Here is a 72,089-nt window from a genome sequence, read left to right as displayed (position 1 = left end):
GTTTGGATGTACCGTTCACTATTCAGTGTCCCCTCGACGATCACCAGTGGTGTACGGCCAGTGTAGGAGATCGCTCCCCACACCATGATGCCGGGTGTTGGCCCTGTGTGCCTCGGTCGTATGCAGTCCTGATTGTGGCGCTCACCTGCACGGCGCCTAACACGCATACGACCATCATTGGCACCAAGGCAGAAGCGACTCTCATCGCTGAAGACGACACGTCTCCATTCGTCCCTCCATTCACGCCTGTCGCGACACCACTGGAGGCGGGCTGCACGATGTTGGGGCGTGAGTGGAAGACGGCCTAACGGTGTGCGGGACCGTAGCCCAGCTTCATGGAGACGGTTGCGAATGGTCCTCGCCGATACCCCAGGAACAACAGTGTCCCTAATTTGCTGGGAAGTGGCGGTGCGGTCCCCTACGGCACTGCGTAGGATCCTACGGTCTTGGCGTGCATCCGTGCGTCGCTGCGGTCCGGTCCCAGGTCGACGGGCACGTGCACCTTCCGCCGACCACTGGCGACAACATCGATGTACTGTGGAGACCTCACGCCCCACGTGTTGAGCAATTCGGCGGTACGTCCACCGGCCTCCCGCATGCCCACTATACGCCCTCGCTCAAAGTCCGTCAACTGCACATACGGTTCACGTCCACGCTGTCGCGGCATGCTACCAGTGTTAAAGACTGCGATGGAGCTCCGTATGCCACGGCAAACTGGCTGACACTGACGGCGGCGGTGCACAAATGCTGCGCAGCTAGCGCCATTCGACGGCCAACACCGCTGTTCCTGGTGTGTCCGCTGTGCCGTGCGTGTGATCATTGCTTGTACAGCCCTCTCGCAGTGTCCGGAGCAAGTATGGTGGGTCTGACACATGGGTGTCAATGTGTTCTTTTTTCCATTTCCAGGAGTGTACAACCGTTCGCTCGAAGAAAGATCCGTACCCAAAGACTCGAAAGTTGTATAGGTCACACCAATATTCAAGAAAGGTAGAAGGAGTAATCCACTAAATTACAGGCCCATATCGTTAACGTCGATATGCAGCAGGATTTTAGAACATGTATTGTGTTCGAACATTATGAATTACCTCGAAGGAAACGGTCTATTAACACATAGTCAACATGGGTTTAGAAAACATCGTTCCTGTGAAACACAACTAACTCTTTATTCACATGAAGTGCTGAGTGCTACTGACATGGGATTTCAGATGGATTCCGTATTCCTGGATTTCCGGAAGGCTTTTGACACTGTACCACACAAGCGGCTCGTAGTAAAATTGCGTGTTTATGGAATATCGTCTCAGTTATGTGACTGGATTTGCGACTTCCTGTCAGAGAGGTCACAGTTCGTTATAATGAACGGAAAGTCATCGAGTGAAACAGAAGTGATTTCTGGCGTTCCACAAGGTAGTGCTATAGGCCCTTTGCTGTTCCATATCTGAGAGACAATCTGAGCAGCCGTCTTCAGTTGTTTGTAGATGACGCTGTCGTTTATCGACTAATAAAGTCATCAAAAGATCAAAACAAACTGCAAAACGATTTAGAAAAATTATCTGATTGGTACGAAAAGTGGCAGCTGACACTAAATAACGAAATGTGTTAGATCATCCACATGGGTACTAAAAGGAACTCGTTAAACTTTGGTTTCACGATAAATCGGTCTAATCTAAAAGCCGTAAATTCAACTAAATACCTAGGTATTACAATTACGATCAACTTAAATTGGAAAGAACACACAGAAAATGTTGTGGGGAAGGCTAACGAAAGGCTGCGTTTTGTTGGCAGGACACTTAGAAAATGTAACAGACCTACTAAGGAGACTGCTTACACTACGCTTATCCGTCCTCTTTTAGAATACTGCTGCGTGATGTGGGAGCCTTAGCAGGTAGGACTGACGGAGTACATCGAAAAAGTTCAAAGAAAGGCAGCACGTTTCGTATTATCGCGAAATATGGGAGAGAGTGTCACAGAAATGATACAGGATTTGGGCTGGAAATCATTAAAAGAAAGGCGTTTTTCGTTGCGATGGAATCTTCTCACGAAATTCCAATCACCAACTTTCTCCTCCTAATGCGGAAATACAGGGCTATTACAAATGATTGAAGCGATTTCATAAATTCACTGTAGCTCCATTCATTGACATATGGTCACGACACACTACAGATACGTAGAAAAGCTCATAAAGTTTTGTTCGGCTGAAGCTGCACTTCAGGTTTCTGCCTCCTGAGCGCTCGAAAGCGCAGTGAGACAAAATGGCGACAGGAGCCGAGAAAGCGTATGTCGTGCTTGAAATGCACTCACATCAGTCAGTCGTAACAGTGCAACGACACTTCAGGACGAAGTTCAACAAAGATCCACCAACTGCTAACTCCATTCGGCGATAGTATGCGCAGTTTAAATCTTCTGGATGCCTCTGTAAGGGGAAATCAACGGGTCGGCCTGCAGTGAGCGAAGAAACGGTTGAACACGTGTATCTGGACATGCTGGAAAATTGGCTCATGCCACAACTGGAGACCGACAGCGCCGACTTCATCTTTCAACAGAATGATGCTCCACCGCACTTCCATCATGATGTTCGGCATTTCTTAAACAGGAGATTGGAAAACCGATGGATCGGTCGTGGTGGAGATCATGATCAGCAATTCGTGTCATGGCCTCCACGCTCTCCCCACTTAACCCCATGCGATTTCTTTCTGTGGGGTTATGTGAAAGATTCAGTGTTTAAACCTCCTCTACCAAGAAACGTGCCAGAACTACGAGCTCGCATCAACGATGCTTTCGAACTCATTGATGGGGACATGCTGCGCCGAGTGTGGGAGGAACTTGATTATCGGCTTGATGTCTGCCGAATCACTAAAGGGGCACATATCAAACATTTGTGAATGCCTAAAAAACCTTTTTGAGTTTTTGTATGTGTGTGCAAAGCATTGTGAAAATATCTCAAATAATAAAGTTATTGTAGAGCTGTGAAATCGCTTCAATCATTTGTAATAACCCTGTTTTTTGTTGACACCGAACTACATAGGGCGGAACGATCACCACCATAAAATAAGGGTAATCAGAGCTCGTACGGAAAGGTATAGGCGTTCATTCTTTCCGCGCGCTATACGAGATTGGAATAATAGAGAATTGTGAAGGTGGTTCGATGAACCCTCTGCCAGGCACTTAAATGTGATTTGCAGAGTTTCCATGTAGACGTAGATATAGATGAATCAAGATACGATGGCGTGATGGTTTCACAGTAGAAATAATGGGTCGTCGATCTAAAAATTTATGACAGTGGTTCACAAATACTTCCACAATGTTAGTGACTGCCATTTGCTAAGGAATATTCCTCGTCATGACTGATGGTATTTGAACTAATTAATGCCAAGATGAAGAGGAGAATGAAGAGCGTGTTAAAAGTAATGATAATGGATAGGACGAGGACGAGGAGGAAGATGAAGGAAAATTGGAAAATTAGGGAGAAACATGAAGAGGATGACCAGCAGACATTCTGGACGTTCTTCTTTGTGGCTGCCCTGCGGGTAACGGACAGAAAGAGATCGGATGGCAGACGATGTCTCCTGCATTGGCATTCATTCGAATGCAGATGCAGCAGCTCCCGGAATCTGTTCTGTTAGTTCAGCGACTTCGGTATGTCTGTTGAGACCACGAAGGACAGACCAGGTATCGAGTCTGAATATTCAAGGCCTCGTTACCGCCGCTGACTTCCACGGAAAACTCGACGCGCCAGCAGCTGCGTGCATAGCGAGCGGCGACGTTCGCAGGGGAGGAGGGATTTGTGGGGCGTCCTGTACTGACGGTGCACAGCGCAACCCACAGGGTGACACACAAGTCACGCAGTAAAATGCAGAAGGCAATCTGCGCAGTTGAATGAGGAGACAAACTGCTTCAGGAATGAAAACAAGTGTTCCTATGTCACTGCGGCTGCATTAATATCGTAAAAAATGCTTGCTTGGCGACTCCATAGAGTGCTGTGTGCAGAACGACCATATACGTGAAATTAGAAGGAAGGTTAGCGTTGGCCGTAATATTGGTGGTTTATTGACAGCAAAATGGATTTTCAAACACATAGTGATATCTTCAGTGCTGTGGTGTACAAATTCTTACCTTTAGTTACTGATAACAACTTGACACCACTGCCTATGAGTTTAATTTGTACACTGAAAATGATCACTATGTGATTGAAAATCGATTTTGCTGTCAATAAATCATCAATATTACGGCCAACGCTGACCTTCCTTCTAATAAAGTAAAATATGCTTTTAGCTGCTGCTTATAGTCCCATGGTAATTTTCACAGCCGTCGTTGTTAACGTTTGTGAGAAACGCATCAGATGAATTCGCAATTGCGAGTAATGACGTTGTGCTTGAAAGTCGCATGCCCGACACCGTCTGATCAGTACAGGAATACACATAAAAGATTTGGGAGTATAGTTCGTAGACGTATGGTTGACGACATATGGAAGTCTGGTCTAGCTGTGGGTCGTGCACGGATAGCCAAATGGTGCCGGCACGGTAGCTCAGCGTGTTCGATCAGAAAGCTGGTTGGCCTCTGTAATAAAAAACTGAGCGGAAGGATCATAAAAAAAACGAACTTTAACGGGTGTCGTGTGACGTCCACAATGACAAAAACAAAAAAAAGTAAGACGACAAGACGAGCGCTCGCGAGAAGCAGGAAATCCGGGTTCGTGTCCCGCTCCTACACAAATTTTCACTGTCTTCATTCCACTGTACAGCTGATGGTACTCATTCTTTCGTGTGTGTAGATCTCATTACGTTCAAAAAAGAACCGTTGAAGAGAAAAAGCGGTGTATTACTTTAGAGCGAATTACAAGCTTATGTTCAGCGTGGTATTAAAAGAAACTAAACTCTGAAATGATAAACATCTCGCGATGTTAGACGTAAAGATTTATTTTAGCTGAACGAGAAGCGTAAAAATAGATATTGTGTAACATCAATCACTGTGAAATTCCCGGATGTGTTTCACATGCCAGAATCTGAGCACAGTCTGGTAGAAGTCGTTGACTTGCCTGGTTCTTATCTCCAAACATCCGCCGTCGAGAAGACCATTTCGTATATTATTCTGAATTGGTCCCAGGGACAAGTTTCATTATCGCTCCGTAAGACCAAGCGATTTTTAAACTATGCAGTGACAATAAAATCTTATTTTCGAGCAAAGGTGGACATATCTGGGTATTGCACCAATGCCTTCAATAATTGGATGGAAAGAGGCAAAGGCAATCATTCGATATCTACTGAAGCTCGAGCCAAGTCACACAACTGAAATGAAGTTAGAAGTCAGAGGTGTACGTAAGCGGCGTAGTAAGAACATATGAAAATACAGGGTGATCCGTTTGAGATGTCAGAAAAGTATAGCGTTAAATTTGTTGTTCCCGGGATGATTCTGCAAGAGGATGTCGGAACTGGGAATATCCCATCCCATCCTCCCACCCTCCTGTAAACATTCCCACTTGAGAACCCATTTTTCACGCTACAGTCTCGCTGGAATAAGATGGAAAGAATCGTGTTCTGCAACTGCTTGGTAAGAACTGGGGAAAGGAAAGAGAGTGATTTATGCTTGACAGAAATATCCCAATTAACCTGGATGCGTAATACATAGGCGCGGGTAACGAACTGTATTTACTTGCTTAGTTCACTTGTTTCCTTGTTCCTCGAGCGTAAGTGTGGTTTGGAAAACGTTGCCAATCCAACGAATGAATCGTGTAGATCAGGATAGTAGACCGCGTATGAAGACCAAGTTCACAAGCTATTTTGTACCATCTCAGTATTTGTCTCGTTAGCATTTTATCAGCTGTATTACAGCGCGCTCAGCTTAACCCAGAATAATTCAGAGAAGTTCCTTTCGCAAGTTAACCATTGTAAATATTTTGCAATTATCCAAATTGTTAGTATTTACGATTGTCCTCTGGGAATGTCCATAAAGTAACAGAAGTTACTGATTTTAGCAGCATTAGTATTGACAGTAAGGTATGCAAACTGTTAGCTGTTGCAATACAAGCAAATTGACATGGGCAACAAGTCATAATGATTTGTTAACAACGTACTGCCCGTTTAGAGATTCTCATTAGCAGGTGCTCCCAATGTATATTTGACCAACAGTGTCTACACTAGCGTCCATCTGAATGACGTCACTGTTGTTTATGAATGCACATACTTTTTTTCAGTGTTAGGTGTGATGTGACTCGCAGTAACTACATTTTAGACCTCATATTGTATGACATAAAAACGTAATACAGTGTTAATAAGCGTTATGACTGAATACCAAAGTCAGAATGTTTTTCATGTTCCAGTTTCACAGGTTCATAGTTCGTTGATCTTAAATGTCTGCCTCCATACGTAATTCGTTGCTGATAATTTTCCTGGCCTTGCCGCGCAGCTTCTACACAGCAAGCATTAGTATGTTCCATATAGCTGAGATATTTATTGCAGTATAAAGGAGTCATATTAGCCTCAAGTGCAACATATCAACTGTCTGTGAAGACAAACTGAACCAGACTCGCTTTCTCATTCGTGCTGTCATGACCAATGCGTAGTTTGTACGATTTATCTTGCGACGACTTAATGACCGAGATTAAAGTTTAGGATGAGAATCATGGATTGCTGATGCAACAAAAGACATATCGAAAAGCATCCTCCCACTGCTTGATTGTTATTACGTTGCAAAGAATGCAATCCTTTATGTGAGGCAGCTGACCTTTCAAGGATCAGTAGAACTAATATTCTATACGTAGACACTTCTCCTTTTCGACTTGAAGTACACATTAAATGTACACTTGGCCAGTTTTTATTTTATCCACATTGTATCTCACAATTTCTCATCTCTTTTTCTCTTTCGAGTGACCAGCTTTGTTCCGATATCAGGAATCGTTATAGAAGTATTGAATTTTGTCACAACATGAGATATAAAATCAGAACAGAGCAATTTTTGCACACGAAGTCTAAGTAGAAGACACAAACCTTTGCCTTTCTGCCAGGTTGACAATGTTACCACAGACATAGTGTCTCATTTTCACATTTACGAACAAGGCGAACGCGTCTAATAATCATCGATGTCGTCCAAATTTATGGACTGTGTAGGGCCCGGCCAGAAGTGAAAGTGGCGGAACTGAGAGCTCCAGATGACCAGGCGTTTAGGAGAAAATAGGATTTTCGGCGCTGGTCGGCGGAGGCATGAACCATTTACATTAGCCGGGTTTGCACGCAGCAATTGGCACAGTGGAAAGATTACAGAACGGTAATCCGAGGGTCCTAAGATCGAGACCCTATGCGGAGACTATTTTTACCAATTTTTACATTAATTACACTGCAAATTAAATGAAGGAATGCGCGATATATTGTATTTCTTAACATTTTCGTAAAAAGCATGAAAAAAAGGCAAAGAAAAATTTTGAATAGCAAATAAATTTCCAGGAATTGATTGTAAAGTGTACACGAGAAGACCGTACATCAAATGACATCCTTTTATTATTCTGCAGTTGATAAATTACACGTCCTGAGGCTACACTCTTCGTAAAGCAAGGGAAGCGGTAATATTCTCGGCATGTCGCACACAATATAAGTACTGCATTGTTACAATTGTATTGTTGTGTTAAAGTTTCTATAGAAAAAAAACTGGGTTTACATTCATCAAAGGTTCTCTCTCATCGCACCGTTTGCAGCAAACCAGCGCTGCTCGAAGGTAAAAATGAATCTAACGGTATCTTGTACGTTTTAAATAAATCCCTTATTGGAAAGTTATTTGCAGAGTCCTCGTGGACGCTGTAAGTACAGTCCTTTCTCGGAAATTTATTTGGTCTTTCAAATTTTCCTTTGCCTTTCCTTTTCATGGTTCAAATGGCTCTGAGCACTATGGGACAACATCTATGGTCATCAGTCCCCTAGAACTTAGAACTACTTAAACCTAACTAACCTAAGGACAGCACACAACACCCAGCCATCACGAGGCAGAGAAAATCCCTGACCCCGCCGGGAATCGAACCCGGGAACCCGTGCGTGGGAAGCGAGAACGCTACCGCACGACCACGAGATGCGGGCTTTCCTTTTCATGCCTTATATGAAAATATTAAGAAATAAAATACGTTGGGCATTTCGGTTTACTTGCTGTGTAAGTAAGTAAAAACTGAAAATAAAGTTTCCAGATAAAGATTCTATCCCATGAGCCTCGAATTACTGTTCTGTAACCTTTCCATTCCGCCAACGGCAGAGACCAGGAGATGGATACAGTAAGCAGATTCAGAGAGATGTAGGTTGCAATAGCTACTCGCAGATGAAGATGCTTGCTCAGGATAGAGTAGCTTAGAGAGCTGCATCAAACCAGTCTTCGGACTGAAGACCACAACAACAATAGTGTTGACGATTTGATTTACGTGATAATAAATATGCGAAGTCATTTTTTTAGTTTTTTGATAAGATTTATTCAACCATAAACAAGTTTGCAAGCCACTGCACGCTCATAATCAGATGGAGTTGTTAAAAGAAAATAATGTTGTGTACCAAGCGTAGCTAGATGCAGTGCTGATTTAAAATACAGTCGCAGTTCGTCATCCACAACTGATATACTGAAATTATAGTGCCGAGTAAATTGAGCTGTTGTCTGCTTTCAATACGGTACGAGACTGAAGTAGGTGATCGATCCTCCGTTCGACTAGGTCGCGCCTCGTACAGACCGGAGGCGGCTTCTCGCCACACAGCTCGATCTGTTGTGAGGCGAGGAGCTGGGGCAGGCAGCAGGCGGAGGAAGGACGGCCTGAATACCTGTCAAAGTCGGCGGCCGGCCGCTCCGAACCCTTTTGAGGAGGATCCGCTTTTTGACAGTGTCACAACGGCCCGGCAGTGGTCCGGCCGGTCGGGCCATCGGTCGACTTGTTGCGAGTGATCGATCCCGGCGCCCGCCGCCCGCCCTCTCCATCAACGTCGGGCAGCCGCAGCTGCCGCGGCAACACCTGCAGCTGCAGCGCGCCGTGCTCCTAGGAGCCTCCGCTGTCGCTTTCCCCTTCTACAGCCCGCCTCTCACCGCGCAACAGCCGTTTCGCACAGCCCAGCGACCACTACGTAGAATACCTGTTCTTTAAGCTGAGGCGGCGTCATCGTGGCGTATATTATTTACGCCTCTTTTTTACCCGAACGTGCTGCGCCAAAGCGATAAGCGTCTCAACTCGGTGGTAACGTATTCACCTGCTTTAGACTCCCTGTGGTGAAGTAGTCTCTAGTTGTGGCAGAACCATATTCCGACTCCAGTTTTTCCTCGTTCGCTCAGGCGGAGGAATATTGTGATGACTGAATAAAAGAAAGCGTTTCCGCCCAGCTCCTCGCGACAAAACTGGAAATACCGCACTATTAGCCCACAAATGTAGTAAAAACGCTGGCTAGCAGGATACTACAGCTGTCTGTAATAAGTTTTAACAGCATGCTGATCTACTTTTGAACTCTTCCGTAAACCCCTTACAAACATTTAAATGGCGACTTAAAATTTATTTCCGCAAATGCTTCGAATTTCAAAACATTTAAAAAAATCATAAACGTTTTAATTTCAATTTCCATAAGTCCAGTCAGTGATTACAAACGAACTGTTGCCCGACTGCCGATTATAGTCGTTTTTAATGACCATCTTCAGATCTGATTAAAACAGAAGAAGCCAAAATGACGTATTAGGCTAATATAAGACTCCTATTTTAATCATCTTTGAAGGTGGTCATTATGTACCGAAATCGATAATCCGACGTCAATTTGTTTGTGATACTTGTTTTAACTACAGAATTTCTGTACTTCCTGGATCACTGTGCTTGTTCATGACTATGTCACAGTTTCTTTCTTTCTTTTTATTTTCTTTCTTTCTTTTTTTAGAATACTTAAATCATTATCTTCCTTTGCTGATATTTCTAACGTCTAGCGTAGACGCTTTTGTTCCAAAGTAAGTAATTTCAAGACCTGTGATTGACTAGTCAGAAGGTATTGTAGGTGGCTTCCATTGACATGAGAACCAGTTTCTACATCGACAGTAAGACAAAATAAAAATCCAAACCTCCAGGGAAAAGAGATCCTATTACCGACATAAAACTGATCCTTAATCTTGAAATGGTAAAGAAATCAAACAACCACCAATCTGTAAGCAAATGCTAAATTTCTGATCCATGGGAATACTTCTCTGCTCATTGCAACTTGCTGAAGCAGTGAAAAGTGAACATATGATAAAAATATACGAAGAGCACCTTTTAACAAGAAATTCTATAAACTTACTAGCGAACATGCTTAAGATTTGAAGAAGGCTTCTTCTGAACAGTAAATATAAATTATGAAAACAGTTCCGTAGGACTGCGACGTTATGTTCTCCTAGATGTGATGTTGTGAACGCTGTCCAACGATTCCGTTGTATACTGGCCGTTATAACACAGTAACATAGCGAAAGGTCTTTGCCTAAACATTTAGACCTGTTCCAGGCAACAACAAAAAAAAAGACTCTTTGCCTGGGCATGCATTAAGATCATTCTGGCTTCTCAGCGCTAATGGTTCTTCCTGTTATGAGAACTAGAACTGTGCCCAGACTCGCGAGAATAGCTGAGTAGCTAAATGGAGGGCCAGAGATACTACCGGTTTAAAAAGCCTTCATTTATAGCTTGAAAACAAGCGTGAGAGTTACATGTCCGTCAAATATTGCCTTCTAAGGGCGCCAAAAGAATATGATGAAGCAGTGGTCGATTAGCTGCCTCAGAGGCTGTAATTATACCGATAACATGAAGAAGTTTCTTTTTCAGTTCATGCTGTACCTTATGAAACAGTAGTTGGCCTTTGAAGTTTAATTAAAGTATAATGACTAAATGGAGACAAACTGTCTCCGGCAAATGTCTTCTGAACTTGAGCATGTAACTGACGCTACTTTCACTATACACGTTAACCTCATGGTTGCTCCATTGGTCTCTCAAGTGCACGGCCATGTTTTCTTTGCTTGCAGTCCCATTGCCTTGCCATCTATATTCAATACAGCGATGAGCTTTTCGAGCACCACCCACAGGCCCATTGTCAACACCGAATGGGCTGGGCCCCATTCGTTCCGCCACGTTTCCGTTGCAACAACGTAAGAAAAACGAAATCCAACTCGTCTCTCGGCTACTCAAGGCTGTAAGCTGCACGTCTTTCTGACTTAAAGGCCGCTGAGGTACTGGTCACTCAGTTGTCAGCCCGCCATGGCGTAACCTCCGCGGTCGCGTGCAACACGACTTCCTACAATTGAAACAATGTTCTAAGGTAAAGTTCACCCATCGGCGATCGTATTATGCATTACGGCTTTTCAAGCATGCTAGTGAAAATAAATATCTAGTTATAAAGGAAAAAGGAGACAGTGCATAATTAGAAAGCGTTACCTAGTGTCCTGTTCAATTTGTGTATCCATTCAGAGATGTCTAACTGGAAAGGCTTTTCGTCTATTCGTCCCCCCTCCCCCCGCCCCGCAAACCCCCACAATAGCCTCTTTGCACATGGCATGTAAGATCTATATTTCAAGTGTAGGGGGCCGTAATGGGTGTATACCGCGGTGTCATTTTTAAAAGTAATTGTTGTGTGGATATTGCGGTGTCATGTTTATAATTTTATCATGATGAGAAGGGGACCCCCGAGATCAACGACCATATTCAACGCACAGAACACCATTATCAGTGTCTTCCAAATACTTGACAGGTCCACTGGAAGACTCCTAAGAAACGTAATTTATGCGCAAAAGAGATGTCTTATGAAACTATCATTCGCCCGAGTGTTAATACGGCTTTGTACGTTCTTACTGTGTATGATTAACAGAGGAAATGGACTCATTTCAACACTGATCTGCTTAGTAAACTCCAGGCCACCACGGACATGTTCGTCCAGTTATACACTGAAGCGCCAAAGAAACTGGTATAGACATGCGTATTCAAATACAGAAATATGTAATGAGGCGGAATATGGCGCTGCGGCCAGCAACGCCTGTATAAGGCAACAAGTGTCTGGCTGATCATTAGATCTGTTACTGCTGCTACAATGGAAGGGTATCAAGATTTAAGGGAGTCTGAACGTGGTGTTATAGTCGGCGAACGAGCGATGGGACCCAGCATCTCCGAGGTAACGAGGAAGTGGAGATTTTCCCGTTCGACCACATACTTCAATGCTGGACCATCAACAAGTTTCAGCCTGCCAGCTATTCAGCGAAATACCATCGATAAGGGTTTTCGGAGCCGAAGGTCCACTCGAGTACCCTTGATGACTAGACGACACACCGACATTGGACTGTTGATGACTGGAAAGATGTTGCCTGGTCGGACGACGTCTAGATACGACTCTGGCAGGTGACACATATGTAAGCATCCTGTCGGATCACTTGCATCCATCATGTCCATTATGCATTCCGACGGACTTGGCCAATTCCAGAAGGACAATGCGACGCCCTACACGTCCAGAATTGGTACAGAGTGGCTCCAGGAACACTCTTCTGAGTTTAAACACTTCTGCTGGCCACCAAACTCCCCAGACATGAACATTACTGAGGATGTTTGGGATGCCTTGCAACGTGCTGTTCCACCCCCTCTTACTCTTTGGATTTAAGGAGAGCCCTCCAGGATTCAAGGTGTCAGTTCCCTCCAGCACTACTTCAGACACTGGCTCTGAGGTCATCAGTCCCCTAGAACTTAGAACTACTTAAACCTAACTAACCTGAGGACATCACACATATCCATGCCCGAGGCAGGATTCGAACCTGGAACCGTAGCAGTCGCGCGGTTCCGGACTGAACGCGTAGAACCGCTCGACCACCGGGGCCCGCTGCTTCAGACATTAGTCGAGTCCATACCACGTGGTGTTACGGCATTTCTGCGCGCCCGCGGGGTCCCCACACGATATTAGGCAAGTGTACCAGTTTCTTTGGCTCTTCAGTAGTATAGTGTAAAGACCATAAAACTATTTGCCACGGCAATGTCACTAAAACTGGTGAACTGCAGTTATGAATCGTCGAAGAATGGTTAAAGATCCCTCAGTACGCTTTTCTCACCGCTTAACATACTTCACCATATACAGTAACGTGGCTGAATGTCGGCTGTTACATTCGACTGTAATCGTCGATCGTCCAGTACTCGGTGCTTCCATCTGTGGTTGCAGTTTTGGGACGTCCTTCGTTCATGTCGATAACTTTCGACGTTGGAATGAGCCTAAGACGAAGATTTTCTGTTACTTACATTATGAAAATTTGCTCAAATGAATATCGACTTTTAAGAGGAGGCTTACCGAAGTTATTCAGCATGTCAAGCTATCGCTTTCTTATCGCGCAGCACGTGCTAAAAACAAATTGTTGTTGTGGTCTTCAGTCGTGAGACTGGTTTGATGCAGCTCTCCATGCCACTCTATTCTGTGAAAGCTTCCTCATCTCCCAGTACCTAATGCAGCCTACATCCTTTTGAATCTGCTTAGTGTACTCATCTCTTGGTCTCCCTCTACGATTTTTACCCTCCACGCTGCCCTCCAATGCTAAATGGGTGATCCCTTGATGCTGCAGAACATGTCCTAGCAACCGGTCCCTTCTTATAGTCACGTTGTGCCACAAACTCCTCTTCCCCCCAATTCTATTCAATACCTCCTCATTAGTTATGTAATCTCAAGCATTATTCTGTACCACCACATTTCGAAAGCTTCTATTCTCTTCTTGTCCAAACTATTTATCGTCCATGTTTCACTTCCATACATGGCTACACTCCATACAAATACTTTCAGAAACGACTTCCTGACACTTACATCAACACTCGATGTTAACTAATTTCTCTTCTTCAGAAACGCTTTCCTTGCCATTGCCAGTCTACATTTTATATCCTCTCTACTTCGACCATCATCAGCTATTTTGCTCCCCAAATAGCAAAACTCCTTTACTGCTTTAAGTGTCTCATTTCCTAATCTAATACCCTCAACATCACCCGACTTAATTCGGCTACATTCCATTATCCTCGTTTTGCTTTTGTTGATGTTCATCCTATACCCTCTTTTCAAGACACTGTCCATTCCGTTCAACTGCTCTTCCAAGTCCTTTGCTGTCTCTGACAGAATCACAATGTCATCGGCGAACCTTAAAGTTTTTATTTCTTCTCCGTGGATTTTAATACCTACTCCGAACTTTTCTTTTGTTTCCTTTACTGCTTGCTCAATATACAGATTGAATAGCATCGGGGAGAGGCTACAGCCCTGTCTCACTCCCTTCATCTGTGAGGAACAATATTTTCATTTTGCTCTCGGAGTTTGGTGAGACCCAGGGAAGGAAGGAACCGCTGGAAAAGGCTCGCTCCAGCACTGGACGCGGCCGATCGGAGTGTGCGGAGCGGCGCTGTGAGCGGGGCGCGGGTGTTGCGACCTGGTGAGCAAAGGTCGGCCTGCCCGAGTCTCGGCCACTGCGAGCTCAAGGCCGCCCCACCGCCAGGGGACCCGCCTCGCCGGCGGGGTCATCCATCACGACGCCTCTGACATTTTCAGATTCGATTTTCTCCGTATCACCGGAGACAACAACTTAACGCTGAGAAAGTGAAACAAAGCGTAATTCCGAGCCGATAAGCGCGCATCCCCCGGCACGGCCGGCGCGCGGCTAGTTCCGAGCTCGCTCCGCTTACTCGCTGTTTAGCCGCCTCTCTTCTTTTGTAGTTATACGCAGCAAGCTCTTGTCGCCGTATCTGTCATCAGAGACACTCGACAGGATGCATTAGCGATGGACTTATCCGAATACCCCTAAACGTGTACGAGAGCTAAATTGTACTCTTAAGTTAGTAACGTAATCCACTCACGCTCGTCGGTCGTAATTATTCCGCTACTTGTTAAACATGTGAGACGTAGACTGCACGCCTCTCGTTGCATGTACGAAGAGCTCCTGAAGACGTTAGACAAATGAGGAGGAGAATATTTATGGCTTATAAACTAACGATCAATTGAACTACCACGATTAATATCTAATTTTTCCGTTAACATCATTCAGCCGTCTAGATTAGATCAACGCATCAGGTAGGTAGACAGCCACACATGTACGTGCTGGTACATGTTGGAACCCAGATTAGGGTGTAGCGTCGCATCTACAGACATTACAGAATAGCAGGCCGAACTAAATTTGGGCAGGAAATCGACTATTCAGGGGAATCATTCAGGTATAAATCGGTTTGCTGAAACTTACGAAGAACCTAGACCTGGATGACCCGACACATATTTGAACTCCGCTGTCCTCGAATGCCTTTACATTGTCTTGGGAAAGCGCCCCACCCTATATCCTGAAAAACATAGATATTGTTATAGTTTTCGCCAACTGACAGTCATCTTCAGATCGATAATCCTCTACATTACATACGTAATGCGTAATTACTACTTATGCAATGCTTGCTTATACGGTCAGTGATATATAACTTACAGTATTAAAGATCTAAAGATGCGTATTTAGGGGAAACCAATAGTATTATATCATAGTGTTGCAATTTGAATGGCTAATGCAGTTGCTGTGACTAGTACAGAATGACACAGGAGACCAGTAACAGTGAAGGCTCAGGCAATATTTTAGAATTCATTTTTAAACTTCATTTCTTCGTGTGTGTTGCTGGAAGAAGACTATAAATTACGAGATATACTTATACAGCTTTGCCGGCCGGAGTGGCCGAGTGGTTCTATGCGCTTCAGTCTGAAACCGCGAGACCGCTACGGTCGCAGGTTCGAAATCTGCCTCGGGCATGGATGTGTGTGATATCCTTAGAATAGTTAGGTTTACGTAGTTGTAAATTCTAGGGGACTGATGACCTCAAATTTTAAGTCCCATAATCCTCAGAGCCATTTTTATATGGCTTTCAGAATTGCGTCCCTTAAACCAATGAAAGGGCTGAAGAATAATTTATAAACCATTAAAAAATCTGAGCACGAAAACTGTTGCAAATGGGATAAAAAAGGGGGCTAAAATATGAAAATGTCCGGCACTTGGTTGTCCTTTGCCCCCATATCGGTTTATTATACAGGGCGAAAACGAATAAAACCAACAAACTGCAGGGACGGATTGCTTAGTGGAAATGGAAGAAAAAAGGTCCTATGAACATTTGTACGGAAATGCATCGTTGCAACGGTAGATGGCACTGACGAATGAAAGTTCCTCTGTCCATGTACCGTGTGTTCCTTGTGTGACACGTAGCGTACTGTGTGCAGCAGAATGATCCGCTATTGATGTCGGAGCCGGCCGCTGTTGTCGAGCGGTTCTAGGCGCTTCAGTCCGGAACCACGCGGCTGCTACCGTTGCAGGTTCGAATCCTGCCTCGGGCATGGATGTGTGTGATGTCCTTAGGTTAGTTAGGTTTAAGTAGTTCTAAGTTCTAGGGGACTGATGACCTCAGATGTTAAGTCCCATAGCCCCTGGAGTCATTGGGACCATTTTTATTCATGTCGGGGACAGGGAGAGATGTTGTTTATGTACGCCTAAGCAGATGGAAGGTCGTGAGGCTGCACGGCCATACCAAAAGAAGCACCCTCAAAGACACCAACCACATCACACAACATCTCAAGCCCTTCTTTGGCGTTTGTGTGATCATGGCGCCTTTCACACAAAGAATCGCACAGCGAGGCCGGAGTGCGTGCAGATGGTATCTGGAGGACCGGGTTCTGCCTTTCGACCGTTTCCATTTGCTTGGCCTACATGAACACCATCTCCGCTTGTTCCCAACATGGATATGAGGTAGTTTGTCGGTTTTATTCATGTTCACCCTGGATATAGTGAAGAGGCCATACAAACCATGAAATTTACACTGCTGGCCACCGTAAATGCAACACCCTGAAGGAAACATCCGAATCAAGTGAAATTTACACCATGAGTTTGCAGCGATGAGATATGCAACTGATTAGAATTTCAGCGCAGACGCACATCACGCGCGCCAGTGGCGCCACCTCATAGCGCCATTTAAGGCTTGGCGATTTCGACGAGTGTACGTTCGGCACGTGTGTTTACCTTGTGGTTGTTTCACAAGACGATCAGTTATGCCTCGTAGACAACAGCGAACATCTTTTGATCAAGTATCCGAGTTCGACAGAGGAAGGATAGTGGCTTACCGAGATTGTGGATTATCATACAGAGAAATCGCTAGTCGTGTTGGACGAAACCAAACAACTGTAATGCGGATATGTGACCGTTGGATGCAGGAGGGTACGACGAACCGACGTGGTCGATCGCATTCACCTCGGTGCACCACTGCACGTGCTGATAGGCAAATTCTGCGCATGGCAGTGACGGATCGCTCAGTGACATCCCGAACCATAGCACAGCACATTGCGTCTGTAACGCATCATCCAGTGTCTGCGCGTACCATTCGACGCCGTTTACAGCAGAGTGGTCTGTCCGCAAGACGTCCATTGCTTCGTCTATCATTGACGCAGAACCACAGACGTCTCCGTCGCCAATGGTGTGATGACAGACGGATGTGGACGGCAGAATGGAATGACGTTGTCTTTACTGACGAGGCACGCTTCTGTCTGCAGCACCAGGATGGTCGGATTCGAGTGAGGAGACACCGTGGAGAGAGGATGCTGGACAGCTGCATTATGCACCGCCACACTGGTCTTGCACCGGGCATTATGGTATGGGGCGGTATTGGATATTACTCTCGCACGCCTCTAGTACGCATTGCCGGTACTTTAAATAGCCGGCGCTACATATCCGAGGTGCTGGAGCCAGTTGTCCTTCCTTACCTTTAGGACTCGGCCACAGCCATATTTCAACAGGATAATGCGCGACCACACGTGGCACGCATTGTCCAAAGGTTCTTCGTCAATAACCAGATTTAATTGCTTCCCTGGCCGACTCGCTCTCCGGATCTTTCGCCGATAGAAAACATGTGGTCCATGGTTGCTCAACGAGTGACCTAGATTACATCCCCAGCTGCCACACCAGATGATCTTTGGCTACGTGTGGAAGCTGCTTGGGCTGCTGTACCCCAGGAACACATCCAATGTCTCTTTGACTCAATGCCGAGACGTGTGGCAGCGGTATTCTCCAACAATGGCGGCTACTCTGGCTACTGATTCTGGCAGGAACCACATGTCACAGACGTCTGTAAACGTAATCATTTGATACTTGGTCAACATGTTATCTACAAAATAAATTTTGTTGTGCTACCTCTTGTCTTTCTTGGTGTTGCATTTACGGTGGCCAGCAGTGTAGTTCAGCAGTAAGAAAGATACATTGTATCAAATTTACTGGCGAATACTGGTAGCTGCGAATTCAGAAAATTGTAATGCCGTGCTATCTGATGCACAGAAAAATAGAAAGATAAAGATTGATAGCACTAAAGTAAATCAAGTGAAGCAGCTATGCTGTCTCGGCAGTATAATTACAAGGTATCATATTATCATTAAAACTGAAGAGAGGAATAGCATTACAAAAACTATAACCTATGGCTAACAAAAATTATTATGTAAGTGAGAACCACACAAATGTAGGATTTCGAAAATCCTTTGCAAAATCATTTGTCTTGAAGCACACAACCATTACATACGTCAGACGGTCACTTGATGTCCCTTAGCATCGTGTGCAAAGTTTAATTTACGAGACTCCTGTAGAGACAGGAAGATCTGCTGGCGTCAAGTTCTGGACGCAGCACTAGAAACTGAAGAGACACCGGGTGGGATGGAGTGTGTGTACCAGAACATGCTACATAGGTGCAATGTCTGTAACAACGTTGGTGGTCGTCACATCGAGCCGCTGTTGTAATGCATCGGTACTATTCTCGACGTACAGTATACTGGGTTCTTTTCTGTTTTGAAATGACGCAAACAAGTAATGTTTAAGAGTCAATGCAAACTAATGTGCGTAAGTGACAAATGGATGTTCCATTGTGTTTCCCTTCGAATTGTTACCTAATAATTGTACTGCGTCACGCCTGATTCAATTCCTCAATCAGAAGTGGACGAGTTACACACCTGAATTGAAATCTTCGTAGAATGGAAACGGTGTATTTCCGGACATGGGTTCCTATTCAAAATTATATGTACTCACTCCCCTCTACAGGTTCTAGAAGTTTGTAAGGGGAATTCCCGAATAGCCTACAAGGCCGTAAACGTTAACTCCGTCCGCTGCCCCTGAGGGGTTCCATCGGTACCAACTGACCGCCATGTCGTCCTCCGTCAATGGATACGGGGTGTGGGCTCAGCAAACCGTTCTCCTGACCCTTATCAGTTTTCGTGTTCTTGGAGCCGCTACTTCTCAAACAAGTAGCTCCTTAAGATGCTGAATCCATTCCGTTTCGAATCTCCCGACCATGAAAAATTCGTGGTAATACCAGGAATCAAACCAGAGTCCTCGCATGGTAGCCAGCCACGCTGACCACTCAGCTGCGGAGGCGGAAATATGAAAGCTGCACACTGGGGACGCAAAGTAAGACCTGACCAGAGGCAACAGAAATGTGGATATGATGAAAAATTTACGAAAAATAGAACCGAAACAAGTCTCATAAGAGAGGTTAATAAACATCAGTATTATAGGCCTAGTGAATGTCTATAGACGACACTTCTCATAAATACATTTGAAAACACTGCATCATCATCATCATCATCATCATTTAAGACTGATTCTGCCTTTCAGTGTTCAGTCTGGAGCATAGCCCCCTTATAAAATTCCTCCACGATCCCCTATTCAGTGCTAACATTGGTGCCTCATCTGATGTTAAGCCTATTACTTCATCATTCTTAACCGAATCCAGGTACCTTCTCCTTGGTCTGCCCCGATTCCTCCTACCCTCTACTGCTGAACCCATGAGTCTCTTGGGTAACCTTGCTTCTCCCATGCGGGTAACATGACCCCACCATCTAAGCCTGTTCGCCCTGACTGCTACATCTAGAGTGTTCATTCCCAGTTTTTCTTTGATTTCCTCATTGTGGACACCCTCCTGCCATTGTTCCCATCTACTAGTACCTGCAATCAGCCTAGCTACTTTCATATCTGTAACCTCAACCTTGTTGATAAGGTAACCTGAACCCACCCAGCTTTCACTCCCATACAACAAAGTTGGTCGGAAAATTGAACGGTGCACAGATAACTTAGTCTTGGTACTGACTTCCTTCTTGCAGAAGAGAGTAGATCGTAGCTGAGCGCTCACTGCATTAGCTTTACTACACCTCGCTTCCAGTTCTTTCACTATGTTGCCATCCTGTGAGAATATGCATCCTAAGTACTTGAAACCATCCACCTGTTCTAACTTTGTACCTCCTATTTGGCACTCAATCTGTTTATATTTCTTTCCCACTGACATTACTTTTGTTTTGGAGATGCTAATCTTCATACCATTCATCATCAGTCCTTACATTTCTGATCTAGCTCTGAAATATTACTTTGCAAACTTTCAATCGAATCTGCCATCACAACTAAGTCATCCGCATATGCAAGACTGCTTATTTTGTGTTCACATATCTTGATCTCACCCAGCCAGTCTATTGTTTTCAACATATGATCCATAAATAATATGAACAACAGTGGAGACAGGTTGCTACCTTGTCTTACCCCCAAGGGGTTGTCTCCATATTACAGTAGAACAGTTGTTTCAGGAAATTTAGTGTTTAGGAAATAAACAGATGATTGTGACTCTATGGTTTCTCCGACTTTCACATACCAATTTCTTTAATTATTCTGTCATTTGGCTCGTCTGTCAGTGTACAGAATTAAACGTTATGTTTATGCACTAGTTATTTCGTGCATCTCCGACTTTCACATACTAATTTCTTTAATTATTCTGTTATTTGGCTCGTCTATCAGTGTACAGAATTAAATGTTATATTTAAGCATTAGTTATTTCGTGCAGCAGTTAATAGTGTCTTCTACTTTAAGCCATATGTACTTTTTTCAGAACGACAAATGAAAAACACGGATTAATATCGAAACATCTCTTTCGTCGTGGTCCTGATGTCGACCAAATATGGGTATCCGTAGTGTGTACTGCATGCGGTGCGTGTTCAGTAATTTTCGATGAAATGTCCGCCTGCTTAGCTGAGTGGCTACGTGCTTGCCTCCCATGCAGCGGGCCTGGATTCGATTCCCGGCTGGGTTGGAGATTTTCTCCACTCACGGACTGGGTGTTGTGTTGTCTTCATCGTCGGCGCGCGGGTCGCCCAACGTGGCGTCGACTGAAATAAGACTTGCACTCGACGGCCGAACTACCCCGGGTGTGGCCTCCCTGCCAACAATGCCACACGCTCATTTCATTTTATCGATGAAATATAAGTGAATAGTACATCATTAGTTTAAGCATTAGCATTCAACCTGTTAGTGAGGAAAGCATTCTACACAACGTAAAAATCCTTCTTGAATTACCAGGCATTTGTCTGCGTGCATGAATTGATTAAAATGTAATTGGGTTTGTCTCTGAATCATTTTTTATGTAAAGAATGGTAGATTAACATGTTTGACACACTGACAGTATTAAATTACATTGCTATGTATTTATGCAATAGACACACCAACAGTTTCGGCGAAAGAAAAGCAGTTAGCTGCCGTATTTCTTCAACTAATTGGCCCGTGTAATCATGATGCATACAGTAAATCAAGTGATGAAGATAACGTTGCGTACAGTGGACGGAAGCAACTCGATAAAAACAATTTTACTACAAGCATTCTGTTTATTCGGTGTCTTCTCTATGATGACGCACTTGTTTGCCGTTTATTTTGCGCGTCACGTAGCAAATTTATTATCTGCAGCTATTATGCTGCCAGTAAGACATGGATCCAATTTTCATCGCTGGTACGGTTACTTCTTCTCCAGCTTTTCCACTAAGCTTCCTCAAAATTTTACCTTATAATTCTTTCATGTGTTACCGGTCTCTAAATGAAATCGCTTGAGTGAAGACATAACGACCAAGCATGCGACCTCAATTAGCGGGTAATCTGTTCGCTGGAGAGTCCCCAAGATAGCGGAGTCCACTCAGATAGCGAAGTACCGAGAATCTGCAGCGACTCACACGATTCATTCTAAGAATTATTATCGAATTGTATGACTCATAAGCGATTTACGTTCCTTTTGAGATCTTCTGTAATTCTTGTTAGTCCAGCTGTTGAACGGCAAACAGGATATTACGGTCGTCTTGAAGACTGTTTATCTGGTTAGACTAAAAAAGTGGTTTGCCATCCTCGGGTTTACCTTTTCTGTGTGTTCTCTTGACATATATTAACTTACTACACGAAACGTATTCGCAGTTGCGAATATGGACAACCATCAGCCGTATAATGGACTGGCGACAATGATAATTTGTGCCGGATTTCCCGCTTACCGCGAACGGTCCCCTTACCATTAGGCTATTCGATCACGATTCACGGCCGGACTCAAAACTTCCGCATTTCCTCAACGATGTGTCTACAACCTGCATTCCTACACCCAATGTATATTCTGGTACAGGGGAACCATTTTAATTGAAAGTCGCTTGACCGCTGTCGGCGGATAAATACTATACTGCAGTCTCTGTGCTGTTCAGAAGAGCATTGAAGTCGTTCCTTCAGACATGCATGCATGTCCGAAGCTACAATGCGTAATACTTACGAACAGCACAGGCACGATAAAAAAGGCGGAGCTAACGAGCACAACACACGGGAATCAGATTTCAGGGACTCTTTTTTTCTCGTAGCGGAAGTTCAGAATTCCATCACTCCTTTCTGTGCAATACTCAAAATTTTCGACCGTCTTATTCTCCTACATCAACTTCACATTTTTTCCATCAGCAGTCTGGCTCTGTGGTAGATTGCTTGCCTGCCATGTGGACGGCTGGGTTCGATTACTGGTTGTGATTAATTTTTAAATAAAAGTGTATGTTACACGAACATTTATTTTGACAGTAAAATACATACAGTTTGAAAAAAAAAATATTTGTATTTTTTATTTAAAAGATCTTTAGTAACAATCTTCCATAAAATATGGGTAATTAAGAATTTATATTTGGAAACTGGATTTTTGTGGGTGTTATGTAATTATAACTACGAAGACGCGCAGCTTTCATAAAAATTACAATTAGACACGTGTTAGTGAGCATATGTTTGATGAATTATATACGTAAATGATGTAGGTGTTCGAGCAGAATGGAACGAAACGATAAAAATAGCTACCGATACGAAACTCGAACCAGCAGCTATCCGTCTCGAGGGCTGCAGATCTTTTTTCCATCTTTACATATTGTAAGCGTTACGTAAATGTGCTTGTGTTTAAAAATTTGCATTGGTCAGCATGCGAACCGAGGCCGCCTACATGGCAGGTACGTGCTCTACACAGAGCCATACGGCCTGCAAAAATGCGGCCTTACCTTAGGATATTAAAGCTCTCGGAGAACGAGAATACCTAGTTGCATCGAAATGCTTTCGGTATTTGGGATATTTGGGATTTGAGGTCATCGAGCGCCCCCACAACACGGAGTCATCATCGTGATCATCAACGAAAGAGCCAGAAAGTTGGTAAATAAATACCTTAGCCTGGGCTAGCATACCTATTCTCCATTTCTGATTAATAATGTTTTTTACTGAAGTTGGGTACCACGTTTTAAAAATACAGACGCCATGTTCGTAATAACATAACAAGGTTAAATTTTTGGCTATTATGAAGCATCATTTTACCAGTCAAATTCTACAGTCAGCAGAGATCGCACTAAACATCGACGCTCAGACAGAGAACATAAAATAGTTAGGGCTCTCATCTGCGTTACATAACGTGACCATTACTTTAAAATTTGATTTGTTGCAATTCACGCAGTGACTTTCCTTCAATACCTTGAAACATAGTTTAGAAACTAAGCTGCTTCTTTTACCAATAGCTATGTGCCACAAATTTGCTGGTGAAATTAAATATCATGATTGAAATAGGGGACTCACGAAAGACGAATGATTTTGCCGATATAAAGTGTTGAGTCATTTCTAATGCCGGAGAGCCGAGAAATATGACACGAAAAGGTAGCGTATGGAGAAATAAGAGAAGAGATTAATACATAAGAAAACTGTAAAACATTGCGCGGCTAACTGTAAATGGAAATGAGCGTACGGCATTGTGGGCCGGGAATCCCCCATTCAGGAAAGTTCGGCCGCCAAGGGCAAGTACTTATTGCATTCGACGCCACATTGTGCGACTTGCTCGCCGGAGATGGGGATGAAATGATGATGAGGACAACACGACACGCAGTCCCTGAGCGGAGAAAATCTCCTGCCCCAGGCGGGAACCGAACCCGGGCCCCTTGGCGTGGCATTCCGCTGCGCTAACCACTCAGTTAATGGGGGCGGACAATGTATTGTAATTTTACGTGTATGGAGACGAAAAAAATATACAGAGTATGCCACGAGAAAAGGCTGATATTCAGGGATATGACAGGAACCGTCTTTCGTAGCAAAAATGACCATTCAACACATGCTCTAAAGTCTATACCTTAAGAGCTACGAGAACTCGTTCATCTTTGCAATGTGAAATACATCTCTTTACGGAACAAGTGCTCACAGCTCTTAAAGGTATGCATTTTAGAGCCTGTGTTTGTTAGACTTTTCTGCTTCGAATAATCGTTCCTATAATATCTCTAAATATTGGGAGAAGTGGCAACAAAACGACTATTCACGTTGGTGTGTAGAATATATGAGTCTGGCGATATACCATCTGACTTTCGGAAAAGCATCATCCACACAATTCCGAAGACGGCAAGAGCTGACAAGTGCGAGAATTATCGCACAATCAGCTTAACAGCTCATGCATCGAAGCTGCTTACAAGAATAATATACAGAAGAATGGAAAAGAAAATTGAGAATGCGCTAGGTGACGATCAGTTTGGCTTTAGGAAAAGTAAAGGGACGAGAGAGGCAATTCTGACGTTACGGCTAATAATGGAAGCAAGGCTAAAGAAAAATCAAGACACTTTCATAGGATTTGTCGACCTGGAAAAAGCGTTCGACAATATAAAATGGTGCAAGCTGTTCGAGATTCTGAAAAAAGTAGGGGTAAGCTATAGGGAGAGACGGGTCATATACAATATGTACAACAACCAAGAGGGAATAATAAGAGTGGACGATCAAGAACGAAGTGCTCGTATTAAGAAGGGTGTAAGACAAGGCTGTAGCCTCTCGCCCCTACTCTTCAATCTGTTCATCGAGGAAGCAGTGATGGAAATAAAAGAAAGGTTCAGGAGTGGATTAAAACACAAGGTGAAAGGATATCAATGATACGATTCGCTGATGACATTGCTATCCTGAGTGAAAGTGAAGGAGAATTAAATGATCTGCTGAACGGAATGAACAGTCTAATGAGTACACAGTATGGTTTGAGAGTAAATCGGAGAAAGACGAAGGTAATGAGAAGTAGTAGAAATGAGAACAGCGAGAAACTTAACATCAGGATTGATGGTCACGAAGTCAATGAAGTTAAGGAATTCTTCTACCTAGGCAGTAAAATAACCAATGACGGACGGAGCAAAAAGGACATCAAAAGCAGACTCGCTATGGCAAAAAAGGTATTTCTGGCCAGGAGAAGTCTACTAATATCAAATACCGGCCTTAATTTGAGGAAGAAATTTCTGAGGGTGTACGTCTGGAGTACAGCATTGTATGGTAGTGAAACATGGACTGTGGGAAAACCGGAACAGAAGAGAATCGAAGCATTTGAGATGTGGTGCTATAGACGAATGTTGAAAATTAGGTGGACTGATAAGGTAAGGAATGAGGAGGTTCTATGCAGAATCGGAGAGGAAAGGAATATGTGGAAAACACTGATAAGGAGAAGGGACAGGATGATAGGACATCTGCTAAGACATGAGGGAATGACTTCCATGGTACTAGAGGGAGCTGTAGAGGGCAAAAACTGTAGAGGAAGACAGAGATTGGAATACGTCAAGCAAATAATTGAGGACGTAGGTTGCAAGTGCTACTCTGAGATGAAGAGGTTAGCACAGGAAAGGAATTCGTGGCGGGCCGCATCAAACCAGTCAGTAGACTGATGACAAAAAAAAAAATTGACCACTTCTTCTGAGACACTCTGTACGTGATGTTGCTCTGATTCGTGAACTTTTATGCTGGTGAGTCAGTAATACGCGCCCTTCATCCGAGATAACGTCTACTGGGGACACCCGTGCCTAGCCCGCTCTGGCTCCTCGGGCGCCCAGGACCGCCTCTCGATGAGCAAAACAGGCTGCTGCTATGCTCGGGTGACATCGGTTTTCGCTTTTCGTCCGAGAGGCACCCGGGCGAGAAGAATGCATGCCACGGCGGGGGACTGTGTATTAAGACTTAGCTCAACCGAGCGTCGCAGCCACGTCTTATTTGGGCTTTTTTCGTCCATTGTTACTGCCTGAGACAACAGCACTCACAAAACATAGATTGAGGCAACGTACACTCGCGCTAGCGTCCAAAATTGACCAGAGCATCGGAGCTATGAATATTCGTTCGCTAAGTACGTTGATCCTATTAGTACATTTCACAATACATTCGTTTAAGAATGAAACCATAATTGAATGTTGCTGGATAATTACATGAACGATTAAGAACCTACATCTTACTTATATTTTCTCGAACAGGATTCACAGTCATGTAGAACATTTTGAAGAACAATATTTTGGTGACTGACTTAAATTTTAACCACTGCGACTGTATTTTCGGTATTATGGTCATTTGCAATTGTAAGACTTCGTACCTGCACACCTGTCAAAGGAAAAATCTTCTTGGCTACACAGACATTTCATGCCGTAGTACACGCAGTAGGAGCAGTGGAATCCCAACATTTCCGCACAATCTGTGAGTACGCAGGACTGCTGGATAACTACTGGAGAGGGACACTTGATAAATTGAGGGGAAAAAAAAGAAAATACCGCGATATTCTCGTTTATGGCGGAAGATCTAACAGGCCTTTGACATCTAAGTCACCAGCGTCTACAAATGATTCCAGTAATGTAGAGTGGATCGGTCGTGACATACCTGAAATCAGCAACTTTCAAGGAAAGCCGTAGAGCGATTGATGTTCGAAAAGATTTTGGTGTAACGAAACAAAATGCATGGTCAAGTAATATATTTTTTATATTTCTTTTTATTTTGTAAATCAGAAATTTTTTAAGTACTTCGCTATCTTATTATTAGAAGTAAACTAAGGTGTATCCAACTGTACAAAAAAAAGAGTCTATTTCACTTTCAATGCCTTCAAATGAGGCGATTCTTTGTAGAAAAAAGAACACTCCCTGACACCCAAATCCCCAGCGGTTCAAATGAACGCACTTCAAATTGGCCTTGTTTAGCGCTGGAAGAAGGCCACAGAACGGGATGGAGATTACGTGGAAAATGGGATGCATAGGTAAAACACCATTCTTTCATGTGTGTAATTCTCATTTGTTCAATACAGAATTGTTGGGAAAAAAAAGGAAATACGGTGCATTTTTTTCTGGGCAACCCCCGTATGTTGTTATGAGGAGGGAGTTGGGCGATAAAAATTGTGTTGGAAATTGGTGCGCCAATACGGTAAGGTTGAGAAACGCTGCTATCTATGCAAACTCGAAGACGACAAGTCTAACAATGTACCCTTTGAGCGTAGGCATGCGAATGACATCTTTCGTGTGGGGGGCGGGTATTTTTTTTTTTATTTCTACTCGAAGGAGAAAGTATGGAAGTGAAACATGGACGATAAATAGTTTGGACAAGAAGAGAATAGAAGCTTTCGAAATGTGATGCTACAGAAGAATGCTGAAGATTAGATGGATAGATCACATAACTAATGAGGAGGTATTGAATAGAACTGGGGAAAAGAGGAGTTTGTGGCACAACTTGACAAGAAGAAGGGATCGGTTGGTAGGACATGTTCTGAGGCATCAAGGGATCACCAATTTAGTATTGGAGGGCAGTGTCGAGGGTACAAATCGAAGAGTGAGACCAAGAGATGAATACACTAAGCAGATTCAGAAGGATGTAGGTTTAAGTAAGTACTGGGAGATGACGAAGCTTGCACAGGATAGGGTAGCATGAAGACCACAACAACAACAACAACAACAACAACTCGAAGGAGTGGAGCGTGTTGTCCATTTTATGGGATGCAGCTCTTCTCAGCCAATATCGCAGGCTTCGAGTGTGGGTAGAGCGGGTCACAGTTGGTATTTTTGTAGATTACGACTTGTAGTTCCGGCATTTGGAGAGTAACAAGGAAACCTCACAAGAACTACGATCGGAGCTGTGTCATGACAACTACACGAATCTGTTTCTGGGTTGGTTTTATCCACAGTCACACATAAAAATCAAAATTTTATGTTCACAAGAGCGTGTTTATCTCGAGTGACTGACGGATGGTCTTGCAGCTCGCTAAGTACGAGTGTAGCGAAGCTGTGACTGGAAAGAATATGGGATGGAGTGGTGGCGGGCGAGACTGGTGAATCAGCAACTCCGGACTGGCGTCGAATCGGCTGGCGCCGCGGCCGAACAATGTCGCGGGGAAACAGGTAGCTTAATCGATGCCCCTGCGGCACTCGGGCCTCCTCTCGCTGCCGAGTGTGAGAAACCTCACAGGGACCGTGACGTGGGGTTTCTGCTTTTTCTTTTTGCCTCTCTTCCGAGGGATCCGTCCTGGTCACTCAAGAGCTGTGCATCGTGCCTCCAAGACAATGCTGTATTTTTTTCCCTTCTTCATCGCTTTGTGTGTCCTCAAGTAGAGATCTCTTCACAACCGGTCAGCATGTTGCTTTACTTCCTTCTGACAACCGTCCTATAGTGTATGGTTGCACAGGTAAAATGTCGCTAGAAATTTGTCACATTTCGTGTAAAGAACAGTTGTGATATGCCAATTCAAGAACAGTTGTGATATGCCAATTCGATAAAAAAAAAGAGTGACTTCTCAGACACTACATTTCATAACAACTAGAAGATAGGCCGTCCGCTGTGGCCGAGCGATTCTAGGCGCTACAGTCTGGAACCGCGCGATCGCTACGTTAAGTCCCATAGCGCTCAGAGCCATTTTTGAACCTTGCCACTGACAGAAATAGTACATAGAGGAGGCGACTTAGCCGCAGCGTCAACTGCCTCTCGTATATGTTAACACGAATACAGGGAACTTACGCTAAACATAAGAAAACTTTACAATGCAAGGTGGCAGAAAAATAAGAGAGCAGTAGAATAATCATTTGTGTTACTTCAGCATTTATCAATGGCTGCAATAGAAACACTTCCATGGTCTATTGCTGAAAATGGTTCAAATGGCTCTGAGCACTATGGGACTTAACATCTGTGGTCATCAGTCCCCTAGAACTTAGAACTACTTAAATTTAACTAACCTCAGTACATGCCCAAGGCATGATTCGAACCTGCGACCGTAGCGGTCGCGCGGTTCCAGACTGTAGCGCCTAGAACCGCTCGGCCACTCCGGCCGGCTGCTGAAAATAATATTGATTGGAAATCTCTGAAAAAGAAAACAAATTTGGAAAAATTTCTGATATTCGTACAGTTTTCCAGTATTCCGATAACATCTTCTTAGTCATCGTCATCAGCCATTTGCCTTCCACTGTTGGGTAAATGCTTCTTCTAGACTTTTTTATGCGTTGCAGTTTTCAACCGCACACACCCACGGTCGCACCTTAATGTTTTCTCGGATTGTCTGCCTTCTGTCAGCGAGTCATCGCGGTCGTTTCTTATCCCTTGAAATCCAGCACAGAATTTCTTCTACTATCCGTTCACCGAAGCTCAGTCCCCCAACCCCCTTCCTTTACTATTCAATTACTACATACGTATCTCCACTGCCCTTTCAGCAGCTGTCACTTTTTGAATAGTTTGTGCGTGAAAAGTTCCTTTGTCATTGTCATAATCAAAATTTTTAATACGTACTGATTACACACCTTTCACGCACTTGGGAATATACACTGATCAAACAGAACATCATGGCCACCCACCTAATAGCCGGTATTTCCACATTTGGCCCGGATAACAGCGGAAATGAGGCAAAGTGTTCCATCGGGTACAGATCTGGCGAGTTGGGGGTCCAGTACATCAACTGGACCTCACCACTTTGTTCCTCGAACCACTCCGTCACACTCCTAGCCTTGTCACAAGACGGATTATCTTGTTGAAAAATGGCACTGTCACTGGGAAAAATGATCCTCATGAGGGGTGTACAAGGTCTGCAACCAGTGTACAATGCTCCTTGACCGTCATGGTATCTTCCACGAGCTCCACTGGACGGATGGATGCCCAGCGAATATTCCCCAGAGCGTAAATGGAGCCGTCGCCGCCTCATCTTCGTCCCCCAGTAGAGGTGTCAAAGAGCTGTTACACTGGAAGAAGACGAATTCGGGCCCTCCTATCGCCGTGATGAACGAGATATCGGGACTCATCCGGTCACGCAGCGCCCATTTCAGTCGTGGTTGCCGGTGTCGTGGTGCTAACATTGGCACATGAGGCGTCGTCGGCTGGACAGACCCATTGTTTCGAGTGTTCTGAGCACTCTGCCCAGCATTAAGGTCTGATGTTAGTTCCACCACAGTTCGCTGCCTGTCCTCTATCACCAGTCTTCCCAGCCTACGAAGTGGACATCTGTAATGAGAGGTGGCCGCCAAACATCACGACCTCTGGACGTAGTTTCAGCTTGTTTTCGCCACGTGTTGAGGACACTAACCGCAGCACTTCTCGAACACCCGAAAAGTCGTGCAGTTTCCGAAACGCTCGTGCCGAGCCTCCGAGACATCACAATCTGCTCTCTGACAAACTCAGATACATTACACGCCTTCCCCATTCTACACACGGACAGCACGTTCGCTGATGCTACGCGCACCGTGCGTATGTCTGACTAGCAGACATTCTTCGGCAGGTGACACTGCTGCCGCCTGAACGGGTTTATATCGATAGTAGGTCGGTGGTGATAATATTCGGGGTCATCAGCGTAAGTTCTGAGAAACCTATTTAAATATCAAAAGCGCCCCCAGACTGCTCTTTACAACCCTGCGTATGACTTTTCCTGTCCGTCCTAACACTCGAATTGAACACAAGAAACTGTTGGGGAAAGGGAGATTTGCGCATCAGTCACTATACCTGTCTGGACAGAAAATGTTTGATTTTATATTCTTAATGTAACACTTTCGCACGGGATCCCGAGTAGGAATCGTGCAGCGGTAGTTTGCCAGGGCGACGGTGCACGAGTGCTGCTCGTGCAACTTCGTAGCTGCCATTGCGCTTTCTTCAATTTATCGGTAACTATGTAGACAGGACAAGAAAGGATCTCAGCATTGTGCTACCACGTAGTGTTCGAATTCTGACCTATCTGTACTCGAATACAGTGCCTTGTATGTTGCTGCTCTGTTGTTACTACTTTTGTCTGTCAATAAGGAGCAGAAAATAAAAACGTGCGGAAAAAAATTGTCCTAGTGGTGTATAAATTGTGATGTAGCTCTTTGTATGCTCGCACGTTTCAAAACATACCACGATTGGGCAAATTATGTGTAAGAGTGGCATGTATATTTTTTTCGGAATAAAAACATGGTCCGGTAAAAATGTGTCTAAGTCTGCTAATTTTAGTACCTCTTACTAATCTTTTACAAATAGTTGAAATACATTCCATCGTTTCGAATGATATCACAGGAACTTATTGCATATATACAGGGCTATTACAAATGATTGAAGCGATTTCATAAATTCACTGTAGCTCCATTCACTGACATATGGTCACGTCACACTACAGATACGTAGAAAAACTCATAAAGTTTTGTTCGGCTGAAGCCGCACTTCAGGTTTCTGCCGCCAGAGTGCTCGAGAGCGCAGTGAGACAAAATGGCGACAGGAGCTGAGAAAGCGTATGTCGTGCTTGAAATGCACTCACATCAGTCAGTCATAACAGTGCAACGACACTTCAGGACGAAGTTCAACAAAGATCCACCAACTGCTAACTCCATTCGGCGATGGTATGCGCAGTTTAAAGCTTCTGGATGCCTCTGTAAGGGGAAATGAACGGGTCGGCCTGCAGTGAGCGAAGAAACGGTTGAACGCGTGCGGGCAAGTTTCACGCGTAGCCCGCGGAAATCGACGAATAAAGCAAGCAGGGAGCTAAACGTACCACAGCCGACGGTATGGAAAATCTTACGGAAAAGGCTAAAGCAGAAGCCTTACCGTTTACAATTGCTACAAGCCCTGACACCCGATGACAAAGTCAAACGCTTTGAATTTTCGGCGAGGTTGCAACAGCTCATGGAAGAGGATGCGTTCAGTACGAAACTTGTTTTCAGTGATGAAGCAACATTTTTTCTTAATGGTGAAGTGAACAGACACAATGTGCGAATCTGGGCGGTAGAGAATACTCACGCATTCGTGCAGCAAATTCGGAATTCACCAAAAGTTAACGTGTTTTGTGCAATCTCACGGTTTAAAGTTTACGGCCCCTTTTTCTTCTGCGAAAAAAACGTTACAGGACACGTGTATCTGGACATGCTGGAAAATTGGCTCATGCCACAACTGGAGACCGACAGCGCCGACTTCATCTTTCAACAGGATGGTGCTCCACCGCACTTGCATCATGATGTTCGGCATTTCTTAAACAGGAGATTGGAAAACCGATGGATCGGTCGTGGTGGAGATCATGATCAGCAATTCATGTCATGGCCTCCACGCTCTCCCGACTTAACCCCATGCGATTTCTTTCTGTGGGGTTATGTGAAAGATTCAGTTTTTAAACCTCCTCTACCAAGAAACGTGCCAGAACTGTGAGCTCGCGTCAACGATGCTTTCGAACTCATTGATGGGGACATGCTGCGCCGAGTGTGGGAGGAACTTGATTATCGGCTTGATGTCTGCCGAATCACTAAAGGGGCACATATCGAACATTTGTGAATGCCTAAAAAAACGTTTTGAGTTTTTGTATGTGTGTGCAAAGCATTGTGAAAATATCTCAAATAAAGTTATTGTAGAGCTGTGAAATCGCTTCAATCATTTGTAATAACCCTGTACTTACAGTGCTATGGTCGTCGGAATATGTGCATTAAAGCAGCCGTCTAGTTGCCCTAACCGCGTTGACTGAGGCCCATCTGGAAAGTGTTTAAAGTTCTGTCACTAAGCGACACATTTTGTATCGCCAGCGTTCATGTAACCTTTGATTCTCAGCCGGGTGATGTCCTCTACGGCGAAGCCGAAGAGTTTCGGATTGTTGTCCGAACGCGAAGGAACTCATCTCGACAAGTAACTTTCGCGTGGGAACACCGACTGTGCCATTGTACTGTAAGGGAAGAGAGGCGGCATAATGCAGTGTCCCTTGCAACCTACCGTATCAGTTGCGACGGTTCCTGCAACGGGACATTTATCATCAGTTGTCCTGTAACTAGAGTGAAGCGCTGTGTGCTACGGATGTACTAGACTAAGCAGTATAAAAGAAATCTTGGGGCATTTGTTCGATAGTAAATGATGTGGTGTCACCGCCAGACACCACACTTGCTAGGTGGTAGCCTTTAAATCGCCCGCGGTCCGTTAGTATACGTCGGACCCGCCTGTCGCCACTATCAGTGATTGCAGACCGAGCGCCGCCACACGGCAGGTCTAGAGAGACTTCCTAGCACTCGCCCCAGTTGTACAGCCGACTTTGCTAGCGATGGTTCACTGACAAATTACGCTCTCATTTGCCGAGACGATAGTTAGCATAGCCTTCAGCTACGTCATTTGCTACGATCTAGCAAGGCGCCATTATCATTTGCTATTTATCTTGTGATGCGTGTATCGTCAGACCGATGTTCACCAATTATGGAATAAAGTATTCCAGAAGCTACGTACTATTTTTGCTACTATAAAGACCTTGTCATTTTCCAGACCTCACGCCATCCTGCGTGAGGTTAAACGCGTGCCTTTCGGCTACCTCATAGTCGCTTGGCTGTCTTGCCAAGTCACAACAAATGAATTATCGGGAGGTGTCATGTATGAAGAAAGAATGCAGTTCACTCACCTTACTAAATGGAAGTGATGAGTGAAAGTACCCACTTTTGTATTGTATTTAAGTTGGTGACGTAAAACCACCAAGTGTAACTGGTAAGTCTGTAAGCTGCGGATGAGCTTATATTACCAAGGAATGAAGGAAGCTACCCATTGTATTAATGAAAACGGTCGAGCCAGGCTGTTTAAATTATGTGTGAATATTTTTCTGTAGCGCGAAACTGTCAGCAGTGTTCAGAAATTGTAACATTAAGGCAATGAATGTTAACAAGTCATTTTGCACATTAATCATTAAGTTTATCGCTCCTTTTACCTACCCGCTGAACAAAGTACTGCCTAATTTAACATTCACTCATTTCATTTGTGGGGATTTAGCAAGCTTACTTCAGGAGTTTTTCCAGGAGACAGAGCAGTTGTTGGCACAATGGGACTTAACGCTACAGAAGTAACAGTAACTGGCTTTCACCGATTCGGGCGATAAGTGAAGCCACCCTCTTAACGAGTTAGCTGTTGTGCCCGTTGGGGAGGGGTTAACGGAATGCTGCGTCGGCTGCCTCCCTGGTGTGGAGCGACAAATGGCACAGGGCGACAGCATGCCGTTCACGTGAACACAGCCGTTCGACATCCACTTCATAGACTGTGTGGCCCAAACTCAGTTTTGATATTATCTGTGCCACCATCGTAGCGTTTCCAGAAGCGATCAACTCTCCAAGGAAAACGCTTGTAGACGAAAGGGAGTTTCTTCCATCTAAATTTGTCCCCGCACTTTAATCTGTGATTGTCTTAGATGAGGAATAAACCAGGAGTTTCATGGAAAAACAAATATTCTCGGGTGTCAGTTATAGTAGAGTCAGACGAGGTGGTTTGGGAAGATTGGATAGAAATATCAAGTAAGATGTAATTAACTTCCGTAGACACTCCGGACGCATTACTGTCGTTGGTAAATCGCAAACAACATTCCTGTGTGCAAAGTGTTCCCATTGGCTAGCGATCTGAGTTACAATTTAATGTGATTCCATGAGAGCGCAGTGCTGAGTAGTGGAATTGCCTCAAGGTGCCTTCCCAGGAACTTATCATTAATTAGAGGCGGACTGCTGGCCGTGTTCAGTCTCTCCTAAACGTTTAATGAAATGAATCTGACGCCTCCTATATACGAGTAACCTCAGCCTGAGTGAACAGTAAGGTGTACGAAATAAATCTTACGGCTTTATTACCTGGAAGCTCTCGAGCCACCAAAGCAGCAGTTTCTTGTTCTTGTCACACATGGATATCTTACCTTCATTCCTATTGTACTGTAAATGACAGCGGTGACAGTGATAAGACTACTGTGGCGTTTGTGATGCTGACGATACGAAATCAGTCACAGAGTCTCCTCGTTGCGTTTGGTAAGAGATTTCCATTATTGAAACTTCCTGGCAGATTAAAACTGTGTGCCCGACCGAGACTCGAACTCGGAACCTTTGCCTTTCGCGGGCAAGTACTCTACCATCTGAGCTACCGAAGCACGACTCACGCCCGGTACTCACAGCTTTACTTCTGCCAGTATCTCGTCTCCTACCTTCCAAACTTTACAGAAGCTCTCCTGCGAACCTTGCAGAACTGGCGGAAGTAAAGCTGTGAGAGCGGCCGTGAGTCGTGCTTCGGTAGCTCAGATGGTAGAGCATTTGCCCGCGAAACGCAAAGGTCCCGAGTTCGAGTCTCGGTCGGGCACACAGTTTTAATCTGCCAGGAAGTTTCATATCAGCGTACACTCCGCTGCAGAGTGAAAATCTCATTCTGGATTTCCATTATTGTTTTCTCGGATGTTGACGTCATTAAATATTAGAATGTACAGACTGTGACATGGGGCATCACAGAGTTTTATCACACAAAAAAGACTGTATTTGAGCCCATGACCCATTTTGGACTGTCAATTATTCCAGTCATTACATCTGAAGGGCAATCGAGTAAATCAGTTCAGCATTTTCAGTAGGCTATCCACTGTTAAAGGAATTAGCTCATTGTACTGCGTAAAGTAATGAAGTAATTCACAAAATTGGGTTTCGTGTCGTCTTCAGGCCTGCAGAAAATTTTGGATCTAAGCTTAAAGAACAAAATTTAAGAAATGGAGAAAGGAAGTACAATGTTCAGTATGCCTAGAGAATATAGGGAGGCGGAGAACTAGCTTGGTTTCCGAGAATGGGAAAACAAAATTCCGAGGATTTTTAAAGGAAACGTCCCGGGGATTGTCTGGCCTAATTATGGCATCTCACGGAAAACATCTATCAGCACGTACAGAACGAAGGAAGATCCACTGTCACCCTGAATACCCGTTCATCGTCCTAAACTCGCAACACATTGTTCGGTTTTACTATTAGGAACAGCATCGAAATTCATTTACTACCCTTTGACGAGCTAGGTGAACCTAAATCGCCAATGATTCGCGCAGCAAACAAGTCAGGGGGCGAAGTAACTGCTGTTGCCCTATTGTGCACCGTTATACAAACAGTCCGGATACTAGGAAAACGACAAGCTTTACAATAAATAGCATCGACGTAATTATTAGAGTACGAAGTGTCGCGATACCTTTATCTCTGTCAGAATGCGGAACAGCCAGACCTTATAAATTTTCCAGAACTGTGCAGTGGAAGTAGCGCTGTTTTTGCAAGTGTACACGGGACATCTTTGAGGAAAGTCAATCCAGCAAACACGTAGGACAGCACATACGAAATAAGAACACTGGTAGGAACGTACTGACGGAAGTAAAGCGTGAAAGCGGGTCGCGGTTTCGTGCCTTGATAACTCAGTCAATAAGGGCATTGTCCTCCAAAGACAAGGTCCCTGGTTCGAGTCCCATGCTGACAGTGACTACTCTGAGTATTAGCCGAAACACTGCATTTTATTTTACGTTGCAACCCTCTTGAAATATATTATTTTTACGTCGGCAAAGTCTGTAGTGACGCTGTTTCAAAAAATGGCTCTGAGTCTATGGGACTTAACATCTATGGTCATCACTCCCCTAGAACTTAGATCTACTTAAACCTAACTAACCTAAGGACATCACACCCAGTCATCACGAGGCAGAGAAAATCCCTGACCCCGCCGGGAATCGAACCCGGGAACCCGGGCGACGCTGTTTCCCTGGCGTGTTTATTTATATGTTTCTTTCTTTCAGTTTTCTTAAATAATATTGTCTATGTTACATAAAATATGTGAAGTCTTATATAAGTGTTGCGCGTGGTTTTGTACGAGTGTTATGACGAGAGTAGGGCCGATTCCAGTACGTCTTTCCACACAAGCGACTTATAATTTAGCGGCCCTTCCTTCCCAGTTTTTGTTCACACACTTTCACTCGTGTCAGTTCAAATGGCTCTAAGCACTATGGGACTTAACATCGGAGGTCATCAGTCCCCTAGACTTAGAACTACTTAAACCTAACTAACCTAAGGACATCACACACATCCATGCCCGAGGCAGGATTCGAACCTGCGACCGTAGTAGCAGCAGCACGGTTTCGGACTGAGGCGCCGAGAACCGCTCGGCCACAGCGGCCGGCCGGCACAGTCAAGTACCATTACGGAGCCTCCACCAGCTTGCACAGCGCCTTGTTGACATCACGTGTCCATTGCTGTGTGCCTGCGCTACACTCGAACCGCGTCAGCAGCTCATACCAACTGAAACACAGATTTTTCTGAGTATGCCACGGTATTCCAGTCGTCTGGGGCCCAACCGATAAGGTCACGGCCCGGGAGAGGCTCTGCAGGCGATGTCGTGCTGTTAGCAAAGGCACTCCCTTTAACGGCTGATTTCGACGCGCTGTCCTGACGGATACGTCCGTCGTAAGCCCCACACTGATTTCTGCGGTTGTGGTACCGATAGCTACGATGCCACAACATAGGTGCGCTCTGCTAGGATGGCACTACGACAGACACCGACGACAGCGCCCTCTAGCAGGCGCGGTAGAGCTCTACGAGCGTCTATCCAGATTCTGCCCATTTCATGAAGAGCAGACGGCCTGGAAACATCGCTTCAACCTCAGCTTGCTATTGAGACTATGCAGTACTTACGACGGGAATACGGTTTTTCACCTATGGACTCTTCAGTTGTAAAGTCACGTATGTCGTTGACCAATAATTAAATGTACTTTCACGTAAAAAGCTGTACCGAGGATCTTACCTCGCCTGCTCCTGCCACTTCCTGCATTCGGCCTACCCATTCCGTTTACAGGAGCAGACCCACGCGCCGCCCTCCAGGCGGGATACAAAAGCGGTTATTTCACATACTCTGCTTGTCTGTTAACACTGACCAAGCTACGCAAACGCCGCTGCTCTCTGTCGGTAAGTGAAAGCCATCGTCCACTGCGTTGTCCGCGGTGAGAAGTCATCCCTGAAATTTGATATTTTCGGCACACTCTTGACACTGTGTATCTCGAGATATTGAATTCCCCCATGGCCTCCGAAATGGAATGTCCCATGCGTCTAGCTCCATCTAGAAATCCGCGTTCGACGTCTGTTAATTGCCGTCTTACGGTCATAATCACGTGAGAAACCTTTTAATCATCTGAGTAAACATGACAGCTCCACCAATACACTGGCTTTTTATACTTTGTGAACGTGATATTAAGGCCTTCTGCGTATGTGAATGTCGCTGTCCCACGAGTTTTGCCACCTCAGGGTAGAGTATTTCTCTTCGTTCTGCACCCTGGTAGCCCCCGTGTGTCCAGACCCGAGTGAAGTTCGTCGACCTTGTCACGGGGTGCCCGCTATGTGGGTCGCCGCGAGACGGACAGGCGGCTATTACGGCCGGTCGACTTTATGCGGCTGTCCGCCCATTGAGTACGCTGTCCGCGCCGGGCCGGTATCTTGAATGAAGCGGAGCACTCTGGGGAGGTGTCTCCCGGCCGCCGCTAATGCGCAGCCCCCCCACCCCCGCTATCCCCCTCCCACCACCCACGCTGGCCATGTGGCGGCGCAGGCGCGTCTCGCGGGCGGCCACTCTCGGCCCATATCGCCTAATTTGTGGCGCAAGCGCCCCGGAGCGCCGTAACGCCGTCGGCGGCCGGGATGGACTGCGAGCGCCCCTATCGGCCGGTCACGGCTCCAGCTAATGTCGGCGCTGGCGTAATTGTCCGTGATGAACGGAAACAGCCGCAACAGCTTCTCGATGCCACCAAATGCCAGAACTTTTCGCGCAGAAGGCGCCTTTCTATCGCGAGAAAGTGCTAGCCTTTCCCCCGTGTTATTCAACCTGAACATTGAACAACATGTGAAGGAAATCACTTAACTATAAGGAAAGGCAATTCAAGATCAGGGAGAAGAAATAAGAACATAAAGGTCTGACGATGTTGTGATTCTGTCAGCTATTCTTTAACCCTGCTCCTTGCCTTTATAAAATTATATGTTTCACCGGATTTCTTCTTCTTCTTGCATTACGGCCTCTGTAGGACCACGGGTAGCCCCTTCGTGGACTGCATTTTTCTTTTCTTCTCCCAGAACCTCTTCATTCTTTCACTTCTCCTCTCCCGCTCTTCTTCCAAGATCTTCAGTTTCCGTTTCTCCTGGCGGCTCCACTGGTGACATTCTAATCCTTTCCTGTATTCTACTCTGTCATTGATCTCCGGCATATTTGTCGCTGTATATTTGTTCCTCCAATTTCCCTTTCCTTAGACCTTGATCCCCAATTCCAACCAGTCCTTCTGAAGTTCAACAATCCACTTGGTTCCTGTCTTTCCCCTTGTCCTCTCTGTTGTTTCCCACGCTCTCTTCGTCATTCTGTCCATACTCATCCTAACTACATTCCCAGCAAACCTTGCCCTATTGAGTCTGATTTCCCTGGATATTGTTCTTATGTTCCGGTACAATTCTTCCCTAGGTCTTCGCATCCACCTCTTTTGGGACCTAGTATTTTTCTCAGTATTTTTCTTTCTCTACTTGTTCTGCCCCATTTCTTCCTAGTCTCATCGTTCTCAGCAGCATATAATACTCCGTCCCTCACTGTTGCCTCGTAGTGGCTTATCTTTTCCTCTGTGGACATATTCTTTTTATTGTATATCTCTCTCATCATGCAGAAGGCTGACCTCATCTTCTTTATCCTCTCTGTTATTCCCTCCTTGCTCCTGTTCCTTGCTGTTATAAATTCTCACAGGTATTTAATTTGTCCACCATTTGCACAGTGCCTTCCGGTGTTTCCCAGTTTGCAGTGGTGTTTAATGTCTTTGTCTTGTAGTGGCTTTGTATTTAAGGCCAAAATTCTGAAACTATTTAAAGTTACAATAACGTTAAATTTAGGTTCTATTTGCTCATCTACGGTTATATTTGTGCAGCATACGTTCCAAAATTTTTTTCGAAAAGAATAGTACTGTAACCTAAAAATCGCTAGTTGAAGAGTAAAACAGCGAATCTTTGTTTACAAAACAACGTCATATAATAACAGTAGTACAACAGAAAAAGGAAAAAAAATAAAACTAAAAATCGACAATATTATATTAGCCCAAAAAATGAGAAATTACTTTAATTGCAGACGACATAATGGAGGGCAAAAATTGCAGCTGTGCTGCAAATATCAAACTTGTGAACATGAATGTGTAATAATAAGGTGTATATTTATTCTTGGTGTTAATATTTCTTTCAATACTTAATGTAAATATCGTTATCTCAGAAAGTGATAAATACCTTCATGCATAAATTTTTTGTATACTGTTCAACAGATAGTAAACAAAACGCACTGGAGGCGGAGAAACTTCTCCGAAATATGTATGGGTAGTAAAACAGGAACAGCTACGCTTGCTCAAGGCAGAATCACATTTCCTTACCACAGGGTTATATATGGTTCAAATGGCTCTGAGCACTATGGGACTTAAGTTGTGTGATCTGAGACAATAACAGGTAACTGTCGATCAGATGTATACTAAGGTGCATATGAGAAATTGGCGTGAGGTCTCGAAATCGATCATGCAACAAAACTTGTAATGCCACGAGTACAGACGGAGGGTATTTTTGTTATTGTTATGGGTCTGAATACTTTCGAAGCTATATAAGCCTGCCGCCTGGTGTGGCCGAGCGATTCTGGGCGCTTCAGTCTGGAATTGCGCGACCCCTACGGTCGCAGGTTCGAATCCTGCCTCGGGCATGGATGTGTGTGATGTCCTTAGGTTAGTTAGGTTGAAGTAGTTCTAAGTTCTGGGGGACTGATGACCACAGATGTTAAGTCCCGTAGTGCTCAGAGCCATTTGAACCATTTTCTTTCTTTTAAGTCTGACTTTGTCTGCAAGTGTTCATTGCATTTGTTCAGAGCGGACATCCCATGACACCCGCTCAAGTTCATATTTGATCCATTCACTCAGGTTTTTTTTCCTCTTTTTTTTTTATTTCAGAGGGTAGCTAAACTTCTGACCGAACACGCTGAGCTACCATGCCGCCACCTTTATCACTACCCCCTTTATCTTTCCAGCTGCTCTCTATTGCATTTCTTACTCTTCGACCGTTCACTGTTTCTATTTTGCCTTTCTTTTTCACAGTCCAGAACACGTTCCTCCTGTTTTTACGGTTGATTTGTGTTCAGTGCCGGCCGAAGTGGCCGTGCGGTTAAAGGCGCTGCAGCCTGGAACCGCAAGACCGCTACGGTCGCAGGTTCGAATCCTGCCTCGGGCATGGATGTTTGTGATGTCCTTAGGTCAGTTAGGTTCAACTAGTTCTAAGTTCTAGGGGACTAATGACCTCAGCAGTTGAGTCCCATAGTGCTCAGAGCCATTTGAACCATTTTTTGTGTTCAGTTTTTGACGGGCCGTCCGCTAGGCCCTCTTATCACTAAATCTGAGAGGGATGCGACGGGGAGTTTCCCTTGCAAGTGGAGTGTATTCGCGGCGTCAGTTTGCGCCAATTATTGGCCGCTGGCCGGCCGGCGCAACAAGTGAAGGGGGCGGGCGAGCAGACGCGCGCACGGTCACCTGTTGCCGCGCGGCGCGGCCGTGTTCGACAAGACACCGTGATAGCGCGCACGCTCGCGCCCCAGCACGCACTGCTGCGCCGGTGCTTTGTTTGGAATGCCCTTAGCTCGACTGCGGGCAGTGTTAGCACGTCGACTGCACACGCCCCAGAGCTCAGGTTTTAACGGTCCACCTATGTATGTGGGGGTCAGTGAAGACGTAACACGAGCTCGGATTGGACGAGGTTCGGACGAAAATCGTCTTTAGTCTCATTTAAGGAACCATCCCAGCATTCTTAAAAGTGCATCTGGTTGGCGAAATTCTAAATTGAGGTCACCTACACCGTGACACGCGTCCAAAAACTTCAATTACCTATCCCATGGAGATCAACAGCTGTCAGCAGTATTAGGCGCATTGCAAGGAAGAAACAAACAAAACTACACTCCTGGAAATTGAAATAAGAACACCGTGAATTCATTGTCCCAGGAAGGGGAAACTTTATTGACACATTCCTGGGGTCAGATACATCACATGATCACACTGACAGGACCACAGGCACATAGACACAGGCAACAGAGCATGCACAATGTCGCCACTAGTACAGTGTATATCCACCTTTCGCAGCAATGCAGGCTGCTATTCTCCCATGGAGACGATCGTAGAGATGCTGGATGTAGTCCTGTGGAACGGCTTGCCATGCCATTTCCACCTGGCGCCTCAGTTGGACCAGCGTTCGTGCTGGACGTGCAGACCGCGTGAGACGACGCTTCATCCAGTCCCAAACATGCTCAATGGGGGACAGATCCGGAGATCTTGCTGGCCAGGGTAGTTGACTTACACCTTCTAGAGCACGTTGGGTGGCACGGGATACACGCGGACGTGCATTGTCCTGTTGGAGCAGCAAGTTCCCTTGCCGGTCTAGGAATGGTAGAACGATGGGTTCGATGACGGTTTGGATGTACCGTGCACTATTCAGTGTCCCCTCGACGATCACCAGTGGTGTACGGCCAGTGTAGGAGATCGCTCCCCACACCATGATGCCGGGTGTTGGCCCTGTGTGCCTCGGTCGTATGCAGTCCTGATTGTGGTGCTCACCTGCACGGCGCCAAACACGCATACGACCATCATTGGCACCAAGGCAGAAACGACTCTCATCGCTGAAGACGACACGTCTCCATTCGTCCCTCCATTCACGCCTGTCGCGACACCACTGGAGGCGGGCTGCACGATGTTGGGGCGTGAGCGGAAGACGGCCTAACGGTGTGCGGGACCGTAGCCCAGCTTCATGGAGACGGTTGCGAATGGTCCTCGCTCAAAGTCCGTCAACTGCACATACGGTTCACGTCCACGCTGTCGCGGCATGCTACCAGTGTTAAAGACTGCGATGGAGCTCCGTATGCCACGGCAAACTGGCTGACACTGACGGCGGCGGTGCACAAATGCTGCGCAGCTAGCGCCATTCGACGGCCAACACCGCGGTTCCTGGTGTGTCCGCTGTGCCGTGCGTGTGATCATTGCTTGTACAGCCCTCTCGCAGTGTCCGGAGCAAGTATGGTGGGTCTGACACACCGGTGTCAATGTGTTCTTTTTTCCATTTCCAGGAGTGTATCTCAGAGGTTCAACAAAGAAGAGAGTCACATGAAATGTGACAGACACAGGGATATCGTCGAGCCAGACAACACCCAAGAGAGCATACGGCTCCTATCACTTAAATAACAAATTTGCGCCCTCAAGGCTACGAGAGCTGTCATACACACATTAAAAAAAGTTTTGCATCACCTTTGTTCCGAGAGTTACGGAACCTGTACAGAAGATTGGAATAGAGAGCAACATAAACATCATTTCCGCCCTTTTTACTGCTCATGAAAACCACACATTGCATGTTGTACCACCATACAACGAGACCTTCAGAGGTGGTGGTCCAGAATGGTGTACACACCGGTGCCTCTAACACCCAGTAGCACGCCCTCTTGCATTAATGCATGCCTGTATTCGTCGTGGCATACTATCCACAAGTTCATCAAGGCACTGTTGGCCCAGATTGTCCCACTCCTCAACGGCCATTCGGCGTAGATCCCCCAGAGTGGTTGGTGGGCCACGACGTCCATAAACATCCCTTTTCAATCTACCCCAGTCATGTTCAATAGGGTTCATGTCTGGAGAACATGCTGACCACTCTAGTCGAGCTATGTCGTTATCGTGAAGGAAGTCATTCACAAGATGTGCACGATGGGGACGCGAATTGTCGTCCATGAAGACGAATTCCTCGCCAATATGCTGCTGCCGATATGGTTGCATTATTGGTCGGAGTATGGTATTCACGTATCATACAGCCGTTACAGCGCCTTCCGTGACGACCAGCGACGTACGTCAGCCCCACATAATGCTACCCCAAAACATCAGGGAACCTCCACGTTGCTGCACTCGCTGGACAGTGTGTCTAAGGCGTTCAGCCTGACCGGGTTGCCTCCAAACACGTCTCCGACGATTGTCTGGTAGAAGGCATATGCGACACTCATCGGTGAAGAGAACGTGATGCCAATCCTGAGCGGTCCATTCGCGATGTTGTTGGGCCCCTCTGTACCGCGCTGCATGGTGTCGAGGTTGCAAAGATGGACCTCGCCATGGACATCGGGAGTGAAGTTGCGCATCATGCAGCCTATTGCGCACAGTTTGAGTCGTACCGCGACGTCTTGTGGCTGCACGAAAAGCATTATTCAACATGGTGGCGTTGCTGTCAGGGCTCCTCCGAGTCATAATCCGTAGGTAGCGGTCATCCACTGCAGTAGTAGCCCTTGGGTGGCCTGAACGAGGCACGTCATCGACAGTTCGTGTCTCTCTGTATCTCCTCCATGTGCGAACAACATTGCTTTGGTTCACTCTGAGACGCCTGGACACTTCCCTTGTTGAGAGCCCTTCCTGGCAGAAAGTAACAATGCGGACGCGATCGAACCGCGGTATTGACCTTCTAGGCATGGTTGAACTACAGACAACACTAGCCGTGTACCTCCTTCCTGGTGGAATGACTGGAACTGATCGGCTGTCGGACCCCTTACGTCCAATAGGTTGCTCATGCGTGGTCGTTACACCTTTGGGAGATTTAGTGACATATCTGAACAGTCAAAGTGACTGTGTCTGTGACATAATATCCACAGTCAACGTCTATCTTCAGGAGTTCTGGGAACTGGGGTGATGCAAAACTTTTTCTGATGTGTGTATATTACGTATCTACATTTTAGTATTTATAGATTAACAACAATATTTCTTTACAAAACTGGCGTAACATTTAATACAGTATGATGACAACTGAAAATGCTTTATAGATAAATGCGAAACGCTTCTGGCGCAAAAGCTATTATATGTTATTAAGCTTAAGACGGAAAGCCCAACAATAATTGAAATGTATCAGCTTTAATGGAAGGTGACCATGCCAACAAACAAATTTGTAGTTGAAGAAAAGTGTCACATATTCCTACAGAAGATCGTATTGGTCAAAACTAGGAGAAGTTACATGTTCGGGAATTAATGCCTGTTAGATGCAGGTAGTTTTACTTGTGACAAGTAATGTATTCGGTTGTGTAGACTGGATTCACAAAAGGGAACACAGTAAGATACCTCAACACGCACGTGTGGTCAGATGCAAATCCTTCATCACTAATGGAGGTGAGGCATCTGAATTGCTGCAGTGTCACTGTACAGACAGGCTCATAGGACCGAACACTTTACAGGTTTACGAGTGAGGTGTGTCACTGATATATGACCGATGAATTACCAACGCTGTTCGAGAACGTTACCCTTGCCGTAAGAAAACTGCGGTTGCGCGCGACGGGGCCGCCCCCATTTTCTACGGATCGACTGCCAGTACCTCACCGCGGAGTTTCTTAGTCGATTTTGTCCGGTACCGTGCCCTTTCCCTACGCTGGTGTTCCGGCTACAGTCACATTTAACCTATCGACAATCTGCAGACATTACAAGAGGCTGTGACTACGGCGGCGTGTGACCCATGTATAATGCAGCCAAGTGTATTGAAAGATGTGTGATTCATTGCGAAGGCTGTATTTGGATGCATGGTAACCACATGAAGTGCTGCCAATAGTGACTTCTTCCACGTACGAGACAGGTAGGCAAGAGAGAGAAGATTGGCCCGTTATCTCAACAGTTTTAAACCTATCACTATAAAAAGTTTCCTTCTAGTTTTGACCAATACTATCTCTTGTAGGAATATGTGACACGTTTTTTTAAACACCTGATTTATGTGTATACTGATGGTTGAGGATGAACACTCTACAAAACAAGCACAAAATTTGCCCTACTGCGTACATCGAATGAAAATTTGACGCAACTGTTCTACGAACTTGCAATCAGACAACCTCTCTCCGTGTTCGGAATTCCCCATTTACGGTTGATGACCTGGGTGATAAATACTACAGTGTGGCTGAAAACCACAGGTATATTAACAAATTTTCAGCCAAAAACACACTACACAATCCTTGTATATTTGCAACTAAGCTTAAGTAGGAGTGTTGCCCAGAAACAATTCTTTATTGAACGTAATGAGAAATATACACTCGAAAGAATGGTGTTTTATCGACAAACCATATTTTTCCACGTGATCTCCATCCCGTTCTATGGGCTTCCTGCAGCGCGAAACAAGTGCGTGTATGCCCTGTCGGTACTAATCCTTGTCCTGGTGGCGGAGCCAATGCTTCACTGTGTGAATCACCTCCTCGTCGTCCTCAAAATGTCTTCCACGAATGGCGTCTATCCTCGTCAATGACAACATCAGCTCGCTGCAACATGTTGACTGTGACGGCCGTGGATGGTATCTCCGACCGCTGCAAATCGTGGAGCTCCACCGAACCGCCTTCTACTGGCCTCTCCCTCCGTGCCCAGCAACTGTACTGTTGTCGACAACAGATGCTCCACAGACTTCACACAAGCGTTTGTGAATGTTCCCCACAGTGCTTTTTTTTCTGCAGTGAGAAATTGTACGACGGCACGTGGCTTGTAACGCATATCACCTACAGACACCACTTTGAAACTGTCCTGCAGCTACGCTATCTGTTGAAGTGACGCAAAGTTGGCGCGCTCACTCAGGAGATAATACACACGTAACGTTTCGCATTCGTAGAATTGTTTTCGGCTGAGAAAAAAATGCGGTGCTTTACTTTCTGGACAACACTTGTCGATGGATGCAATGTACATTACATTATAGTTGCTAGGTGTGGCTTTTTGATATATCTACCTGACTAATGGTTGGTGGCGTTGACGAATGCACCGCCGGAATGAAACTGACCAAACTCGCAAGTCTGCGAAACGTAATAAGACAAAAGGCAGCGCCCCGTCCTTTTCTTCTTTAGATGCGATCTGCATCACGCTCCATCCTGAGAATGGTTCATTAAGTTAGCGGTCTATCAGCAGCTTTCGCGAATTCTTCACCCCTCCCCCTCTCCCTCACCTCCAATCTTCTCGCCTTTATTTCAGATCTAGTTCCAGGGTCAGCACCCGCCTAGAAATGGAAACGGCGATTGCAGGAAGCGGTTAAAGAAAAAGGAAGAAAGCCGGCCTTATCTGGAGGAGGGTTGTCCGGCGGGGCGGCGTGAGTTAAAGAACGGACAGATACAAACAGCCGTCTCCCTCTGTCTGCAGCGCGCTGCTCGGAATGGTTTTCCGAATGAAAAGATAGTATCTGCCCACTCGGCCTCAGTAAGTGTATTGCGCGGCCTGCCACAGGATTGCTTCAAGCATCGACGAAAAAAAAAAGAAAGGGGGAGAGATAGAGACACAGAGAGAGAACGCAGAGCGCGGTACGAGTAAATTATAACTCATCGTTACGGCTCTATCCAACGCGATAACGAATTATTTTTGGGCCAACAACAATGAGTAAATCCATAAATAGATTTGGCGTGCCCGCGCTAAACCTCCTGAAATAAAACGACGCAATTTACGCTCGGAACATATGCGGCGACGCTGAGATTTATTGTTTCAGTTTGCTGATAGCGTACGTAGAACGGCTCCTCGATAAGGGGCGCAATACGGTCACGAATTTCCAATAAAAAAGCGTTTGTAGGTCATCAACCGGCGGTAAATATGCAGCACACGTCCAATGGCCAATTATTATGGTGAAGATGCAGAGACGAGCGCCGACGCCGAGTGTGAAGTGAGGCAGAAAAAGGTACTGGCGCCGACTGGGAGAGAGAGATAATTGGCCAGAGAGGCCGACTCGGCGCCTATCAGCAGGGCATAGCAGAGCACGGCGCTCTTGGAACGCTGCCCGGTGGCCCGTCCCATAAATGAAGCAATCATATTTGTAAATGATTTCCCCTCGACAAATTGCTTGTTACTGTCCGCTGATTCCATTAGCGGGGGATGTGTGTAGTCGCAGGCCGCCGCCTTTTCATTCTTCCTTGACGCAAATGTGTTCGTGATCTCACTGCGTGGCTCAGTAATACTGCTATTACGTTATTCGAGAAAATAAAATAATCGCTGTGAAGTACATGTTCTCTCTGTTGCTAACTTAACATTGTATCATAGGAGGGGATGAGATCAAGAGTGGTATTATTGGTGGGAGCTGGTGCTCGCTGGCTTTATGGGTGGTTTGGAGAGAGGTGAAGTCAGACTGTAATGAGACAGAGCTTGCCATTGCGAAACCAGTGCCCACTGTTGTTACTAAGAAGAACCTACCGTCATTCCCTGCAAGTGTATGTACCGTCTGCGTTACCAACTACAATTACTGTATTTACCCTTTAATCTGTATCAACAAAACGTTTCGTTAATGTAAATAGGAACCTTCATTTAAGCTTATGCAGACTGTATTTAATTTATTCATTACTTCATGAAACCTGTCCTCATGTATGTCAATAGCTGTTCGTGTAATAAATACAATATCTTCCATATAATTATATTATTACCTCTTACAATGTAGCACTGAAGGCAGCAGCTGAAACAATACGGTTAACAGCAAATATATCGATATAAATCACAGTTGATCAGGAACAAACTATAAAGAAAAAGTACAGAAATTAAACTGATAAACTGCTTTTAAAATTTCGCTTGCGGGTATCTCGCTATGTCTCCAGAGCTTTACGTCCATCGAATACGAAAATCTACAGCTACAGAAGGCAACATGTACTTTTTCTCCGAATATTGTCAGTTTTATACCATTATACTATTTTACAGAAATACACTATTTGTATTACTCTAGTTGGCATATCCTCTAGGATTAGTATGTGATACAGCACGTCTCATGTCAGAATAACTCCTTACGGATTGTATATATAATCCTACTCGTACACCACTTATCAGCATCACATTTAATTATATTTTACAAGTAACTCATCTGTTATTGAAAATGGCTCAAATGGCTCTGAGCACTATGCGACTTAACTTCTTAGGTCATCAGTCGCCTAGAACTAATTAAACCTAACTAACCTAAGGACTTCACACACATCCATGCCCGAGGCAGCATTCAAACCTGCGACCGTAGCGGTCTTGCGGTTCCAGACTGCAGCGCCTTTAACCGCACGACCACTTCGGCCGGCTGGGGAAATGTTTCTTTGAAAGGGGACGGCCTTCCCTAATCCGATGGGACCCATGACCTCTCTGTCTGGTCCTCGCCCCATCCCCACAAATCAACCAACCAACCAACCACCAAAGAAACCAGCCGACATCACATGTACAACACAGGCGATATGTAATTTTAAACGTGAATGGCCACCTGAACTGGTAACGACGCTATTTGTTTTTAATAAGTAATATTGTTAACAGTGGCTGGTTGCTGTTTTGACTTTACTGTAAGAATTAATCTGTAATCATTATGTAATCCAAGAATCTTCTTTGTAAGCCACTGTAAGTGTGTAGCGCATTGTGGACGAAGCTGGTGTGATATTAGCAAATGGGTAAAATACATAAACAAAATATCTAGAAATAAGTCTTTATTTATACGTGGTGAAGAAGAATTCGCACACTCGGACTTCGCAGCACGATTCCTCACATACTAGCAACAAAAAATCTTTCACAAAATTTCGTCCTAAGCGTGTTTTCGGCCGTTAATGGACGTTAAAGTCTGGCAATCTGGCAAAACCATATTCACATGTACGGTTAACTGTGAGCAAAAGGAAATCGTTCTGTGCAGTTGGCGCAGTGAATAGCGTTCCGGGTTAGCATGCAGGAGGTCGTAGATTCGATCCTGGGTGGCGGCATATTTGTTTTTATTTGCTAAACGTACTCTACGTGGTATCTGACATGTTAATCGTCTTACAGCGATTACAGACCGTCTTCTACAAAACATCTACACTTACGTTCTAGGAACACAGAAATGGAAGTACAATCATTTTCCCTGGTCAGCTTTTAAAGCAGCCTTTTGCACGTCGTGGACGCGAATTGTTTCGCGCCCCAGCATCTGCTAGATTACAAATGTATTTTCCGTGTAACCTCCTCCAATGGTCCCATCGATTAGTACCAACTATTATTCTTGCCACGTTCAAGTCCATTACGTTACGTTATGGCTTTACGTCGCCAATAGGGATAGCAACGTGCTTTGCAAATAATTTCTAAACTTGGTTACCTTTCGTATGTATTATCTCCATGGAACCACTAAATGCCTTTAACATTGAGTCTGATCAAGGCATGCTAACGAGTAAGTATCTCCATGTGTTATTATTATTATTATTATTACTGTCAAGGCACCACGTTTTGTATTGTCGCGAAATATGGGAGAGAGTGTCACAGAAATGACACACGATTTGGGCTGGAAATCATTACAAGAAGGCGTTTTTCGTTGCGACGGAATCTTCTCTCGAAATTCCAATCAGCAACTTTCTCCTCCGAATGCGAAAATATTTTGTTGACACCGACCTACATAGGGAGGAACGATCACCACGATAAAATAAGGAAAGTCAGAGCTCACACGAAAGATATAGGTGTTCGAGATTGGAATAATAGAGAATTGTGAAGGTGGTTCGATGAACCCTCTATCAGGCACTTAAATGTGATTTGCAGAGTATCCATGTAGATGTAGATGTAGATCATCAAGTATGGAAACAGTGTGGCTTGTAAAACGGTGTATATTACAGTATCATATGGCAGAACGAAAGTGGCAAATAGAAACAAATACCTCTCGACCCAAAATCGAACCCTCGACTTTCTACATCCTAATCCAAAACAATATTCACTGCACCAACTGCACAGAATCATCGGTATGTGCTGACAAACGTAGTTACCGCACATGTGATAAAAGTGTTGCCAGCCGGCCGGAGTGGACGAGCGGTTCTAGGCGCTTCAGTCTGGAACCGCGCGACCGCTACGGTCGCAGGTTCGAATCCTGCCTCGGGCATGGATGTGTGTGACGTCCTTATGTTAGTTAGGTTTAAATAGTTCTTAGTCTAGGAGACTGAAGACCTCAGATGTTAAGTCCCATAGTGCTCAGAGCCATTTGAACAGTGTTGCCAGATTGCCAATCTTCAACTGCCAGAAATAAGCGCAGGACGAAATTTTGTGAGAGGCATTTTTGTATTGCTACTGTGTGAGGAATCGCTCTGGAAGCCCGAGTGTGCGAAATTTTCTTCACCTGTGTAGATTTTTAGAATGTAGTACATAATTGTGGCCTTATGTATTTATTTCTAGCTTAAATACTCAGCAGCTCCAGTCTGAAAACGAAACGAGGAGCACAGTGCTTCTTTTTAATGTCACGGTGAGATTTGAAGTGTGGTGAGGCGGCTGGGAGTGCAGAGTCAGCGAGCACGTGACTTCGGGAGCCTGCCAGGAGCGGCCCGCGCGTCGCAGATGCGTGGTTTTTAACAGACGCAGAATCCGAGGCGCAACGCGAGACGGGCGCGCGCGGGCAGCCGCCTATCCGGCGGGCATCGCGACGTTGAACAAGTGTTCTCAGAGTTGTATTCAAATGAGTGCCTCCCGATGCCGGCGAAAGATGCAGTCCCGAGCTCTCTCTCTGCCTCGCAGAGCGGGGAAGCTGCTCCGGGGAGAGAGAAAGGAAAAACAGAACGCTGAGGGTTTATTCTCCGTCCGATTTTCCAGCGCACCAGTTTCACCGACGGCGGACGTTTTCAGCGATGGAGCGACGCACGGACATGCTCGCACAGCGCTTCCGCGTAATACCTCCTGCACTGGTGAACAAGCAGTAAAAGCAGGAATCAGTATTTGGATGTGGCTACGAATATTTTGTTGCAATTACTCATTACGTTTATTGTAGAACATACGGGGTGACAGCTATTGAACTCTATGACATAAAATCGTCATAACTTCTGAACGGTTTGTACTAGGACGCTCACACTGCACAGTTGGCCGCGGGGCATAATGGGAATTAATATGCGCATGCGCAAGCATCTTGTTGTTGTCGGCTATTTGCACGTGAAATGTCACGGTACAACGTGCCTCAGCGTAATAGCGCTTCTGAAGTCTACTATGTGAGTAATAACAAAAGGCCAACTGCAGCTCCAAGGGAGATTCAAGTGGTTCAACTGGCTCTGAGCACTATGGGACTTAACATCTGTCATCAGTCCTCTGGAACTTAGAACTACTTAAACCTAACTAACCTAAGGACAAAAATGGTTCAAATGGCTCTGAGCACTATGGGACTCAACTGCTGATGTCATTAGTCCCCTAGAACTTAGAACTACTTAAACCTAACTAACCTAAGGACATCACAAACATCCATGCCCGAGGCAGGATTCGAACCTGCGACCGTAGCGGCCTTGCGGTTGCAGACTGCAGCGCCTTAAACTGCACGGCCACTTCGGCCGGCTAACCTAAGGACATCACACAAAGCCATGCCTGAGACAGGATTCGAACCTGCGACCGTAGCGGTCGCGCGGTTCCAGACTGAAGCGCCTAGAACCGCTCGGCCACACCGGCCGGCAAGGGAGATTGCGACCGAGTTCAAGGTGAAGATAATGTCACAGTGTGCTGCGTAGATCGTCCAAGAAGGGTGAAAACGCCTGAAAACATGGAGTAGGCGTGCGCTGTGTTTCAAACCAGCCCTAGGAAACCGATCAAAGGAGCTGCCCAACAGGTGGGAATCAACAGCCACTAAGTCCCATTACCATGGAACATCGGGCGTGTTTCGCCAAGACCTTAATGTGAATATGGTTTGGTTTAGTGACGAAACCAAGCTTCATTTGGATGGCTCCGCCAAAAAGCAAAATTTGCCAGACTGAGAAACCGCATTTCGCGATCGAGAAGTCTCTTCACCCTCAACAGGTGACTGTGTGGTGTGCAATGAGCAGTAACGCGATAATCGATTCGATATTCCTTGATGGCACGGTGACTGCCGAACGGTACCTGAAGATGATTGCATTCCCATTCTCCAAAGTGACCCTGACTTCGACAAGATGTCGTTCATTCAAAACGGAGCTTGGCCCCATCGAAGCAGGAGTGTGATGGATGTCCTGGAGGAGCGCTCTGGGCGCCGCATTCTGGCTCTGGGGTACCCAGGGGCCACTGGCATGGGCCTACATTTTCTCCAGATTTTAACACACGCGACTCCTTCTTGTGGGGCTATATTAACGATACGGTGTACAACAATAGCCCCAAAATCATTGCTGTGCTCAAAACAGCCATTCAGGAGGTCATCGACAGCATCGATTTTCCGACACTTCAGCGGGTCATGCAGAATTTCGCTGTTCGTCTGCGTCACATCATCGCCAATGAGGCAGGGATATCAAACATGTCATCCTAAATCCGAATATTTCTATTGACGTTTAAATGTTGAACAAAGTGTATGCACGCCGTAGTTGGTTACTAATTTACTTTTTTTTATACATGTACTTCGATAATTGTCATTCCGTAGGAAGACCTGAAGAATTTATATCAAGAAGATACTTCAAAAATATGAGCCGTAATTATGAGACTATTCCCGGCGGGGTCAGGGATTTTCTCTGCCTCGTGATGACTGGGTGTTGTGTGATGTCCTTAGGTTAGTTAGGTTTAAGTAGTTCTAAGTTCTAGGGGACTGATGACCATAGACGTTAAGTCCCATAGTGCTCAGAGCCAATTATGAGACTACTTCCTCGTTCGTTATTCCCCAATAACAAATTTAAAAATGGCTCTGAGCACTATGGGACTTAACATCTGTGGTCATCAGTCCCCTAGAACTTATAACTACTTAAAGCTAACTAACCTAAGGACATCACACACAACCATGCCCGAGGCAGGATTCGAACCTGCGACCGTAGCAGTCGCGCGGTTCCGGACTGAGCACCTAGAACCGCGAGACCACCGCGGCCGGCAATAATAAATTTAGTCCATTAAACTGCTAAATACTTTTTCATGTACGGTCCTACAACTCAGTTACTTAAGTTTCCCATTTACGTCAGTCCACTGAAGAAGGAGAATAATATCTGTCTACGTGAATAGTAACAAACCTGAGATATTGTAATATTAGTCACGCGCACAAGGACTCTGGTGGTGGCGGAAAGTTTCTATGGGACCAAACTGCTGAGGTCATTGGTCCCTAGGCTTACACACTAGTTCATCTAACTTAAACTAACTTACGCTGAGGACAACACACATACACCCATGCCCGAGGGAGGACTCGAACCTCCGACGAGTGGGAGCCACGCGAACCGTGGCAAGGTGCCTGAGACCACGCTGCATCCCCGTGGCACAAGCAACCTGTACGGATTCTTTCAGTTTAAGTTTTGTGCGACCAATAATCTATAAAATTGGGGAAATTTTTCTTTTTGATCGCAACGTGAAAAATGATTCTCTGACAATAAATCAATAGCTTACACATCGGACTGTTTACGTAGGAAGCAGGGCCACGTAAAAATTGCCCTTTGAGTAAACTGTGACAAAACAACTTTGTCGTTTCGAATTTAGCACGAGCGCATGATTCACCTTACCAACGAGAATAGAAAATGACAACTTCTCACTCCAGTGTGCTCCGATACTGACAGTGAGCTACTACTACGAAATTATTGACGTTTTATTCTGAACGTGAACGAATGCAAGACAGTATTTATCGCCTCAGTTATGGCGCTCTACGGAAAAAATGTTTATATCTTTCCATTCTCTGTTCACGTTGTGAAATGAAGAGTTAATGTTTCTTTAGTCTTCCCAGACTGAGTGCAATTTAGATGCAAGTAGGAAGTTATTGCAGCTTATTTGATAGAGTCAAGAATGAAAAATCTAATTACCCACGACCATAAAGTTTAAAGCGTAGATATCATAGGAAAAGTATGTGTACTTGCCATATTTGAAATGACAGTCATTATTTTATTTCTGCATTTATGATCTGCACAGCGCATTTCAAAAGCATGGCCTTGGTGTGATGAACATTTACATACAGTATGTTTATGTAGTATCTGGCATGGTAGTCACATCATATGTAGTATTTATTTTACTTTGTTGGTGGGTACCACTAGTTTCGACCTCCTCCTCCTTCTCCTCCTTCTTCTTCTTCTTCTTCTTCTTCTTCTTCCTGCTTTATCCTGACTTTATACCCAATCTTCACAAAGACGTTAATTTCTAGATGTGGTAGAGTTAGCGGTGGAAGGTGGCCGGATGCCTTACCTACCCACACATCACCCCTTTTCCCGCTGGACGGAATTTGTGTTCTCGAATGCCTCCCATGTGAAACCGTGCGAACTATAGAATAAATGTTTGCGAATCTCGTAAGTGCGAAGAGATGTGGGTGCCAGCCCAGTATTCACCAAATCAGCTGTGGAAAACCGCCTAAAAACCACACCCAGGCTGGCGGGCACACCGGCCCTCGCCGTTAATCCGCCGGGCACATTCGATTCAGGGCCGGTGCAGCTCCACAAATCCCGGAAGCGGCGTGCTAACACACGCAACCGGGCGGGACACTACTCGTTTCGAGGTACGTTTCCGCTAAATTATATGTAGATGGTAGCAATGCGTCTTATTAGTCATTATTTTTGCTTTCTTGATATAAGCCTACTTTTTCTTTTGTTAATAAACACTTAACGAGTAGCGCAGTTCTCAGTTTGTTTCTTTAACTACAGAGTGGAGATAATTTAATGTAAACGAACATCGAAATACGATAGTAAAACTAACACTTTGCATTTAAGATGCGTTCTACGAATATATTCAGTTCCGTGGTTAAACCATTTTCCCGCGACATACATCCTTTTAGCAGTGCGCGCTCAGGAAGGTACTGCGTCACTTACACCCATACCTTCAGATGTCTGACACTCAGATCGGTATCAGACGTTGTATCTCGATAGAGTATCAAACAAAACACCGGTTTAGTCCGTTCTGTGTGCTGTCGACCAGTAGACCATGCGTACGCGGTAATCAGAAGTATCATCAGAGCTACGAATCACAGGGAAAGCCTATCTGTGAGCAACTGTACTGTATATATCGCGTGGGCGAGAAGGTAGTGTGTTCGGTCGTCGTACCAAACGTTCCGCGTTCAAACACTGCGAGAACACTTTCCTAATATGTAAAAGGACTTTTCGGAGTTCGTAGTAACGTTCTTTTGACATTGTGCTTTCACTTCGTAAGTTGAACGTTATGCACTTATTATTGATCTTATGTAATTACAATTACTTCTGCACGTGCAGTGTAATTGTTTCTTTGTTTTTCGGTTCTAACTGTATATTCTGTGAAACTATAATTGCGATCCATAGGTTTACTACTTCAAAAGAAACGAAGCGAAAGCAGGTCGCCATGAGAGCATTGCTGTAAAATCCAAACAGCCCATTTACGTGTCATAAACACATAGTCCCATAAAACACTTTCACGCGTAATACAGTAAAAAAAAATTGTCGTCATTGGGGTTTGAACTCGGGATGCTTGGCACGAGAAGCTAACGCTGTACGAACTTTTCCACGGAAGCAAAAAGTATTAGTTGCTCACAGATACGCTTTTGCTCCGTAGTTCTGGTGTTACTTTTAATTAACGTTTATGCCCGTTCTGCTGGGCGACAGCACGTAGCACGAACTAAATCGGAGTTTTGGTTGATACTCTATCGACATAACAACGTTTGGTTCCGACCCGAGTGTCTGACATCTGGTGGTCGGGTTGTTAGCCGCGCCTGCTCACCCGTAATTAGTTCAGATGTGTGAAATCTTATGGGACTTAACTGCTAAGGGCATCAGTCCCTAAGCTTACACACTACCTACCCTAAAGTATCCTAAGCTCAAGCACACACACCCATGCCTGAGGGAGGATTCGAACCTCCGCCGGGACCAGCCGCACAGTCCATGACTGCAGCGCCTTAGACCGCTCGGCTCGCAATTAGTTACTATTTTTATGTCGATACGTCCGGCGTTTTGTATCTCCGGATTGTGTGGTGGTGCTAGCAGTCTACGGTGCGTGTGTGTGTGTGTGTGTGTGTGTGTGTGTGTGTGTGTGTGTGTGTGGGTGGGTGGGTGGTTGTTTTCTTTTCCATACGCTGAATATTGGTCCCTTGCTGACATTGCCCCGCACACCAAGGGTTTAAGTTGCCTTGCACAGCGATGTCTCGTAGCATTTGTGGCTTGGAAATGACGGGGTCTTCACCTGTCGAAATAACGGCGGTTGCCGAGAAGTCTACTCGAATGCATTCCTGTAAGCTATTTGAACATTCAGAGAAGTAATAGAACGAAAAGCCAGTCCAAGTTGTATTTTACTTTCTATTCATTCGATGACTACTCTCGGGCCGAGACCCATTTTCAGATCATCATAACGAACTCTAGAATGGTATTTCCGAGCCGGCCGTTGTGATCGAGCGGTTCTAGGCGCTTCAGTCCGTAACCGCGCTGCTGCTACGGTCGCAGGTTCGAATCCTCTACATCTACATCTACATACATACCCCGCCATCCACCATACGGTGCGTGGCGGAGGGTACCTCGTATCACAACTAGCATCTTCTCTCCCTGTTTCACTCCCAAACAGAACGAGGGAAAACTGACTGCCTATATGCCTCTGTACGAGCCCTAATCTCTCTTATCTTATCTTTGTGGTCTTTCCGCTAAATGTAAGTTGGCGGCAGTAAAATTGTACTGCAGTCAGCCTCAAATCCTGGTTCTCTAAATTTCCTCAGTAGCGATTCACGAAAAGAACGCCTCCTTTCCTCCAGAGACTCCCGCCCGAGGTCCTTAAGCATTTCCGTAACACTCGCGTGATGATCAAACCTACCAGTAACAAATCTAGCAGCCCGCCTTTGAATTGCTTCTATGTCCTCCCTCAATCCGATCTGATAGGAATCCTAAACGCTCGAGCAGTACTCAAGAATAGGTCATATTAGTGTTTTATAATCGGTCTCCTTTACAGATGAGCCGCATCTTCCCAAAATTCTACCAATGAACCGAAGACGACTATCCGCCTTCCCCACAACTGCCATTACATGCTTGTCGCACTTCATATCGCTCTGCAATGTTACGCCCAAATATTTAATCGACGTGAATGTGTCGCGCGCTACACTACTAATGGAGTATTCAAACATTACAGGATTCTTTTTCCTATTCATCTGCATTAATTTACATTTATCTATATTTAGCGTTAGCTGCCATTCTTTACACCAGTCACAAATCCTGTCCAAGTCATCTTGTATACTCCTACACCTTCCCGTACACCACAGCATCATCAGCAAACAGCCGCTCATTGCTATGCACCCTAATCGAAAATATCATTTATGTAGATAGAAAACAACAGCCGACCTACCACACTTCCCTGGGGCACTCCAGATGATACCCCCACTTCCGATGAACACTCACCATCGAGGACAACGTACTGGGTTCTATTACTCAGGAAGTCTTCGAACCACTCTGTTGAGTACATAGATCCGCGTAGTCAGCACGTACACAACTTTCCCACTAGAGCGCGCACCGCTAAGTACAACAGCGCAGGCGCAGCGCTCGTCCGTCTCCGCTCTACGAGATGGCGCTGCCATAAAGACGGACCAAATTCAGCTTCCGCCGATCCGCGTATCAATATGTAACGCAGCCAATGAGATCGCTGCTAACGTAGAACCTTTTCTCCTCGCGGATCACACTCGCGCAGTGATACCTGAACGCTCGAGGTATTATAACGAGTGTACAGACCTCTGATTAGTCAGTCTGAATTAGTCTGTACCAGTCTGCATTAGTCTGTACCAGTCTGTAGTCAAGTTTCAGTCTGCACCTAATAAGATTATCATATTTCTGTACATAGCCATGAAGATAAACGACTAGACACCTTGTCAAGTATCAGAGATATGTGAGAATAAAATTAACGTACCAAGACCAAAGGAACTTCAGATTGTCAATTGTAAATAGCATACAGAATCAAGTTAAGTAAGGTTTATGATTGTTATTATTTTAATAAATGTGTGTGAAAATTAATCAAGTTCTGTTTAAAGTTGGTCACCGTCAATCTGCTACTCTAAGCGTGCAAGTGGCATTTCTATCGTCTGACCTAACGGCAGAAGATAAACACGCCACGGTAAGACCAAGAGACGTATTGCTGACACTCGCCTACTTCGTTACAGCGACAAGTCAAATAATCTGATGGTGTGTGTACCGAAGGTCTTACAGTACGCACACCACACACTCACATACTTGGGAACCAATGCCATATGTTCGTACCTTAGTTAGGAGTCTGCAGTGGGTCACCGAGTCCTGCCTCGGGCATGGATGTGTGTGATGTTCTTAGGCTGGTTAGGTTAAACTAGTTCTAAGTCTAGGGGACTGATGACCTCACATGTTAAGTCCCATAGTGCTCAGAGCCATTTGAACCGTTTGGTATTTCCGAAGGTGTCAAAGATGTGCAGTGTATGTTTACAGTGCACTGCAGTTGAGATGCAGTTGAGAGAAGAACAGGAGCAAGGAATTTGACTGGCGAGTCCGCCAGCAAGCTGAGGTGCAGACACAGGTCGAACCCCGGCCCTCGGCGTGCGGCTGCGACTCTGCCCGCGGTCCTCTGCGTGCCAGCGCGGGACAATGGGCGCCGCGCAAGTTAATTTGTACGACGCATTTATCTGGCCGGCCTAATCGCGGCTGCTGCCCGATGCGGACCGCATCCATTACGCGCGCCGGCAATGTGTTTCGACGAGCGGTCGTCTTTTTCGGAAGCGTCGCGCGGTGGCTGTGGCCGCTGCCTGGCTCCGGCAGCCCGCCCGCTAGCGTCTTTTGTGGCGCGGGTCAAGTTGGCAGGCGGTCCGCAGCGTTGCCAGCCGTGGCGATCTGACCGCCGGACACACACACACACACACACACACACACACACGCACGCACGCACGCACGCACGCATCGATGGGCAAACAAAGCTACGCCAACTCGCGGGTGACACAAATGTACTGTCCTAAAGACACACGGACTCTACCCACTGTTGCAGCTTACCGACCGAAAGTGTCATTTCAAGGACGTCTTTAGGGACGCACCAAGGTCTCTGGCCAGGTGCTCTCCGAGGACTAAACATCTTCGACTTTCCGTGTGGCACTGAAGATTCTATAAACAAGCTTCCCCTTGATGCGATCAGCTTCGGTGAGGTACAAAAATTTTATCTTGATATCCTTACAAAGACTATCACATAATTTCTTTAACTATTCTATAATATTGAGAAAATGATTCAAATGGCTCTGAGCACTATGGGACTTAGCATCTGAGGTCATCAGTCCCCTAGAACTTAGAACCACTTAAACCTAACTAACCTAAGGACAGCACACACATCCATGCCCGAGGCAGGATTCGAACCTGCGACCGTAGCAGTCGCGCGGTTCCGGACTGAAGCGCCTAGAACCTATCGTCCACCGCGGCCGGCAATATTGAGAAAAATGAAGATGTGTTAGATGACGATCAAATGGTTTTAGGAAAGATAAAGGCACCAGAGAAGCAATGCTGACGTAACCGTTGATAATGGAAGCAAGACTGAAGAAAAATCAAGGCTCGTTCATACGATTTGTAAACCTGGAAAATGCGTTTGACAATCTTAAATGGTGTAAGACGTTCGAAATTCTGAAAAAAAATGAGGATAAGCTGTACGGAGAGACGGGTAACATACCAATTTGTACGCCGGCCGCTGTGGCCGAGCGGTTCTACGCACTTCAGTCCGGAACCGCGCTGCTGCTACGGTCGCAGGTTCGAATCCTGCCTCGGACATGGATGTGTGTTATGTCCTTAGGTCATTTAGGTTTAATTAGTTCTACGTCTAGGGACTGATGACCTCAGATGTTATGTCCCACAGTGGTTAGAGCCATTTTCAACAATTTGTACAAGACCCGAAGAGGGAATGGTTCAAATGGCTCTGAGCACTATGGGACTTAACATCGGAAGTCATCAGTCCCCTAGAGCTTAGAACTACTTAAACCTAAGTAACCTAAGGACATCACACACTTCCATGCCCGAGGCAGGATTCGAACCTGCGACCGTAGCGGTCGCGCGCTTCCAGACTGCAGCGCCTAGAATCGCTCGGCCACAGCGGCCGGCCCCCAAGAGGGAATAACAAGAGCGGGAGCCTAAGAACGAAGCACACGGTTAAAAAAGCTGTCATCGAAGAAGCAATTACGGAAATAAAAGAAAGTTGAAGACAGTTTCAGGAGTGGAATCAAAATTCAAGGTAAAAGTATACCAATGATACGATTCGCTGCTGACATTCCTATCCTGAGTGAAAGTGAAGAAGAACTATATTATCTGCTGAATGGAATGAACCGTCTAATGAGTGCAGAATATGGGTTTAAAGTAAATCGATGAAAGAAAAAAGTAATGAAAAGTAGCAGAAATGAGAACAGAGAGAAACTTAAACATCAGCTTTGATGATCACGAAATAGATGAAGTTAAGGAATTCTGATAGCTAGACAGCAAAATAACCAATGAGGGACGGAGCAAGGAGGACATCAAAAGCAGACTAGCACTGGCAAAAAGGGCATTTCTGGCCATGAGAAGTCTATTACTCTCAAACACCGGCCTTGATTTGAGTAATACAATTTCTGAGAATGCAAGTTTGGAGCACAGAATTGTATGGTAGTGAAACATAGACGACTGTGGGAAAACCGGAACAGAAGAGAATCGAAGCATTTGAGATGTGGTGCTACAGATGAATGTTAGGTGGACTGATAAGGTAAGGAATGAGGAGGTTCTGCGCAGAATCAGTGACGAAAGGAATATGTGGAAAACACTGACAAGGAGAAAGGACAAGATGATAGGACATCTGTTGAGACATCAGGGAATGACTTCCATAGAGTTAGAGGGAGCTGTGAGGACGTAGGTTGCGGATACAACTCTGAGATAAATGGGCTAGGACTGGAGAGGAATTCGTAGCTTGTATTTAATGTATTTTATTAGCTTGTATTTAATATATTTCATCCCTAATAGATGTAGTTGAACTCTGTGACTGCTCCTTTATCGGTTGTAGAATAATAACCTCTACCGATCACAATAGGTGATTTTCTCCTGTTTTTCTGTTGTGACTGGTAGCGGCTATGTTTTACACTCTACAGTTTGTATTTATTTTCTGGGAACGTAATACTACAGGTTCCCACATCTGTGCCGTTGGGCGCAGTTGTGACCTCTTACCGATGTTCATACAACACACTACGTCAGCGGCTTCAGAATAGAAAATAACTGTTAAGTTGGAGTTTCGTTTGGATACTGCGTTAAAGTGTAATTCCCACACAAGTGGCATGACACGTCAGTTAAGAAGTCGGGAAGTGCAGGAGTGTTTGCTTGTATTACAGATTAGTGTTTAGAGAAGCACTGATATTTTTCAGTAACCTTTTTATTCATGGGTCTACAGGAGGTTAAATATTTCTTTCTTCCTTCCTTCACAATCGACCACTCCTTCACGTTTAACTTACTTCAAGTCTTTCCACTTGTGCTCGTGGTTTGGCTGTAAAATAAGAAACTGTCCCCGACTCACATCGACCATCGTGCGACAACTGTAGTGATTGGTTTACACAAATTTAGACAGACAACAATAATGTCTGAATGTCTGTCGCAAAGCAGTTAGTGCCAGTTTTCTGAAATTATTGAGGGACCTGCGACTTTAGCAGTGTGGCCCTGAGCTGTAGGAACAAGCTGGAGAAGCCGCCTTATCACGACTAGGCCGTCAGCTGCGCACCTGCCACTTGCTCTTTAGCTCCCTACTGAATACTGATGAGAAGTTAAGTTTCGTAAGGAAGCCTGTTCCTGGCACGCATTACTACTTCAGTTTTGATAAGTGGCCCAGTGTAGTTACAAAAATGAACTGTTGTATGATTTCCGAACCTCGAATGGAGCTTCCACGTTGTAAATTTTTGAGGTACTTTAAAATTAAAATTACGTCAGTGGCAAACGCTTGTCGTTTGGTACAGAACCTAAGCTATCCTCCAGTTCATATCAAATTCAGTGGAACTTTCCATCACAATGCAGCCCCATTACTATAAATGTATGAAACATTAATATTAATCATGTAACACATTTCTTCTGCTACGAAACACTAAGATCTTGGAAAATATTTAAGAATATAATTACAGACTAGGTAGAGGTAAATGTAACCTTGTCCTCAGCGCGAAGGATATTTTGAATGCAGTGGTGCTGTACTATACATGCTCCTTTCCCTGCCTCCAACCTTGAAACTGATTTATCCTGCCAGTTTAACTGAAGCCACGTTGCACCTTTATGCGTTCACATATTACAAATTGTATCCAGAGTTCACGTCTGCAACTAATTCTAAGAATGACTGAAGATGGAGCTCCAGGCTTTCGGGACAAGCTAGTGGAACAGGCTATCTGAAATCTACCTTGTTATTATTTTCAATTCGAACGCTAGTGGTCGATTTGAAATACCTCACGGTATGTAGTAAGTAACTGAATCGGCGTCAGTAGAAACCCGCCATGTGACGAGAAGACGTGACGCAAGGGGGAGGTCTACAATTCCCATCCATACATGTTTTCCGTAGTTTCCCACATTCGCTTGAGGTGAATACTTTTGTAAGGATCTGCCGATTGCCTTCTCCAGTTCTCTGGCCTTGTGTAGAGAAGAATTTACAGCCTAATATATTTTCTTTCTTTCCTTTCCATGCAGTGTACAGTCTGTGCCGTGTGCATGAAAGCTCGCATTTATACTCAAACCTGATGCGAGAAATAGACTGAGAATATTTTATCAAAAATCAGCTCCTTCTGAATTGTTCTGTTGGAAAGTGTAATATTCGCACAACAAATACCTAGGAAGTTAACATACTTTTTGGCTACTTTCCATACATCTCAAGAAGTCCGAAGTACGCTGCGGTTTGTCACCCACCGCAGAGGATCCCTCATTCTAATTTAACAGCCGTTACAAAAGACACAGGTTGGAGTGAATAATGGATAATTTCATCAAATGGTTCAAATGGCTCTAAGCACTATGGGACTTAACATCTGAGGTCGTCAGTCCCCTAGAACTCAGAACTACTTACACCTAACTAACCTAAGGACATCACACACATTCATGCCCGAGGCAGGATTCGAACCTGCGACCGTACAGTCGCGCGGTTCCGGACTGAAGCGCCTACAACTAATCGACCACCGCCGCCGACCTATAAGACGAGTGTCTGGCGCAGTTACTACGTCGGTTACTGCTGCTACAAGGCAGGTTATCAAGATTTAAGTGAGTTTTGACGTTGTCTTATTGTTGGCGTACGAGCGATGGGACACAGCATCTCCGAGATAGCGATGAAGTGGAGATTTCCGCGTACGACCATTTCACCAGTGTACCGTGAATATCAAGAATCCGGTAAAACATCAATTCTCCGCCATCTCTGCGGCCGGAAAAAGATCCTGCAAGAACGGAACCAACGACAGCTGAAGACAATCGTTCAACGTAACAGAAGTGCAACCCCTAGGCAGATTGCTGCAGATTTCGATGCAGGGACATCAACAAGTGTCAGTGTGTCAACCACTCAACGAAATACCGTCGATAAGAGCTTTCGGAGCCGAAGGTTCACTCATGTACCCTTGATGACTGCACGACACAAAGTTTTACGCCTCGCCTTGGCCCGTCAACACCGACATTGGACTGTTGATGACTGGAAATACGTCACCTTGTCGGACGAGTCTCGTTTCAAATTGTATCGAGCGGATGGACGTGTACGAGTATGGAGACAACCTCGTGAATCCATGAACCGTACATATCGCCAGGGGACTGTTCAAGCTGGTGGAGGCTGTGTAATTGTGTGGAGCGTGAGTATTTGGAGTGATATGGGACCCCTGATAAATCTAGATACGACTCTGATAGGTGACACGTACGTAAGCATCCTGTCTGATAGCCTGCCTCCAGTCATGTCCATTGTGCATTCCGATGGACTTGGGCAATTCCAGCAGAACAATGCGACCCCCCACACGTCCAGAATTGCTACAGAGTGGCTCCAAGAACACACTTCAGCTGGGCACCAAACTCTCCAGACATGAACATTATTGAGAATATCTGGGACACATAGGAACGTGCTGTTCACATCTCCACCGCCTCGTACTTCTACAATATACAGCCGTCCACGCTTCATGATGTCAGTTCCCTACAGCACTACTTCAGGCATAATAGAATAAAACAAAAGGGGACTGGTTGAAGTAATTTATGGAAACCTTTATTCATGATGTCACAGTGTTCCACATCCAAAATGGATAAAAGTTTTAACACAAAGAAGGCTGAGACTGAGAAACGCTTGGCCGGCCGGTGTGGCCGAGCGGTTCTAGGCGCTTCAGCCTGGAACCGCGCGACCGCTACGGTCGCAGGTTCGAATCCTGCCTCGGGCATGGGTGTGTGTGATGTCCTTAGGTTAGTTAGGTTTAAGTAGTTCTAAGTGCTAGGGGACTGATGACCTCAGAAGTTAAGTCCCATAGTGCTCAGCGCCATTTGAACCATTTGAGAAACGCTTGGCCACAAAAGCGATGACACACCCACAGCAGCAGGACGAAGTAGTCATGTGAAGGACAGTGATTCTACGTGCTCTCTGAAAGGTGATGATGATGGTTTGGTTTGTGGGGCGCTCAACTGTGCGGTATCAGCGCCTGTACAAATTCTGAATCTGTATTCATTCCAATGTCACCTCTTTGATGTTCAGATGTGTCTGAAATCTTATGTGACTTAACTGCTAAGGGCATCAGTCCTTAAGCTTACACACTACTTAACCTAAATTATCCTAAGGACAAATACACACACCCATGCCCTAGGGAGGACTCGAACCTCCGCCGGGACCAGCCGCATAGTCCATGACTGCAGCGTCTTAGACCACTCGTGTCGCCTCTTTCATGAACGATGATGAACTGATGAAGACAACACAAACACCCAGTCCCCGGACGGGGGAAATCTCCAAGCCGGCCGGGAATCGAACGCGGGACTCCGCGATCGAGAGGCAGCAGCGCTAGCCACTAGACCACGAGCTGCTGACTCCTTGAAAGAGGTCAATAAAACAATGACTTCGATGTCTACAGCTGTCGTAATACAAAGTAACAGTCACATACCGCGGGCTTTTACCAATAATTCCTTGTGGATATCACTGTCCATTTTCTTTGCAACCCGACTAACTAAACGGTACCCATTTTTAGGAGGTGGTCCTAATCCGACTCCTCTCGAAGAGCAGTAATTTACCTGGGCGAGGGGCACGTAGATTGGTATAGGTATGAGGAAACGCGCCGGTGGCGTCCTGTACATTCGAGGGAAGGACTCTGGACCCAAATACCAGTTCCAGGACAGGCTGGACCGCCTCGTGACAGCCGGCGCCGCAGAGCGACAGGTCCGGCGCGGAAGCCCGTTATCTGGCACTCGAAGCCGAGGAAGCGGACGCGGACGATAGCGCCGTCCCACGTGTGGCGCGGCCGTCGCCGCCGCTGCGCCGCCTCTCCCCGCGCCGACTGCTCGATCCTGGCACGTCAGCTGGCTATTCATATCTACGTCTACATCTGCATCTACACGGGTGCTCCGCAAATCCCACTCAAGTGCCTGGCAGAGGCTCCATCGAACCACCTTCATAATAGTTCCGTAATATTCCAATCTCGAACAGCGCGCGGGGGTTGGTTGGTTGGTTGTTTGGGGGAAGTGACCAAACAGCGAGGTCATCGGTCTCATAGGATTAGGGAAGGATGGGAAAGGAAGTCGGCCGTGCCCTTTCAAAGGAACCATCCCGGCATTTGCCTGGAGCGATATAGGGAAATCACGGAAAACCTAAATCAGGATGGCCGGACGCGGGATTGAGCAGTCGTCCTTCCGCGCGGGGATTGATTTGATTTGATTTTAACAGGAGAGTTAAAACAGCTTAGGTCTAACCCGCCACTGCCCGCACCGAAACTAGGTTTATTGTGCGGTATCGCTCCCTGTATATCTAGTAAAGCCAACCAGTGCCCTTAAATAGTGCAAGGAGTCCTAAGACAACAACTACCAAGTAACAACACCTATGACCTACTCAGACAAGAAGAGACCTTTCAGAGACTGAACACGCTAGCCAACGAGGCATCACAAAAAGTACAAAAACTTTCCTGAGAGACCGTCCGCAGCTCGTAATCGTGCGGTAGGGTTCTCGCTTCCCACGCCAGGGTTCCCGGGTTCGATTCCTGGCGGGGTCAGGGATTTTCTCTGCCTCGTGATGACTGGGTGTTGTGTGCTGTCCTTAGGTTAGTTAGGTTTAAGTAGTTCTAAGTTCTAGGGGACTGATGACCATAGATGTTAAGTCCCATAGTGCTCAGAGCCATTTCCTGAGAGACCTTCGTGACTAGTTAGTCAGTAATCACCGATTGCGTCCAGCACTCCAATCCCATACCGCCTGTTTGTGGATAGGTCGACTTAACAGTTGGAATCCGCCACGTGCAGGACTAGAGGGACTGGGGTGATCTACTTCACGAACTTGACAAACGCACCGACTATGACGTAGAATAAGTAGTAGATTTTAGTTAAATAGAACAGGATAGTAGATTAGGAACCTGCAGCGATAATTAACTCCTTGCCTTCCCTGTGCCAGGGGCATGCTCATAGGGATTAGCTCTATGAGCCAGGCACCCAAGTAGGTTTATATTAACACTGGCACATATGCAACGCTGCAGGCAGTTAACACTAATCACTCGTAGTTATTAGAAATTATGCTAACACTGGAAGTAGTCTGCCCATTAAATAAAAAAATGTAGTACTGTCTGTAGTAAATTAAATATGCTATTATAGTAACATTAAGAAAATTAAGCCCACTAATCATTAAGGTGGTGGGTTACTTCGTATAGTTATTATTATGGAAACAAAGAATTCTTTTTTTCAAAAATAAAAAAAAGAGTCCCTCTATCAGTTTTTTGTTAGACACAATTTCTTCACGTCTAGTTGTCCCGAAGATTCTGTATCTTTTACTCTCCAATGCCGTGCATTCAAAGATTAGGTGTGATGCAGTTTCTTCACCCTCATCACAGATCCTACATTTAGGGTCCTCTTCCATTATACACATTGTGTGTAGGTGTTTTTTGAAGTTCCCATGGCCGGTCATCAGTCCAGTCATGAGTTTGATCTCTTTCCTGTTCAATCCCAGGATTACAGAGCTTCTTTTAAAACATGGCTTGGGCATCATTACCTTACCATGTTTTTGTTTATGGACCTTGGTCCAATGTCCTACGTGCTGTTTCCTAAGCCAGTTCTGTAGTTCTAATTTGATCATAGCCATGGTCATTTTCAAGACAGGTTCCGGTCCAATAAATGGAGTTGTGGCCCCCATCCTGGGCAGTCTATCGGCTTATCCATTGCCACAGTTCCCCGAGTGGCCAGGGACACACACTAGGTACACCCTATTGTTTCCTCCTAGCTACACCAGAGCCCTGTGGCAATCTGCAACAATCTTAGATCTTGTTGCAGGAGCTGCCAATGGTTTCTGGGCTGCCTGGCTGTCTGAACAGATGTAGATGCTACGGTCATTGTAGCACCCACTCATATTCAATATTCGCGCGCGGAGAAGGCGAACACTTATATCTTTCCGTGCGAGCTCCGATTTCCCTTATTTTATTATTATGATCCTTTCTCACTCCGTAGATCGGCGTCAAGAAAATATTTTCGATTTCGGAGGAGTAAGTTGGTGATTGAAATTCCGTGAGCAGACTCCGTCACAACGAGAAACGCCTATGGTGTGATGGATGGCCATCCCAAATCATGTCCGTGGCACGCTCTCCCATACTTCGCGATAGTACAAAACGTGCTGCTCTTCTTTGAACTTTCTCGATACACTCCTTTACTCCTGTCTGGTAAGGACGGCAGACCGTGCAGCAGTACTCCAAAGAGGGCCGACAAGCGTAGTGTAGGCAGTCTCTTTAGCAGATGTGTTACATTTTCTAAATGTTCCGCCAATAAAACTCACTCTGTGGTTTGCCTTCCCCACAACATTTTCTGCCGGCCAGGATTGCCGAGCGGTTCTAGGCGCTACAATCTGGAACCGCGCGATAGCTGCGGTCGCAGGTTCGAATCCTGCCTCGGGCATGGGTGTGTGTGATGTCCTTAGGTTAGTTAGGTTTAAGTATTTCTAAGTTCTCGGGGACTGATGACCTCAGAAGTTAAGTCCCATAGTGCCCAGAGCCATTTCAGCCATTTGAACAACATTTTCTATGCGTTCTTCCTAGTTTAAGTTGGCTGTAATCGAAATTCCTAAGTAATTAGTTGAATTTACGGTCTTTAAATTTGACTGATTTATCATGCAACCGAAGTTTAACAGATTCCTTTTAGCACTCGTGTGTATGTTTTGATCTTCTGATGACTTTACTAGACGATAAACGACATCGTCATCTACAAACAACTTAAGACGGCTGCTCAGATTGTTTCCTAAATCGTTTATATAGGTAGGAACAGCAGAGGCCCTCTAACACTACCTTGGGGAACGCCAGAAATCACTTCCGTTTTATTCGATAACTTTCCGTCAGTTACTGCGAACTGTGACCTCTCTGAGACTAAATCACGAATCGAATTACATAACTGAAAAGATATTCCATAAGCACGCAATTTGACCACAACCCGCTTGTGTGGTACATGTGTCAAAAGCCTTATGGAATTAATTTGAAACCCCTAGTCAATAGCATTCAAAGCTGAAGGCGGCGTTTTATAATTCATACCTCGAGTGTATTGACTACAGTCACGTTTGAAGCTGCAAAATATGGATATAATTAAAGAGCTAGCATAATACATGTTCCAAAATCCTACTGCATATCGGCTTTAACGATGTGGGCCTGTTATTTAGAGGATTACACCTACTGCCTCTCTTGAATGTTGGTGTGACCTGTGCAGCTTTCCAGTCATTGGGTACGGATCTTTCGTCGAGCGAACGGTTGTATACGATAGTTAAGTATACGGTTATTTACGATAGTTAAGTATGGAGCCATTGCATCAGCACACACTGAAGGGAACGTAATTGGTATACAGTCTGGACCGGAACACTTGCCCCACTCGTGCATCTTGTTCGATTTGGGATGTGGTACCTCTCAGTCTTGAGTACTTCAGTAGAGAATAAACTGGGCGAACTTGTCAATCGTTTGGTTTGCTGACAACACCTCAGGTCCCCGACAAAAAGAAATAAGTGCTCATTCAGTTCCTTTCACCCCTGACGCATTACAACCATCGATCAAGAACATCATCAGGTAAGATGAATGACATTATCTTACTTGCAACAAGGCTGGAAGATCAGCAAGAACTACTGAACACTGTTGCTGGAAGTGGGCAATGCCATTGGGTTACTTTTAACGACCAAGAAGACAAAATGGATGGTTGTCAGCAGAAACCGAGATGAAATTCAGGGCGTTCTTGCACTCGGTAATGATAGGATCGAAATAGTTTCATCATAAAAGTTTTAGGCAGGCAAATAAATGAAATGTCGGACTTCCCTTAAAAAATTCGCCACAGTATTGATGAGACCAGAAGACCTTTCCAGAAAGTATACAAAGTTCTGACTAGCTGCGACATTAAGTATTATACGTCCTACTCCACTGCTTCGATGCTACATGTTCAGTATCCTACCCTACGGAACTGACTCATGGGCACTTACCGCAGTATTAGATAAGAAATTAGAGACATCTGAAATGTGGGCGTAGCGAAGGATGTTAAGGATACCGTAGACAGATGCGGTCACAAATATAGCAGTGTTGCGGTATAGGAAAAAAGATTTTGAAATTCTCAGTACCATCAAGAGAAGAAATCCCGAGTATCTTGGCCATATAGTACGCATAAATAAATGCCGCCTGTTGCAATTAATATTTCAAAAAACGTTTGATGGCTGACGTGATCAAAGACGTAAAACATTAAGGCTTAAGAACGTTGGTTTGGATTGAGGACTGGACCACTGTCAGTGAAGCCAGACACTGATCGCCAGTGCTCTTTGACGAAAAGGTACTTGAAGAATTATTATTATTATTATTATTTGTAGTAGTAGGCCAGATGTAATGCGAGGAAAGGAGTATATTTGAGAGAGGGGACAGGGAAAACGAGGATCAAATCTATCAGATGTGTGTACGAGGTATTAACGCTTTTTTGATTCTTCAGACGGGAAGAGAGACTTTTCCCAACCCCCCCCCCTCCCTCCTCTCTCTCTCTCTCTCTCTCTCTCTCTCTCTCTCTCTCTCTCTCTCTCTCTCTCACTCACTCACTCACACACACACACACACACACACACACACACACACACACACACACACACAGACACACGCACACACAATCACACACATATGTGTAACTATTAGATGTAAACTGAAGACGTAAAAGTGCTTAATTTTCATTTAAATAATCAGGAAAAAATTTCACAATCATTCCGCTGAGCAAACTTGTAATTTTATACGACTTCAAAAAGATATCGCTGCTCCTCGGAGAAAAATCCAGGAGCCTTTAGGAATGTAATCTCAAACAGATAACCTTCCGGGTCACGCATATATCGTTACTTGACTTCTCCGCCCTTACAGTGCTATGAGCTGCAGAGACGGTTCGCTTGGTCGATGCCTACGGCTCAGAAAGACATATCTTTAAGGATAAAGCGGTTTCCTCCCTTTAAGCACTACAGTACTCAATAGCTTTGTAGGTTATTTTTCACCTACAAAAGTAGAAGAACAGAATGAGTCTAGTGATAGCGTCGTATCTGTTTCCCAACACAATTACCTACCGCTTAAATTACAGTTGGGACATGCGTAGAGCTGTCTTTGTTATTCCCATTAGGCACGTTTTCCTCGTTTTTTTTAAAGCTACAGATAATACACGTGTCGTACAACTGTTCTCGCTACGCTAGTTCCTTACATACAAAAAACGAAACGGGTCTTTTTCAGTCACAGTAATCGGCAGGAAAACGCTTTTTAAAAAAGTAGAAATGTTCTGAAAATGGGCAGACGAACCACGAACCAACTGTATTGCTAATTACCATATAAGTCGGATATAAACTATGGGAACGATATGGATGACAAGAGCTGTCCTTGGCGCAAGTTTTT

Source organism: Schistocerca serialis, chromosome 5 (assembly GCF_023864345.2).
Source record: "Schistocerca serialis cubense isolate TAMUIC-IGC-003099 chromosome 5, iqSchSeri2.2, whole genome shotgun sequence".
Taxonomy (NCBI): domain Eukaryota; kingdom Metazoa; phylum Arthropoda; class Insecta; order Orthoptera; family Acrididae; genus Schistocerca; species Schistocerca serialis.
This window is presented reverse-complemented; position numbering follows the sequence as displayed.